The 59856-nt window shown below is 41.4% G+C and overlaps 4 protein-coding genes, 1 long non-coding RNA gene and 1 pseudogene across 5 annotated transcripts; 5 read left to right on the top strand and 1 right to left on the bottom strand.

Annotated features, from left to right (window-relative positions):
- Window positions 1-655: 655 nt before the first annotated feature.
- LOC145436673 (U6 spliceosomal RNA) lies at window positions 656-720 on the top strand (annotated as a pseudogene).
- A 4873-nt stretch (window positions 721-5593) lies between these two features.
- LOC145436503 (uncharacterized) lies at window positions 5594-9634 on the top strand. Its single transcript, XM_080313865.1, has one exon. It carries the CDS (start codon window positions 5594-5596, stop codon window positions 9632-9634), a length of 4041 nt encoding a protein of 1346 aa, XP_080169991.1.
- Window positions 9635-16805: 7171 nt separating this feature from the next.
- LOC145435864 (2-oxoisovalerate dehydrogenase subunit beta, mitochondrial-like) lies at window positions 16806-18223 on the top strand. The gene has a single exon (XM_080313129.1). The coding sequence runs from the start codon at window positions 16868-16870 to the stop codon at window positions 17987-17989; it is 1122 nt and encodes a 373-aa protein (XP_080169255.1). The 5' UTR covers window positions 16806-16867; the 3' UTR covers window positions 17990-18223.
- Window positions 18224-21273: 3050 nt separating this feature from the next.
- Window positions 21274-44205, top strand: LOC145435868 (glutathione hydrolase-like YwrD proenzyme). The gene is made up of 6 exons (XM_080313132.1): window positions 21274-21484; window positions 26340-26575; window positions 30139-30505; window positions 33303-33584; window positions 39250-39560; window positions 42065-44205. Exons 1-6 carry the CDS (start codon window positions 21310-21312, stop codon window positions 42365-42367), a joined length of 1674 nt encoding a protein of 557 aa, XP_080169258.1. The 5' UTR covers window positions 21274-21309; the 3' UTR covers window positions 42368-44205.
- A 4855-nt stretch (window positions 44206-49060) lies between these two features.
- LOC145435862 (uncharacterized) lies at window positions 49061-49499 on the bottom strand. The gene is made up of 2 exons (XR_013914070.1): window positions 49283-49499; window positions 49061-49227 (listed from the first exon to the last, which is right to left on the bottom strand). It is a non-coding gene; the product is annotated as an uncharacterized LOC145435862 (long non-coding RNA).
- A 2283-nt stretch (window positions 49500-51782) lies between these two features.
- Window positions 51783-53685, top strand: LOC145435861 (guanine nucleotide-binding protein-like 3 homolog). Its single transcript, XM_080313128.1, has one exon. It carries the CDS (start codon window positions 51852-51854, stop codon window positions 53664-53666), a length of 1815 nt encoding a protein of 604 aa, XP_080169254.1. The 5' UTR covers window positions 51783-51851; the 3' UTR covers window positions 53667-53685.
- The last annotated feature ends 6171 nt before the right edge of the window (window positions 53686-59856 follow it).

Raw genomic sequence — 59856 nt, 5'->3', positions numbered from 1 at the left:
TAATATTGCTCGGGGAAACTAGAAATATCAGCACCGCATTCTCAGCTGACCATTTGTTAATAAAGGCGGACAAGGCGACCTGTAATAGGTTACATTAGGTGACTGCTTTTTCTGAGATTCGTAGTAAACAACCAACGCACAACTGTGACATCACAAGCAGCGTCTGGTTAGGTAAGTACAGTAAGTAGTGAACAACACATGGAATATATATCAATTTATACGAAATTAGATGAAAAAGGGGACTATACGCAATGATAAATGTTTCTGTATGAAAAAAAAAGACCCAGATCAATCATTATAACGTGGCCAGTAAATATTATTTGTGTCATGTGTCAGCGGATGAATACCATTTATTTCGAAATCGTTCGAGTGTCGTCTGGCCAGCGGCCATTAGTGAGGTTTGGGCAAAGGGTGGAGCGAAGCTTGTTGTGCTTGAAGAAAGTGGACACGATCGTTGAAGATTCCTAGGAATGCTGAATGGAATACGCATCTTAAAAGGTAATACAGTACTACATAGTATTTGTTACCGTGAATATCTGACTCAGCACACCAGCTTGACTTAGATTTCATGATTGATATATTTCATTCGCCGCATTCTCTGTTCTATTTTGGGATATTTGTCGACTTCTATAGTGACCACATACTCCGCTGCGGTGGAGAAGATTAGCATGGCCCCCGCGCAAGAATGACACGCAAAATCGTGAAGCGTCCAATGTCATTTTCGGGCCATAGCATAGATATGTTTTCATCCACTGCTGGATTTGTTTGCCACATGCCACCTTAAATTAGGAACCTTTTGCTTCAATACAGAGATAAAGTCATGAATCTTTGCTATGTCATGTAAAAGGCGGATCGCAAATGTACGGGAGAACATGTAAATTAGATATACCGGAGGTGACTGTAACATTACAGTCTGGCGTGTAAAGTGAGATTACCGGGCGAGTGTAAGTTAAATTTACATTGACGAACGGTAATGTTAGATTACCACGAAATGTCTGGCTACCGTGCTTCCAAACATTTCGCGGTAAATCGAGGTTTTTATTTTTTACAGTGTAGTAAAGAAAGCTCCTTGGATCTGCGTGTGTGATCAGGATTGCAAGTGTACTCAGAGCGGTCATTAGTCAGTGACTAGTGCGTACAACAGGAACTGTAAGCTGTAGCTTCGACTCCAATCAAGCACTATACCAGCGTGTCTTGTGTGAAAACCCTGGTATTCGATTTGTAGCAGTACAGTAATTACATTGTGTCGTCACACTTGATTTGTTATACTCGCTCTTCCTTCGTAGAATCGCATGGAATGTTCGCTGAAGTTTCGGGAGACACGTGGGTTTTTGGCTAAGGGATGGAGCAGTAACGATTGTCTGTGTGTATTGTGTACTTGTGTACAGTACACTGGCGTATTTGGCTGTATTGAAGATTCGCCTTGGATTATGAAATTAAACTGATTTATATATGGTACAACGCTGGGCTCGTGTGTTGTAGTAACAACCGTCCGTCGCCAGGAGAGGTTCCGGAACCCGAACACTCTTTACGACGTCCCCGTTAAGCAGTTATCGCCGAATCGGGGACGCTACAAAATTGGCGAGCACGCCAGGACCTCTTCTTAAAGTGACGGTTCGGTTGGAACGACATGGACTGGAAGACTGCCATGACGGAGCAGTGGCGTAGGGATGTTCTACAGAAGCTGTCGGACAAGGTACAGGCGTGCATTAACGGATACAATGAAAGGCTGCAGCGAGGGGACCAAGGGGCCGGAGTCACCGCTGGGATTGACCGTGTGCGCGACAGCCGGACAGGGCTTCTTTCGGCTAGAACGAGCATTTCGAAGCGGAAATCAGAAGGCAAGAAGTCAGGCTTACCTGAGATGGAGACTGAGCAACAGAGCAGTGGCTGTCTTGATGACGCTGTGAGTGGGAGAATAGACGCCCACTGGGATGGCACTGCTGCGGATGGACCTGCTTTGACGACACGAGCGTTATTGGCCGCGGAAGGCAAGGAGTCAGGCTTGCCTTGGACTGAGCAACAGAGCAGTGGCTGTCTTGATGACGCTGTGAGTGAGAGAGTAGACACTCACTGGGATGGCACTGCTGCTGTTGAGGCTGATTTGACAACACGTGTGTTACCGGCCGCGGAAGGCATGGAGTCTGGCTTGCCTTGGACTGAGCTACAGAGTAGTGGCTGTCTTGATGACGCTGTGAGTGGGAGGGTAGACACCCACTGGGATGGCCCTACTGCTGTTGGAGCTGCTTTGGCGACGCGTGAGCTATCGGTCACGGAAAGCAAGGAGTCAGGCTTGCCTTTGACTGAGCAGCAGGGTAGTGGCTACTGTGACGATGACGTGGGTGGGAGAGCGAACACCTACTGGGATGGCACTGCTGATGGAGTTGCGTCGACGACATGCGCGATATTGGTCGCGGAAGGCAAGGAGTCAAGCATGCCTGAGACTAAGCTGCCGTGTTCTGGCTGTCGTGACGACGAGGAAAGCAGGGAAACAGACATTTGCCGGGGTAACACTGCTGCGGACGGGATTGATTCGACGATACGGCCGGTTTTGGTTGTTGAGAGCAACGGTTCGTGTTTACCAGAGACCGAGCAGCAGGAGAATGATTACCATAGTAATGCGGCTGCCGATGTTTTCTTCACTAAGCGTGAGAATGGTGTTGCGCTGAGTGCACGTGAGAGTTCAGCTGCCCAGGGATGTTGGAGCGAGCTGCGGAAATCCTTCGTCCCATTCGCGACCAACGGGATTTTTATTGAGTTTCTGAGGCTGACCATTCGGGGAGCGAGACAGACGACGTCGAAGGAGCGAATCGGTGCAGTGACGTGAAGGAGTTGTAGAAATCGAACTGTGTGGGAATGACGAATTTGGAACGGACATTGTAGTTTAATATTTTTTCTTTCGGTTGAGTGGAACGAATTGCTATACATTTGTATACTAGGCCTAATACTGTATGTGATTTGATGAGCTAGCGATCACAACTGTCATTTGTAGGGTTGGTTAGTTGAGTAAATTTTGTGTGATTGAGATTTTTTTTTTGTAGGGAAAATCCAATCAAGAAAGGTGAGGGTAGTGTGAAAACCCTGGTATTCGATTTGTAACAGTCCAGTAATTACATTGTGTCGTCACACTTGATTTGTTATACTCGCTCTTCCTTCGTAGAATCGCATGGAATGTTCGCTGAAGTTTCGGGAGACACGTGGGTTTTTGGCTAAGGGATGGAGCAGTAACGATTGTCTGTGTGTATTGTGTACTTGTGTACAGTACACTGGCGTATTTGGCTGTATTGAAGATTCGCCTTGGATTATGAAATTAAACTGATTTATATATGGTACAACGCTGGGCTCGTGTGTTGTAGTAACAACCGTCCGTCGCCAGGAGAGGTTCCGGAACCCGAACACTCTTTACGACGTCCCCGTTAAGCAGTTATCGCCGAATCGGGGACGCTACACTTGCAACAAGCCGTTGCAGCGACCGCTACAGTCAGAAACTTTACCAGTTACAAAACTGAAAGTTGGAGAAGTTGAAAGTAATGGAAGCTGCAGCAACGCCAGAGAAAGCTGACTGCTCAGCCGTACAAAGTAAAACTGTGGCAACGTCAGAGACAAGTGCTGACGGCCCGGCTCCGCCAAGTTCAGAGAATGTTGAAGACGGACGCGGAAGTGTCAAGAAAGAAATTGTGGACCAGAGCCCCGCGAATAGCAAGTCAGTGGGTTCTGATGTTCCAACCAGTAGTGACGGCACTTTCCATGGATTCGATCAGAGATTGGTTGAACTTGGTCGTCAGTTCCGTGAAACAAAAGGAGAAGTTGAAAGTCGCATCGAATCGGTTGAGGATATAATGACGCAATCCGCAAATAAAGAAGAATTACGGGAAGCAATGAAAGGCGTTTCTCGCTGCAGAGACGAATTGCGCAAAATTACGGAAGAAATTATTTCAAATCACGCTGAAAGTACGGAAACAAAAGATTTCACCAACAGTCTGAGGTTGGTTGAGATAGATATTAAAAAAGTCCGGCAAGAAGTCAAAGATTTCATGATGCTTCCATCTGAAAATGGATCCGTATGTAGCCGCGCGAGATCTGGAGCCGGCTCGAGATCGAGCCGTCACACACAGAACAGTCGCATCAGTCACAAACAGCAAATTTATGATCACCAAAAAGAAACCGCCGCTTTAAAAGCAAGACTGGAATTTTCAGAGCAAGAAGCTGAAATGAAAAAGAAGTTATTTGAAGATGAAGCAAAGTTGTCGCAATTGGCTCTGAAGAGTCAAATTGCTGAAAAAGAAGCCGTGATCGCAGTTTGTGAGCGAATTGAAAAGGAGGAAAACCCCTTTGGTCTGGATGAAGATACCCAGTATGTTGGATCTAGCTTTGCAGAAATACAGAATAGCGTTCCGGTTTTGAATTCAGGAGACAAGGTAAAAAACTTTGTTCTAAGTGACTCTCATGACCGTCCCGAAGTAAGGCCATCTACTGTCAAATTTACGGAACCTAAATCACCAACCTTAGTCATTGATAAATCTCCCCCGATGAACCATGTCTCATGTGTCGAACCGCAAGCAATTGAACAAAAACTGTTTGTGCCGAGTCCTAAATCGCCCACCGATCATTCCATGCTTATACCAAGTGAACGTCAATACAATGTAAGACCTAGGACGCGTATACCCGATATTAAAGTTTGGGTTTTTGATGGTGATGAAACCAACTATATAGAGTGGGAGAATTCGTTCAAGGCTTTGGTAGAAGATAGAGTGTACTGTGTCAATGAGAAGATGAATTTGTTGAAACAGCATCTTGGTCCCGACCCATTGAAAGTTGTTAAAAGTCATTTTTTGAATGGTACGGAGGAATCCTACCAAAAAGCAATCGGAGACTTGCGAGACAGGTATGGAAGCCCTGTTGTCATTGGCCAAACCTTCCTGAATAGACTGCGTGCTTGGCGCTACATAAAGGATTATGACAAACTTGGTCTGCGCGAGTTCTCTGATTTTTTGGAGCAAGTAGTAGTCAACAAGCATTATGTATCAGAGTTGGGCATTCTTGATTACTCGTCAAGTCATATGTACATAGTGAAGAAGTTACCTCCGTCACTGGTCGAGAAGTGGCGCGTTAAAGTGGCGCAATACAAAGTGGAAACGAATGATAAAAATTGCTACCCGCCCTTTGAGTATTTCGTGTCATTTGTAAGAGATCAGTCAGAGCTTCAAAACATGCCGGAATTCAGAATGCTTAATGAAGACCGACATAGTAACGTCACTCATTCCGCTCAAAAGATTTCGCGTGATAAGCCAAGTGTGTCATTCGGAACTAATGTGAAGCCAGATGAGTTCGATTGCATCTTTTGTAAAAAGAAAGGCCATCATATCTCGGATTGTGTTGATTTCGGGAAGTTGCCCTTCTCTGAGCGAAAATCGTATATGTACGACAATTTTTATGTTATGGGTGTGGAGAAAAGTGTAGTAGATCCCACAAGGGGCAAGACTGTACCAAGCGTGTGGTTTGCAAGACATGCGGCAAGTTCCATTTAACTAGCCTTCATTTGAGCTCTGCTCCCAGTGTTTCAAATTGCATTCAAGTCTGTGAGTCCGAAACCATGGAAATCGATAATACCATGCTGGTACCGGTCTGGGTTAATCCCAAGTCGGATCCCACGAAGATTACCCTTTGTTACGCCGCACTGGACTCGTTGAGTAACCGTTCTTTTGTTACGGAAGAGATAAAGAGTGAGCTTCGTCTGAATAGTCAATCCACGCATGTCGAGTTGTCTACAATGAGCGGAAAGGATGCATGGCCTATTGAGAAAGTTTGGAACCTCGAAGTTACATCCTATGACAAGATGAAGAGTGTCAACGTAGCACAAGCGTATGTCAGAGATGAGATACCCGCGAACAGAACACAGATTCCTAAAGCGTCCGCATGCAAAGAGTGGGCACACCTCCGGAAGGTAGCAGATGAGTTGCCTCCTTATCTGCCTAATGCAAAAGTCGGCATCTTGCTGGGGAGTGATGTGGTCGCAGCGCTAATCCCTCGTGAAGTGGTGGCTGGGGGAGATAATGAGCCGTTTGCTATGAAGACCGACTTGGGATGGGGTGTTGTCGGTAAAATCTGTAAAGGTGTTGATCCTAACAATGCTATATGTCATAGGATCATAGTGCAAGAAATGAACAATGACGCTAACATTGTATTAGCATCGCGAGCAAAAGAGATAATCAACCCGAACGCAGTGAAGAACATGTTTGAATTGGAGTTCGCCGAGCATAAAGGAAAGTTATCGTCGCTCTCCATAGAAGATCGAAGATTCCTGCAGATAATTTCAGACGGGATAAAGCAGCGTCCAGACAAGCATTACGAAATGCCTCTCCCGCTTCGAGACGAGACTGTCGATATCCCCAACAACAAATCGTTCGTTTTGAAAAGAACTGCCCAACTTGGTAAGCGTTTGGCAAAGCATGATGATTTTCGTAATGACTATGCCACATTTATGAGTGATATTTTGAGCATGTATGCCGAGAAAGTCCCTAATAATGAGCTTGATCTGAATAATGGTAAAGTGAACTACTTGATCCACATGGGTGTGTACCACCCACGTAAGCCAAACCAAATACGTGTCGTGTTTGATGGCTCTGCCAAGTATTTAGGCATGAGTTTGAATGATTACCTGCTAACTGGCCCAGATCTGTTGAACAAAATGTTAGGTGTGCTTTGTCGAATGAGAAAGTTTGATTACGCCATGAGTGCGGATTTGAAAAGTATGTTCTTTCAGTTTTTTGTCAGTCCCAAGCACCGCGATCTGCTGCGCTTCTTTTGGTGGGAAGATGGCGATGTTGTAAATGGCAAGTTGATAGAGTATCGTCTAAAAGTTCATTTGTTCGGGGCTTGTAGCAGTCCCTCCGTTTGCAACTTTGGCCTGAAACGTGCGGCAGATGATGGTGAAGTAGAATTTGGCACGCCTGCGGCAGATTTCATCCGAGATAACTTTTATATGGATGATGGCATAATATCCCTAGACGATGAATCTGAGATGATTGCGCTGGCTATAAGTAGCAGCGCGTTGTGTGGAAATTTTGGCATGAAGCTCTGCAAATTCGTCTCAAATAGTCGTAAAGTGATTGAAAGTATTGAACCGTCCGATAGAGCTAAGGACATAAAAGAAGTTGATTTGAAAAAGGACGCATTGCCCAATGTAAGAACGCTTGGTATCGTTTGGTGTATTGAAAATGATTCGTTGCAGTTTCGCATGCAACTCAAAGATTGTCCGTGTACCAGGCGTGGCATTTTGTCGACCGTGGCTTCAATATATGACCCGTTAGGCCTCGCTGCTGTTATATTGATTGAGCCCAAAGCCATTTTGCAATCACTGTGTAAAGCTAATGCATCTTGGGACGACCCTGTTCCCCAAGAGTTGTGGATGCGCTTGGAGAAATGGCGTTCGGATATCCATTTAATTGAGTCGGTCCACATAAGACGTTGTTATAAGCCCCTTGATTTTGGCAAAGTAGAGCATGTTGAGCTGCATCATTTTTCTGATGCTAGTAATTTCGCATATGGTCAGTGTTCCTATGTGCGTTTGGTAAATGACAAAGGGGATGTGTCCTGTTCCCTTGCGATGGGGAAAGCTCGTGTAGCCCCATTGAATAAGCAAGTTTCTATTCCTAGGCTGGAATTGAGCGCTGCTGTTGTGTCGTCGCGGATGAGTCGGTTTCTTCGCGACGAGTTGAAGTATGAGAATGTTGTAGAGTATTTCTGGGTTGATTTCATGGTAGTTTTAGGCTACATCAAAAATGAAGCTAAGCGATTTCATGCGTATGTCGCAAATCGAGTCCAGACAATCCATGACCATACTGATGTGGATTCATGGTACTACGTGCCTTCTGCACAAAACCCGAGTGATGATGCCAGTAGAGGTATCCCTGTGAGTGATTTCAATGCAACATGTCGTTGGTTGTGTGGCCCTAGTTTCCTGCATGTCGTGGGTCCCTTTGAGGCCCCTGAGTCCACCTTTGAACCGTGTGAGTCAGAAAAAACAGTAATTGCTAATGAAATGAGAAAAGCAACTGCCTTTGTGAGTAACGTAGTGCAAAATCAAACGCACCCTACGTTTGGGGTTATTGATCCAGATACCCTTGGGCATTTCTCGTGTTGGGATAAGTGTAAGAGATCTGTGGCTAAAGCTATGCGTTTTGTTGCTATATTGAAAAAATCGGATCCAGGAGATCTGTCTGTAAGTTTACTTCAAGATGTTGAATGTCTGCTTGTGCGCTCAGCTCAGTACGAATGTTTCGCAAAGGAAATTGAGACTTTGCACAGTGGGAAACCACTGCAGAAAAATAGTGCTTTGTTTCGCTTGAATCCGTTTCTCGATTCTTGTGGTATGCTACGACTCGAAGGTCGCATTGAAAATTCTGATGAGCCCTATAATGTGAAACACCCAGTCTTGATACCCAAGAAGTCGTGCATCACTGATATGCTGGTGCGTCATTTCCATGAACGTAGTAACCACTCCGGTCGCTACATGACTTTGAATCTTATCCGTCAACACGGATATTGGTTGATAAATGGATCGTCTCGAGTGACGCATGTAATTGGTTGTTGTGTTACTTGTCGCAAGTTGCGACGGCCCCTTGAGAGCCAGAAAATGGCGCCTTTGCCAGTAGATAGGTTTGATACTGAAGCTCCCTTCACCTACGTTGCGTGCGATGTCTTTGGTATATACTACGTGAAAGAGAAGCGATCTACTCTGAAGCGTTATTGTGTTGTGTTTACATGTTTGTCTTCTCGTGCTATCCATTTGGAATCGTTGAATGCTATGACCACTGATTCCTTCATCAATGCCCTCCGCAGAATGTTGGCCCGTAGAGGTCCTATGACGCAGCTGAGATGTGACTGTGGCACAAATTTTGTCGGCGCTAGTAATGAGTTGAAAAAAGCTGCTGTGAAATTGAACCAAACTAAAGTGAAAAACTTCTTATTGAATGAGCATTGCGATTTTATTGAATTCAACTTTGCCGTTCCCCATGCTAGCCACATGTCGGGAGCAGTCGAAAGACAAATCCGAACCGTGAAGGCTGCTCTTAATCCTTTGTTGCTGAAATTTGGTCATATCTTGTGTGATGAGTCTTACCGTACATTTCTTGCCGAAGTTGAGAATATTGTAAATTCAAGACCGTTGTGTGTGCAAAATTTGAATGACCCATCAGCTCCAATCCCATTGTCCCCTCAGCATATTCTCACATTGAAGTCCAAGGTTTTGTTGCCTCCACCAGAAGTATTTCAAAAATGTGATATATATTTGGTAAAAAGATGGCGCAGGGTCCAGTACCTCGCCAATGAGTTTTGGAGTAAATGGAAACGCGAGTATTTGAGCTCACTGCAAAATCGAAGTAAATGGAATGATGTCAAACGGGATTTCAAACCCGGCGATGTTGTTTTAATTTCTGACCCTAATCAGCCCCGGAATTTTTGGAAACTTGGCCGAGTTGAGGTTGTCACGCCAAGTGGTGATGGGCACATTCGGAAAGCAACTGTGTTAGTTGCGACAACGGAGCTTGATGCAAAAGGTAGACGCACTGCTTCTTCCACTTATGTTGACCGCCCCATTCACAAGTTGGTGCTTTTAATATCAGTCGATTCTTGATTGTCTGTTTTTCGCTGTGTGATATGTGTGAATCTCGTTATTTTTGTTGTTGTTGTTGTTGTTGTTATTGTTATTCGTTTTCGTACATACTTGAGATCATTTGGATATCTCTATGTGTTATCAGTGTAGTCCGATTTCCCGAAGTGGAGCCACATTGTTTACACGTTTGCGAAAATAGTTGTAAAGACATTTTATGTTGCACAAAAATGTCCTTAAAAGGGGGAGTGTAAATGACTGTCCTAATTCCGTTGTGCGCGAAAGCGTAAATAGGTCACTCTCGAAACCACAAGCTGTGACGGCACAGTTAGTCTGCGACGCACGTGATCTCAGAGCCCGCATACTGAGGTCGGCGCGCTCGCGCTTCAGTCGTAAAATAGACAATTGGCTCCATTTCGCTTCATTTATTCTTTCTATTTCTTATTGAACCGCAGTATCATTTGAACCTGGTAAATCTACAAGTTTCTGACCACTATTACTACTATTTGGCTGTTTTGTGCTAGTAAAGAAAGCTCCTTGGATCTGCGTGTGTGATCAGGATTGCAAGTGTACTCAGAGCGGTCATTAGTCAGTGACTAGTGCGTACAACAGGAACTGTAAGCTGTAGCTTCGACTCCAATCAAGCACTATACCAGCGTGTCTTGCAACAAGCCGTTGCAGCGACCGCTACAATCTGTATTCAGTTGAAGGAAGAATTTTATGTTCGCTTCGTCTTATTCTCATATGACTCTACTTGAAACGGGCGCCTATCGTCATTTCATAATTTTTATTCAACATTGGTTCCTGCCGCCATGGCCATGGGCTTATATATCACGTTAGCGTGGGACCAAAACAGCAATTCGTCCCCCAGTCCAAACGTTGGTCTTTGGCCCCCGTAGGGTGGTAATCTCAAGTTGAAGACTGAATTTCGTCAAGAAATTTAGTAATTGCAATATATTACTATTAATTTTTAATCCTCTCTCAGCCCGCGATGGTCAGATATACCTGTAGTTTATTTGTTTGAGGTAATCATGGTGTTTGTCGACTACCACAGACATTTACACCAGGCCGATTTTATGCATTTTCGATTCCGTATCTGCCGACCTGCAGCACGGCCCACTTCTAAGCATTTTGTAAGACACCGCTTACGTGGGTGAGGCGGCGAGGAGGAGCCTAGATAAACCTCCAACACTTAGGTAGGAATTCCGAAGTCGACCTCGTTCAGACTCGTACCCGCAACCCATTGGTGTTGCGGCTGTGGATTATACCACTGCTCTATCTCGCCACACAATTACCTACCTGTAGAGCTGGGGCAACGTAATTCATAATTATGACCTCTGGTTTTTTGTTATAATGACTTTAGTGTATGCTCTTAATTCGTGACCTCCGGTATTGTTACATAATCAAAAGATATTGTAGTGGCTCAAACGTAGCAGACTAAAAGAAAAACTTTCGTGAGGCGCATAAACAAATTGTCATGTCTTTATATGTGACTGCATGTCTAGCAACTCAAGTTGTAAATTACTATATAGGGTCAGTGGCCCCATTAACTACAATATGACTTGAAAACATTTCATCATGGTTAAAAAGCATTCATTCATTGCGGCCGTTGAACTTAACAATCAAGTCAAATAATCCATTGGTTTGCTGGTCAGATAGCGTTGTAAAACGTGTTGTAACACCACCTGCACTTAATCAAGTCTGGTGATGAGCAGACTTAAATTTTAGTGCCGATCCAGACGCATTTGAGTGCGAGCATACTTTTTGACGTGAGTTGAGTAACGAAATCGTTGCTGAGTAGAGAATCGCTACTCGACACCAAAGGAATTGGTCTTCACCTAAATTATAAACTCCAGATTCCAAGCAAAGCAAGTGAAATTTTTGAATATCATTTTTTTTTGTTATAGATTGATTTTTTATTATTTTTGTCGGATTTTTCAACGTCAAGGGGAGCCGCAAGTTGGCTAGCTGAGAGCCGCATGCGGCTCTCGGACCCGCGGTTGGCAATCATTGATATAGAGAGGATTTTCAAGTCAATTAGATCTCTCGAAAATACTGTATAACTTATGTTGGTTTACGAAATACTTTTTGAGTCGCCTTCGAGCTCGTTCTCCACCCTATTGGAAAATTTGGGGTGCGGCAGTTATGGCCCTGGCAAGTAGCCTATGCAAATCGTTGGGCGCGATAAATTGACCTCCATGAAAATGGGCAATGGATACATTATGACGTAACAAACAAATGACGCATTTTTTTAAAGGGAGTTCGTTATCTCATTAGTAGGGCAATTTTTTTTTTGACATGTCAAAAAAAGTCAAAATTAGGTCAAAATTTGTCAAAATTGTTTACAAAGTCAAACATTTTTTGACCTCTGCATTTCGTTTGTATCGTAGATTTTGCGCTGTCGGTGAACTTGTCATTTGATATTTTGCAGCTTTTAGCCTACTTTATAGGCCTACCGTTGTAAACGGACCATCGTCTGCTCATTGTGAATCATAAATGGTCAAATGAAACAAATAGTGACATGGTTTTATGGTCAACGTACCGCAATATCCTAGCTGAAGCAAGACTGCTTGGACATTGCATGGTTCTTATATCAAGAAGCGCAAGCTGAAAAATTGTGATATAGACAACATTGTCAGAATGAAGCAACACGGTTTGTCACCAGCAGTGTGCACACAACTTGAGTGTTGTCAGCCAACAAATGCTACTGTTGAACGTTCTTTCTCCGTTCTTGGCAAGCTACGTAGTAAGGACAGACACTTTCTACCCGAGAATGTAGAAAAGGATCTTTCGTTGTACTACAGCAAATTTTAATTATTTCCACCAGAATACGTAATGTAACTACTGGAATTCTTCATAGGGCCAGATTTCGTTAAAATACTAGTTTTTCATGTAAAAATCTGTCAGTTTTTGAGCCAAAAACGTTTTTTCAGGCCAATCTACTTTGTAAGGACAGACAGTTCCAACCAGAAATGAAGATAAGTAGTACAATTTTAACATTATAGGCGAAAACACCTAATTTGCATACGTGAGGTCAAAATTTGGTCAAATTTCAGTTTTTTTAGGTCAAAAAAGGTCAAAATTTCGATTTTTTTAGGTCAAAATCTTCCGTTTTTTAGGTTAAAAAAATTGCCCTATACTCATTAGGCCTTTTCAGCGCAATCCATATGTTGTCTTCCAACATAGCTTCTAAGATGCAAAATAAATGTAATCGTGAGTAATCGTGATTACTTTTCCAATGTAATCGTAATCGTAATCGACTACTTCCTGATTTTGCTGTAATCGTAACCGTAATCGCGTCATTCAGAAGTAATCGTAATCGCAATCGATTACATTCATGAAGTAATCACCCCATGTCTGCACGGTCTTATCGATCATTCCTATCTAATACCGAATACCGTGCACGCATATTTTCTGTACCACCATCACTGCCGTTTGTTATGTATTTTGGTTCGATGAAAATAAAGACTCTCTCTCTCTCTCTCATAATATTGTGAAATGCACGCTCTTTAGTTTGTCATTGTCGATGGATTTCGCTGTTGTTGTACCGACATGGTCTTGATCAGAGACAGTTTCACTACTAAAATAAGAAGCCTCGGCGTGATGTGACGAAGCTTCATTGGATGCATGGTATCTTCCAGGTCGAAGAAAGTCATGTTCATTGTTCATAGGGCATTAACTCATTGAAAACGTTGTCTTACAATTTAAAACAATTTATGACTTGATTGCTAATATCACTCAAACGAATTCGTCGTGTATAGATAAATAACAAATAACTTTATGGTAGTCCTATATATGCACATGCACAATGCACATGGGTAGACCATAGGCAATGACTGTTATCTGATTCTATTTAGTTCACACCAGGGTTGTAATGACTCGATCGAGTCTGACTCGAGTTACGATTTTCTGATGACTCGACTTGACTCAAGTCAATTTCTCAAAATACGGAAATGACTCGACTCGAGTCAATTTGTGTATTGACTGGAGTCATTGCGCATGACTCGAATCAAGTCATATGACCCGAGACTCAGACGGCCAAGACCGACATTTCGAAGAATAGTAAATTATTCACACTATTGGGATATTTCGACTGCCGGGACTGGTACTTAAATATGCGATCAGAAACTGCTAATAGTGTGGAAAATTAATATGTTATAAATGCGAACCATTCGATAACACCAAACCGAGCTACAAAGTGGAGTTATAACAAGACTTTAACAGGAAACTGAGCATATAGTCAACACAATGACTTGGACTCGGACTCGAGCCGTAATACCATATGACTCGGACTCGGCCCCCTGCTCGCTGACTTGGACTCGGACTTGACTATAGGTGGTGATTTGAGATGACTATACTTGACTCGAGTCAAAACTATAAATTGACATTGCCTTGTGACTCGGAGCCTGGTGAGTTGGTTACAACCCTGGTTCGCACCGGGACACCCCTAGCAAGCTATTCGATCAGTGGCTGGGTTGGTTATATTAGCACATTCGAATACACCCTGAATTTTATGATTTGGCAGTTATGGCGGTTATTTTATTCGACGAAACGTTGGTTTGTGTCATTATCCCGGATAAAAGTGATTGGGATTAATCAATTTAAACCTACTTTCAATCTCGTTAGGTCACTGAAAATAATACGAAAATCCCCCTCAGAATGGATGGCATTCTTACGAACTTTATTACACTATTAAGTATTGAAGGCGCGCACCAGTCGAGAAGAAAACAACTTTTTTTTAGGGGGGGGGGATTTTCAATGTTAACCGAGTAAAATGTATAGTATAAACTGTTGGAAATTCAATATCAAAGGTTACTATGGCTGTATGACTGTCAGTTCTACAGCTAATTTATGTAAATTTGAATGAAATATGGGATCTGGGTGTTTCTGGGTTTATTTGGCCTTCACGTCTGGGTTTTTCCGAAATATCCCAGTGGCATCCCTGAAGCAAACTAGTACTGAGATCTCTGACATCACCGACATCTGTGACATTGCCAATTTATGTCCACCCCAATGCAACTGCAGTGCATTTACATTTTCATTCTGCAAAGATTCGATCGTGGTTTGTCGCGCTCCGATACGATACGTGGTGCTCACTCTAATTACATACTCACTGCTAAACTTTGATCTTTAATTTCAAACGTAGCATGACAGTGAGCACGGTACTGGTATTTACTTTTAATTTACCATACAGTGTTTTTTCAAATTTTCGCAGCCAGAAAGAGAGAGAGAGAGAGTCTTTATTTTCATCCAACCAAAATACATAACACCAGAAGTGGTGGTACAGAAAATATGCATGCACAGTATTCGATATTAGATAGGAATGATCGATAAGACCATGAAGGTCATCTAATCTGATCACACCATCATCAAACAGGTACACTTGACTCTGCTCTGAACAGTCCGGGGCCAGAGAATTGCCCATTCAGTTCCAACCAAAAATGCAAATACACGGAAAAATATAAACCATTGCAGAACCAGACTGTAGCGAAAGGATCATGACTCAGGTGATCATCAAGTAAGCTACAGCTTCAGTGGACAGTTACTGCATCATGGAAACTTGAAACTAAACGACACGCTCGCAACTTTGATAGGAGCTCTCGCAGTAGTCTAACACTATAGCGAATTGGCCAAAACGACGCCTGGGCTATAGGCACGAGTTAACAAGATAAGGAATAAATAAGTTGACTGCGTTCAACAGTGCACAGTATATATTTATAGTTAGTTGGTAAAAAGCTATAGCACTCAATTTATGCTTGAACGACTTTGGAAGCGTGTGATACTGAGGAATATATATTATAGCCTATGCTAATAATGAATGGAATATGACCTATAACATAAAACATGATGAGGAGGTCAGGATGGATGGTGAATTTACCTTACGGACAGAGACAGAGAGACTTTTATTGAACTATGATTGTAATCGAAATAATACAATGCATTTTGTAGCAATGCGATCCTTGGGAGTGACCCCCCCCCCAGATCTTCGAGTGTAAAAGTTATGCTGTATGTTGCAAACTGTTCCTTCTATCGAAAAATTATTTGCAGACAAAGTAAAATGCAAAAATGGCTTGATGCCGAATGATGATAGGAAGCGAAGAAAGTTGGGACATTAACAGAATGTAAGGAAAATAACAGAAGAACTGGACACAGAAAATAAAAGATTTCAACTATATGATGTCTGAAAGTGTGCTTTTTCCATATGTGAAAATTAAAGGGTCAGGTTTATACAATTGTGTTGAGTTGCTTTGAATACTCTGTATTTGCAATTTGCCTGTGCTCTATCTGAAAACCTTATAACTAGGGCAATTTTTTTTTTGACATGTCAAAAAAAGTCAAAATTAGGTCAAAATTGTAGCTTTAGGTCAAAATTTGTCAAAATTGTTTACAAAGTCAAACATTTTTTGACCTCTGCATTTCGTTTGTATCGTAGATTTTGCGCTGTCGGTGAACTTATCACTTGATATTTTGCAGCTTGTAGCTTACTTTATAGGCCTACCGTTGTAAACGGATCATCGTCTGCTCATTATGAATCATAAATGGTCAAATGAAACAAATAGTGACATGGTTTTATGGTCAACGTACCGCAATATCCTAGCTGAAGCAAGACTGCTTGGACATTGCATGGTTCTTATATCAAGAAGCGCAAGCTGAAAAATTGTGATATAGACAACATTGTCAGAATGAAGCAACACGGTTTGTCACCAGCAGTGTGCACACAACTTGAGTGTTGTCAGCCAACAAATGCTGCTGTTGAACGTTCTTTCTCCGTTCTTGGCAAGCTACGTAGTAAGGACAGACACTTTCTACCCGATGATGTAGGAAAGGATCTTTCTTTGTACTACAACAAATTTTAATTATTTCCACCAGAATACGTAATGTAACTACTGGAATTCTTCATAGGGCCAGATTTCGTTAAAATACTAGTTTTTCATGTAAAAATCTGTCAGTTTTTGAGCCAAAAACGTTTTTTCAGGCCAATCTACTTTGTAAGGACAGACAGCTCCAACCAGAAATGAAGATAAGTAGTACAATTTTAACATTATATGCGAAAACACCTAATTTGCATACGTGAGGTCAAAATTTGGTCAAATTTCAGTTTTTATAGGTCAAAAAAGGTCAAAATTCAGATTTTTTAGGTCAAAATCTTCCATTTTTTAGGTCAAAAAAAATTGCCCTACTTATAACGCATCTATTTTCTTAACAGTAACGAATCATTATATTTGTTGCGAAAGCTCTATTGTAGTCGATAAGAATATGTTGTCGAGGTTGATTTCAAAGACCAATCTCGCCGCAAATGCCGCAGGCGTGTACCGCCTGGCAGCAATCGGCCAAAAAATTCAGCAAAGATCCATTCACTTCGCGTTCGAGCCTGACCAACCTGTCACAAAATACGGCGAAACCCGCAACATGAATTTGCTGCAATCTCTGACGAGCGCCATGGATATTACATTGGAAAATGATCCGACCGCATTGGTTTTCGGAGAGGACGTCGCGTTCGGGGGTGTTTTTCGCTGCACTGTCGGTCTAAGGGATAAGTACGGCAGCGATAGAGTCTTCAACACTCCGTTATGCGAACAAGGAATTGTCGGATTCGCGATCGGCGCTGCGAGTGCCGGTGCCACCACTATCGCAGAAATCCAATTTGCGGATTATATATTCCCAGCTTTTGATCAGATCGTCAATGAAGCTGCTAAATTCCGTTATCGATCCGGCGGACTTTTTGATTGTGGTAAGCTCACAATCCGTGCCCCATGCAGCGCAGTAGGTCACGGCGCCTTGTATCATTCACAATCTCCAGAAGCGTATTTCGCGCACACTCCAGGCATAAAGGTAGTAATGCCACGAAATTGTATTCAAGCTAAAGGATTACTGTTATCCTGCATACAAGACCCGAATCCTTGCCTGTTTTTAGAGCCTAAGGTACTATACCGCTCTGCGGAAGAGGAAGTCCCGGTAGGAGAGTACCTGTTACCTTTGGGTAAAGCAGACGTAGTCTTTGAAGGAAACGATGTAACGCTTGTGGGTTACGGAACTCAAGTACACGTTTTAAAAGAAGTCCGCAAACTGGCGATGGAAGAACTCGGCGTGTCATGCGAAGTCATTGATTTAGCCACGATTTTACCTTGGGACTCCGACACGGTATGTAAATCGGTGGAAAAAACAGGACGTTTGCTGGTGTCGCACGAGGCGCCTTTGACGGGCGGTTTCGCGGCGGAAATAGCGGCTAAAGTACAACGCGAATGTTTTCTGAATCTCGAGTGTCCCATCGAACGGGTCTGCGGATACGACACGCCTTTCCCGCACATATTCGAACCGTTCTACATTCCGGATAAATGGAAATGCATCTCCGCTATCAAGAGAATGATGAACTATTAATCGTTGTCGTTTTTAGGACTTGTTTTCTCGCCATTTCTTAGCGCCCGTTCAGGTTGTTCAAAATTGACTTTGTTTCCGGATTCAGCAGATTCACTGATTGAATTGTTAGGTTGCCAAAAACTGCTGTAGCTTACACCAAATTCGGCTCGATTCCAACTTGTAGATGTGACCACGCATGTATTTGAAAGAAAATTCAATTTTACTACCAAAGTGTCCACCCTATGAAATAGAAAGTTGTCTGCAAGAATTATGCTTAACAATTTTTGCTCACTTTAAACCGGTGAATTCGCATATCTACTAGTTGGAATTGAGCCAAATTTTGTGTATAGCATATTTTTTTAGGCAACCTAGCAATTTAATCAGTGAATTCCTGGTATGCGGAAAAAAAAAATTTCCAACAACCCTACTCTCCGTGCTCCAATGGGGATGGAGCAAAATAGTATATTTCCAGTTAGTTTTCGATTTTTCCCTCCTTGAATATCCATGAAATTGCACGCAATTTTTCAGTCCGACCAAATTGTTGTAAAAAGCTTTTGAACATTCTCAAAACCCATTGTCGTGAAGACAGGTTCAACGCTGCTCATTAGGACTGTCCAAAAATAACTTTCCTTCCGGATTTCAGGGATTCACTGATTAAATTATTAGGCTGCCTAAAAAAAAAACTACACACCAAATTTGGCTCGATTCCAACCAGTAAAAGCCGACGTAGAGCCAATTGAAATTTTTGAATTTAATATAAAAAATAGAACAAAAATTTCCAAATTTGACTGTCGACCCCATAAAATTGTCAAGTTGCCTAAAAGAACAATGCATAAAAATTTTTGCTCAATTACAGCCAGTAGAAGCGTTAGTGTTATTGCAGGTAAAATTTTTAAATTTGCAAAGATTGCATTGGCGGTGGGTAATCCCAGATTTATCACGGTAATGAAAAACTCGAATAACTTTGCTTCTACGGGTTAGAATTGCGTCAAATTTGTTTTGCATCGTTTTCATAGACAACTCAGCAATTTCATGAGGTTTACAGTAAAATTTGAAAAGAATGAGACAGCTTCTATAGATTTGATAGCCTATTTGAAAACCCTCTACTTGAATTAAGGCTTTCTTGTTGCTTTGTCTCCACACAGTTTCAAAAGGCAGGTATGCTCAGATTTCGCTGTGCATATAGAAACCGAACCAATAAATTTTCAATGCAAAGTCCGCAAGGGCGGAATCTGCTCCCTGCCTCGTCTTGCGTTGCGGTGCTGAATTATTTTATTCCTACTGATTGCTGCCTTCACAATGGCTATTTGAGTTGACCATGATCTTTTTAGGGTAATATGGGTTACTAACACATTCTAGCTCAGTGGTTCCCAACCTTTTTCGACCCATCGCCCCCTTTTCCAGGTTAACACCGATCATCGCCCCCCAAAATTTTGTGTGCCGAAAATCGGGCATACAAACTGTAATCACCGGCGGGTTGACTAAAAAAAAAAAAAAAAAAGGTCAAAATTTCGGCTCGATGTCTAATTTGACACACTTTTGTAACTAAATTTCCGTGGGTTGACTAAAAAAAAAAAAAAAAAAAAAGGTCAGCCGTTTTGACGCGCCATCGCCCCCTTTGCTATTTTCGCCCCCCTGTCGCCCCCTTCGTCATTTTCGCCCCCCTAGACCGCCAAATCGCCCCCTGGGGGGCGATATCGCCCACGTTGGGAACCACTGTTCTAGCTGGTTCCATACTCCTAATACACATACAGTTGCCTACTCATTGCACATCATGTCTGCTATCTGCATAAAAAGCCGAAACCATGTTATAGAATTGTTACCTATTGTGTGAAATTAGCAGTTTTCGCCAAACATTCAGTGACTTTCTATTCATTTGTGATTTATAGTCCAGTCGATATATTTTTTTAAATGTTTAAGCGTATTCTGGCCAAAATCTCATGATACAAAATTAATTTTTGAGTTTAGTATCCATCTACGACCCATGCGGAACCACGTTTCTGCTGCAGTCCGGACATTGCCCAGCAGTGGTGGGCTATAAAACAATGCCATTTGTCCTTCTGTTGCACAATTTGTACCTGATGTTTTCAGGCATGTTCTGATTTGTAATGATTTTTATGTTTACGAATCACGAGTTCCCTCCCCTGTTGCACCGCCATTCTCGAACATACCTATTGAAGATTCCACTTTGAATTGAAATTCAGCTTACTGTAGCAAGATATTTGTCAATTTACAGTCAGATGTTGTTGAACTTGAAGAGTAAACAATGCTGCTTTTTACTCTGATTGAAATGTCTGCCGTACTGTCCAAGGTGACCGTAAGCACTAAACACCGCAGTGGTTGAGACCAGTCACCAATTACCTACACCAAAGCATGTGTTGTATCTATACCATGCAGTCGATCAATGTTCCACAGACTGTGTTATGCCAAACCTCGGCTCGTCACTTTCATTGCGCTATCTGATTGGAGCAGAGGTGTGCAACCTTTTTGTAAAGCGAACCGTATGGCTTTCCAGCCCTCCATCTCATCAGGAATTGGTGTATGTGATGGCAAGACCTATCAGTAAAAAGAGATATCAAAGTACACGCGAGATACCTATCGTGAGTAGCTGAAGATCGTTGAATAAATTTTGTCAAAAATATTCATGTTAACGTCTGTGTGAAGGCATAACTCTATGATTGCAGCGTTTTTGAACCCTTTCTTGGCGCACTTGAGCCTAGTTGAAACTTACCGGCTAAATTAGAAGCCCATTGCGTTTATCGCACACCATTAAAAATCGAAATTTATCTGTGGGCCGATGTTTGCACAAATGTAGCCTGCTCCGGGCTAGTGTCTTTGCTGACCCATTTCATAGCTGCAATCCAAATCAAGTCCAAACTTTTGAAGCATAGCACCAGTTTTGGTCAAGACTCAATTGCTGGAAAAGCTATTCAAGAATGTTGTTCTCGCATGGTTTGAAAAATTCAATGCTTTATTCTAGTTACCTCTGAATCGTTGTTTCGGTGATGTAATGTAGTCACAAGATGATAGGAAGTCAGAACACAACTACTTCTTGTCTTATTACCTCTTCTACGCTTTGATGTGGTAGGCTAGGCTTTTCCGAGTTATTTACTTCATCAAGACACTTCACTTCGGCTAACAAGGCTGTGTTCAGCAGCTTGTTGATTTTTCTTTAAAACATTGTAATTTCATGAATTGTAAGCTATGATCATGCTTTGATGTAGTTCTAGTTTTGATTTTAATTTTGACTCTGTGAACATATTTGTCTTGTCTCTCAGTAGTTCCGTAGTCAAGTCTATTCGATTGGGATATTTTCAATAAACAACCCATACCATCAAAGGATGAGTAAAATGTTGAATGGGAGTTCACCAGTGACGTGCATGAATGGATGTGCTGCGTCAAGTCAGTGCTTGGCTTCTTCGGTTGGAGTTGATGTTTTGAAAGCTGGTGGTAACGCTGCTGATGCATCTGTAGCGATGGTCGCAGTACTGAATGTTGTTGAACCGTATTCAACAGGTAAATTCTACCAGTATTGTGCCAATGTGCATGGTGAATCACGGCAAGGATTTTGCGATCCAGAATTGACTGTGATGTGAGATATTGATTTTGATTAGTAATCAAATCATTGATTACATTGATTAGGTTCATTCTCAGATGAGTGACAATAATATTGCTTTTGTAGGCTAGGTGGCATCGGCCTACTTGTATTTCTCTTTTTTTAAGCTTGTTACTTCAGCTTACTTTGGTAGCATGTACATTGTACATTGTACGGTTACTTATTCTGCTTCAAAAACTATCACGTTTCTATGTCACTATTGTCTGGTCATGCGCTAAACACTGTAATCATTTAAGGTCAGATTCCGTACAATTTTTAAACAGTATCCTACAACATCGAAGCTCATAGGCCTACATTATAGATGTATGCATGAAATAGCGTGTAGTCATAAATAGTTTATTCCAGGTTGTAGTAGCCTACCTGATAGTGTTCTAATCTACTAAACCCATGACACGATATACCCACAAGTGTTTGATGTAGAGAAGAGTTTGATTGCTAATGTACTTGATGGAAGCCAATAGTGATTCAATCGTTCTGTCTGCTAGTCTTTTTCTAACTTGCATAGGCTATATAGCAGGAGTCTGGAACCTTTTTGTCTAAAGAGCCATTGGCCCTATTTTTTCCATTTCAACTGCCAAAGGGCCGTGCATGTCAAATTGTCAATCAACTGCTACATCACAATTAAAATTCCGTGACGTCAGGGTAGCACTAATTTGAACTCAATACTAGGGCTGGGCACAATGATTTGAGTACTCGAATCTGAATTGAGTAATAATTTTAATGATTCGAGTCGAGTAGTAAAAGAAGATTTTTTTGAGTACTGGAATTATACGCTCCTCACCACTGAAAGTTAATTTATTAACGGGAATAACAGTTTCGTTACCAATTTTCACTGTTGAAGCCTTGAAACCTTGATTGGCATAAAGTAACATGAAGTACAAAGCTACGAACGTTATTGGAAATAGCACATTGCCGAAATCATGCTCATCCCACAACATTGTCATCAAGTACAATGAAATCGGTATGGTCGAAAAAATACAAAAGTATCTTTAACGTGATGGAAAACAGGCATTATAGTCTTTGTGATGGCATAAAAGGTGCATATTTGAACTTTGACATTTTGTTATGACGTCATAATGAGTGATACTCGACTCAAAGCATAATTATTACGTGATTCAGAATCGAATCACTTAGCTAGGCTTCTCGATGTTGCCCGTCCCTACTCAATACATGGGATTCGTCGTGTGCGCCACATTTTCTCTATAAAAACTCGTACCGTAAACGGGGTAACTTTAAACAATTTTCAACAATTCCGCTTTGTATCTTGGAAATGCTAGGGTGTAGGGCATGCAAGTTTTGTGTTTTTCATGGGTCATGGAGCAAAGATTAGAATTATCTAATCCAAAATCTTCATGGTCATAAATAAGTACCTTATTTTGGTAAATTATCCGTGTCCAAAGTTACCCCTGCATGTGGGGTAACTTTGGACAATGTAGTTTTTTGTATGCCTTTGCACTTTATTGTTTATGAAACCTCGTAAATGAGGCTTATTTGGTAAGAGTTGATGAGAGCAGTGGCTAAAACTGAAACAAAATAGTATATGTCTGGCCTATTGCATGATTTTTACCTAATCCTGCTCCCCCTTCCCCCCAAAAATAAGGTAGTTTAGGAAGGGTAATGCCCCCTTATTCATCCCTTATCTCAATTTTCCCTCATGCCTTCACCAATTGGGACTTATAAATAACATATGGTGATAAGGGGTATCCCACTGGCAGTGTCAGCAAAAGCATGTTACCGTGATTTACTGCCGATTTCAAATATATTACTGTTCTTTAAAAGATACACTTTCCCTTTCTTATGTCCTCTGATGGATATATTTGTCATAATTTACGATATCCCATATTCAGCAGGCACATCTTTAGGAGTATGTGATAAGTTTTTGAAGAAGCTTACACCCGATTACAATCTCTCAGCTCATTGCTTACCAGTGTTGGGATCAAGTCACTACCTTCGAGTCACGAGTCATTTCGAGTCATTGCGCATTTTGACTCGAGTCAAGTCAAGTCAATCGATTTTCGAAGGTGACTCGAGTCAAGTCAAGTCACTCGATTTTTTTAGGTGACTCGAGTCAAGTCGAGTCAAGTCAACTCACGAGTCAAGTCACATTTCAAGTCAAGTTGCCTTTCGAAGTATGAGGCATGATTACGTCATTAAATTTTGCTAGCTGTTTGAAATACATGTTGAAGGATCATTGATTCTGAACCGCTAAACTAATATAGAGTTGAATATGCACGCAAGAAAGCGCTGTATCGCTCACATATATGTAGAACTGGTAAACTATACGTAAGTAATTGCATAGCCTCCGCTGATAGTTACCAGCCAAAATAGAGAATAGAGAACGAATTGATGAGCCGCAATACATTACCAATTTACAAATTCATATGATACAATTAGAGCCTGCATCAATGGTTGGGGACAATATAAACTGTATTCGAATTCAATTTCAATAAAACAAGAGGTTTGGTTAAGGTGACAACAGAAACAGACGTTTTGCCATTAAATTACTTTACTACTAGTTTACGACAACGTAAGCCGTGAGCTTCGATCCCTTCGTTTGCGGTCAATTTATTTGAGAGAGAACAATTCAGGAACAGTAAAACGCACGATCATTGCATGATTGGTCGCTCTCATGCGTTACACTAGCGTTTCGCGAACAATCCAAACATATGCAAGATACAGATTTTTGTCGACACCGATTACTTGATGACTTGAAATTGACTCGTGACTTTTGCTCCGAGTCACGAGTCAAACCACATTTATGATACGCCGAGTCAAGTCAAGTCAAGTCATTTTAGCAAAGTGACTCGAGTCAAGTCAAGTCATACGAAAAAGGTGACTCGAGTCTGACTCGAGTCAAGTCATGACTCGAGTCATCCCAACACTGTTGCTTACCCTTTTTTCATATTTTGGCAAACTCTCAATTTATTAACCTTCTCATTCCATTTTTAAAAGCCATCAGGTAGGTCATAAGGAATATAGTTGACGATTCACTTTGACACAGATGAAGCAGCCACTTTCCAGAGCTATAAATATCACATTTTACACTGTCCAAAGTTACCCCTTTCTGATAAAATTTGACGGGGCAACTTTGGACATCACATTTTCTTGTATTGATCTAAGGGTGAGCCCACTGAGATTTTTGCCATGGATTGAGACTACTTAGAGGTATCTGCTGCCAAGTTTTGAATCTATGAATCCCATGCTATCTATGTTTGGTTGTAAGAAGTTTAATGGCCATTAATTTTAATGAAATTGACCCCCACCATTAATTTATCAATGATGGGTCAAATTTAACTGGTAGTGAAATGAATCCATCTTTTATGGCGACTACTTGTGGTACTGTTGCCTCATGAAAAAGAATTTGACATCCAGCGGTAACCCTTTTCCATCAATAACCATTTAAATCTTTTACTGCTTAGTGTCCAAAGTTACCCTCAAGTCCAAAGTTACCCCGGTTTACGGTACTAATCATGCTGGTTGCCTTATTTAAGCTTGAGCTTGAAACTTGAGCTACGAGAACAAAGGTTTGTCGTTATGCTCCTTTAAATGCGAGAACCCATGATCACATGGGTAGGTGGAGCCAAACATGGTCACTACAGCAGTAGGCAATATTATATCCATGCCCACTGTAAGCTGCGATACATCAGTGATGTCGGGTCAGGGGAGGCCAGTGAGGCAGCACATCACCTGTCGTCAGGATGAGTGAACGAAAATTGTGAAACGTTCAATTACTATTGGTATTTTCTATCGATGTTCAGTTCGTGAATGACAAGAATTGATGAGATGAACGTCTTTCTCCCAAAATCACACAATTTGCATATTTATTTTTCTAAAATAAAGCACAAAATGAGAGGTAAGGCACAGACGGTCCAAGCCTCACCATCGGTAACGCAATTCATCCTTAATAGCTTGGAATTTATTATAACTGATATTAATCGAATGTAACTGTAAGGATTCCGAAAATCTAGATACAGGTCGACTTCTCAATTCTCAAAGTAGGGCCTACGGTATTTGGTCGTAACATATAACATTGTGCTACACGCCTACATTTTATCGCCGGCACTACATAGCTGCTTACCAATCAAGAACGTGGATAGCTATGACGTTGTTTGTAATTCGAGCTTGTAATTGTGAATGTAACGTCCACGGCAGTTCATTTCGCGCCATAGATCAGGAAAACAATGCGTATTTGAAAACTGCATTGTCATAAATGGACGTCTCAATGTCTGCTATTTTCTTTTATCAGTCTACGTATCGTGCATTCCAGGATTTCGAGTCGGCTACAGCAACTTAAATTTGGGGATTTTGAAAACAGGGGTCCGAGACACTGAACCTGAAGACGGCATTGTCTTTATCTCTCAAAGACATGTTTGTACTATCCCGTGAATAATTATTCTGGCCGTGATGAAAATTTAATAACAAGTTGCTGCAATATTGATCAATTCAGTACAAAAATAAATATTTGGCAAAGAGCCACATCTTATACCCAAAAGAGCCATATATGGATCGCGAGCCATATATAGCCTACTTTTGACGGAGCGATAAAATAAGGCTACATCCTGCGTGCTTAGAGCATCACACACGATGTGACTTAATTGTTTTGATCTGTGCCATGCACGCATCATGATCAAATCAATTGATCAATCGACACTGCATCATCGCCTGCGACTACATTGACTCTACTTTTGTAAGCGTGGCTTTGAGTAGCTCATACATGGTCGGCATATTATAGCGATCCATTTCCTTTTTGCATAGGCTTGGGGGGAGACACATTCTGCCTTTACTATGATGCCGCACACAAGAAAGTTCATGCAATGAATGCAAGTGGACGTTCTCCAGCTAAGCTCACCAGGGAATTGATCAACAACGCGGGCTTCGATGAAGAGACGGGATTCCCATGTCATCACGGGTTTGCTGTAACCGTACCTGGTGCAGCGTCTGGTTGGATCGATTGCGTGCAAAAGTACGGAAGTGGAAAGATGACCATGAGGGTAAATTATGGACTGGTACTCCAAGCTTTCTCAATCAATCCTTAGTGTTGCCTTAGCAAGGTACTTGTATTGAAATTTTCCAATAATGTTGTTGTGATCAAAAAGCCCTTAGAAACACCCGGTGTAGGACGAATACAAGGAAAAGAATGAGAATGCTGAGGCAGGCGTAAAAACAGGGCCGAATGATCAAGTTCAAACACTGTTACTTCTGGCATCAAGACTAGTAATGCAAATATGCTGAGGCTGAGCTGTATGTTAGATTGACAAACTGTACTTGGTTTTTGTCGTTTCGACATCCTCCTATCTATTCATTACGGTACATCAAATTTTCTCGGGTATTGCATCACTCATTGTGTGTCACCAGTAGAACCCGAGTCGCTGCCCGACTGACACCGGATCTTTGAGCCGATACCGATAAAACTGATCTGGCACCTTCACCCATAACCCGATATATTCAGCAGACATTAAAAAATATGGCATCAAGCTTAATTCGCGTATCCGAAACTTCGGAGCATTTAGATCAGTGGTTCTTAACCTTTTTTCCTCCAGCGCCCCCTTTAAAAAATTATCGTGCTCCAGCGCCCCCTAACCTAATATTGTAAGGAATGTAATACAGACAATGAGTCAGAGGGAGGGCCGTAACAGCACTTTGTCAACCCCCTAACAACGATTGCCTTGCGTACCCATAGCGTGATAAACCAAACTTCTGAGGGCTTCGCCCCCAAGAACCCCGTAGCATGATTTCGATGGTCAGCAAAGTTTGTGTGGCCTGGTCGCCCTAGGTACCAAAATTTTCTATAATGCATGAATGAATAGGTGGTAGTTACATATATAAGTCGCTATAAACTTTTTATCCTCTCAGCCCATGAAATCAGACTTACCAGTAGCGCTGAGTGAGCTGTTGTATGGGAAAATAGAGGGCACGTAATTAATAATTAAACATATTCGGGCGTGCCCGTAGGTACAATTAATTCGTTACCAGGGACGTAACAGCACTTTGTCAGCCTCCCCAAAAAAACGTTGGTTATGTGCCCCCCATCGGGTGATAAACCAAACTTCCGGGGGGCTTCGCCCCCAGACCCCCCTTCGGCTATCCGCTATTTGCTGATACTAGTCATCTACATTGGGTGTCCATTTACTGAGCTAGCTATTCTTATCTAGACGCGCGAAGCGCGAAAAGTTTCAATAATAAATGATTGAATTGGTCAATATGATCGGGAATTGCATGTATATTGATATCAATTTTTATGCTCTCTCTGCTCACATAAACAGATTTACCGGTAGAGCTGAGTGAGGTGGAATGTTCCCTCTAAGCTGCGCAGTGCACACGCGCAGTGCTGACACGGTCTCTGCGCACAGAAAATCTACGTTGCGTACAACAAATCCGAAGTTATGACCTTTTTTTAGTCGTTACGCACTGTTGAGTGATGTGTAATTGAAAAGGTAGGACCCCTCAATAATAATTATACATCTTCGGGCATATACCCGTTGTCAGGAACGAAACGGCACTTCGTCAGGCCCCCCGAAAAAACTTGGGTCTTGGGTTCCCATAGGGTGATAAACCGCCCGCCCCCCATGACGTTGTTTGCTTTTGCCACGAAATCAGCTGTACTGTTTAGCGAGCCAGTGCGAAGCGCGAAAACTCTCGATAATTCATGACAAAATCGGTCAGTAAGATCGGGAATTGCATATATATTGCTATCCATTTCTTGTCCTCTCTTCTTGCGTTACCAGATTTACCGGTAGAGTCGAGTGAGGTGGAATGTTCCCTCTAAGCTGAGCAGTGCTGACACGGTCTCTGCGCACAGAAAATCTACGTTGCGCACAACAAATCCGAAGTTATGACCTTTTTTTAGTCATTATATTACGCACTGTTGTCCAAGGGTCTGCGCAGTGAGTTGTTGATTGTGCGCAGGCTCATCAAAATGTAGAGCGAACATTGTGAGGTGTCTTGGAAACTGTAGGGCCCCCTAACTAATAATTAAACATATTCGGGCGGGCGAACCCGTTGTTATGACTTCGTTGCATGATGTTATTTCGTGACCTCCTGTCTGCTATATCAAAAAATATAGAATCGCCCAACAGGGATATCGCCCAACTGGAATCTTCAGATATCCCTGTCGCCCAGTCGTACTAAACTAAAAGACGCACAAGATCTCAAATTGGTATTTCTTCACTGGCAAATAATTTTTCCCCACCAAATGGGATGCGTCTTCTGGGGTTCAGATTGCCAAGACAGGATCATTCGGTGCCAGTCATTTAGGCGCCCATGGACAATTAAACCTATATGTCTTTTGTAGGCTACCGGTATATATAACGAAGTTTTCGGTGTTAATTTGCTCTGAATACTCATTAAGGATATGTCCTACCCCCACATCATCTACTGCGAAGCCATTTTTCTTCAGCGCCCCCCATATCGCCCCCTGAGCGTTTCCGCCCCCTTCAAAATCGCCAGCGCCCCTTGGGGGGCGCTGCAGGCATGGTTAAGAACCACTGATTTATATGAACAGCTTTCAAGCTAGTGCTATGCTTGGACATGAAATAAACTGGTGAGGCTGCATCTGGACACCTGTAGGCAGATGCGGTCGCTTACACTTTTTCAGTGTACTCAAGAGGCTATGATTTTAGACCACTTTCTTTTTTCAGCAAATCTAGTCCGAGAATACTTGCATTTTTACTTTCTTGGAAAGCACTATTTCTTCTTGTACTCCAGTACAAATTTACGGCATTAGTTTTACTTCTACTCGATTACGAACGATTCTGCTTCGACTACCTCTGCCTGCAAGCTATAAGAAATATATATCAATATTCGCAATTTAGCAGGGAACACTGCACAGATTATAGCCTAGTTCTCCGACTCCCTATTACTATATTGCAGGGTTGTAACCAAGTCACAAGTCTCCGAGTCGCAAGTCAATCTCACTTTTATAGTTTTGACTCGAGTCAAGTCGAGTCATTTTCAATTCACCACCGAGTCAAGTCCAAGTCAGCGATTAGACGGTCAAGTCCGAGTCATGGTATTATGACTCGAGATCGAGTCCTAGTGATTGTGTTGACTGATGGTCAGTTTCCAGTTAAAGTCTTGATAAACCCGCTTTTTAGAGCTCTGTTTGGTGATATCAAATGACTCGCAATTATAATATACTAATTTCCTAACTATCAGTTTCTGGTCGCATTTTCAAGTACCAGTACCAATAGACAAAATCCCAATAGTGTGGTCACTTTACTATTTTTCGAAATTACAATGAAATGTTGGTCTTGACCGTCTGAGTCTCTAGTCATACGACTTGGTTCGAGTTGTGATCAATGACTCAAGTCTAAGTCAAGTCAAGTCGAGTCGAGTCATTTCCGTATTTTGAGAAAAGGACTCGTGTCAAGTCAAGTCATCAGAAAATCGTGACTCGAGTCATTACAAACCTGCCATATTGTGAAAAAACTATTGATATTTTACCGCTAATGATACTGTACCTATATTTCTTTCAAACTAATAATCGGTTGGGTTCTAGTCATGAGCGGATAAAAATAATCGCACTGTCGTTTATTATGATATAATTATTACACAGGATATCTTGCAACCGGCCATAGATCTGGCAAGGAACGGCTTTCCCGTAGCTGGGCCTGTGACCGCGGAACAGTGGAAAGTGTTTGGGGATGTTTTGCCTCGCGTAAGCGAGGCTCATGGACGTGATTTGTTGAAAGCCGATTCTGAAAATACCTTCCGCGCTCCGAACCACGGCGAAATTTTGAAAAATCCAAAATTAGCCAATGTCTTCGAGCAATTGGCAGAGAAGGGAAAGGATGGGTTTTATCGCGGTTGGGTCGCCGACTCTGTAGTGGATTCCGTGCGTTTGCACGGCGGAGTTATGGAGAAAAGAGATTTGGAAAATATGGAAACGACTTTCGAAGATCCGCTTTCCATTGACTACAAAGGTGATTCCTCCATTCGAACATGTTGTAAAAATCATAATTTGGTCTTAAACTGACAAGATGAAAGTGGAGCGCTCGCCTTTTTGATCAGTAGGTCGTGGGCTCGATTCCCTGCTGGGTCAGAGCAAAGACCTGATTTGTAACACTGGTATGCATGATTTCCCTATTGACGGTCAGCATTTCAGGGATAGCATGGAGGGGTGGTGCAAGACTTAGAAAGCCTTACAAGGCTATATTTGCACCTTCCTTGTCCAGCGGCATATGCACATCATGCACTCATGGCACCGGTATACATAATGCACAGCTGCAAGTATCATGAGTCGGTTTATATGCCGCAGAAATATCGACAAAAATATACGACGTCCCATTCTAACTAACGCCATAAATTTCTCAACTATCACTATATCTAGTGAGATCCGAGACATGTCAAAACCACGAAGGTGATGCCTCGATTGTATGACATTTTTAACAGAGCGCAGCCTCTTATTCAAACATGTTGTAGTGATAATTTTGTCTCTAGCAAAAGACATAAATTATACTCAATTACAAGTAGCCTACATAGTAGCGATTTCCAAGACCGATCAAAACTTGAAGCAGAAGTAAAATTAGTGTCAAAATGTGAATTTTGTCGAGGGGTCTCGTAATTTTATCAGTTAATCAGTAGTGGCCACTTTTAAAATTTAAAGATCTATTTTGCCAACTACCACAAAATGAGTAATAAAATAACCCTTCAAATAGGTGCAATCTTTAATTGTTTGTTCGGTTATTTCGCTTATCAAAGTGATGCGAACTTGCCCCGGAACTACTCCTTTTCAAAATCCAAAGTATAAAAAGAAAGTGGATTTGCCTAAAAAACTGTTCAAGTAGAAGTAATCAGTAGGCTGAGTTTTCGTCGCACTACAATCGCGAGAAAGTTGCATTTAATTTTACAAAAGTTGCAGACTTGCAGTAAAAAGTTGCATTGATGATTTTTGTTGAATTTTTAGGGTATGAGATACTCGAAAGGGTCCGTTGTATAACTTAGTTCCTGCAGAGCTGTCAAATTTGTTACTTTGCCATTTAACAGTATGACGACACCGCCAAAAATTATATTTTTCCCGGCAATCAGCAAGAAAATCGCGCAATGCGGGAATGATTTTCCCCCCAAAAGCCAAACAGCATAGCGATAACCCCCTCCCCCTAAAACAAGTCGAATAACATACCCCGAACCCTGTACGTCTGCAAACTTTACCCAAGGCATTACAGAAAAACTCACTCTTGACAATTTTAACAAAATCAATAGCCTGAAAAAGGTGACCAAGTAAAAATGTATTTTAATAATAATAACAATAATCGTTGGGTTATAATTTTCATCTGACCAAGTCACGCACAATGTACAATGCGATAAGACACAATGTGATGTAATTGAACAGATAGGAGGATGTCTAACGACACGCAGTTGGGATCCTTTTTTTATCGCGGTGGTGAAGAGGAGTCCAGATGAACCTTCGACGGGAATTAAGCAGGGCGCGCCAGATTCGTAGGTGCTTATCGTTACCACTATGCTATCCCCCCCCCCCCCGGCGGTCTCGCCTGGGCGTTCGTGGACATGGGAAACTATTTCAATTTAAAAGGCAGAACTAATACAGCGATCTATTAACATATTGTTCAGGCACGGTCGTGCTTGGCAGGGGTAGTTGAACTCTTGCCCTGCATGCCATTGTGGCATTGATAAGAGTTTCATATAGCTCTTTGTTATGCAAATCAAAGATAATGAAACCATACTAGAAGTAGTTTATAGCATGTTTTTTAATCACTGCTTTACATTTTTACGCAGCATTTGGTAAAAGTTGCAGTGAAAATTGGCGTGAAAAATAGAGAAAAGTTGCACTATAATATCCCCCAAACAGCTTAAAACATCATAGCACGTAGATTCTGAGTATCTACGAAGCTGTAAGAAAAAGTTGCAAAAGTTACAAAAACTTGCCCTAGTAATCAGGGTTGTAGTGAATCGAGTTAAGTCCCGATTTTTTTTGGGACTCGACTTGCGTAAATGCGTCAAATGACTCGACTGAAGTCAATTCGTTCATTGATTCGACTTGTAGGCCTACTCAAGTCATTGTGCATGACTCGAACCAAGTCATATGACTCGAGACTAGGACGGCCAAGACAGACATTTCATTGTAACTTCGAAGAATAGTAGAGTCACCCCATTATTGGTATTTCGTCTATCAGTCCTGATACTTGAAAAAATAGGGCCAGAAACTGTTAGGACTGAGGAAAATTACGATATTATGAATGTGAGCCATTCTAAAATGGGTCGAACTGGATTGAACACAAAGACTTGTACTTGAGTCACAACACTATGACTTGGACTCGGCCCATCACTAGCTGACTTGGACTCGGACTTGACTCGGGGGTGAATTGAATATGGCTCGACTTGACTCGAGTCAAAACTATAAAAGTGAGATTGACTTGTGACTTGGAACCTTGTGACTTTGTTACAACCCAGGAAGTAATTCTAGAACATAGTGCAAGTGGGCAAAACTTACATGGGTTCAAGAAACAGTAGAATTGCTGTGTTACTGGCCATTTCTGTCTATTACAATGGAGCGTACTACTGGTGAACTTGATCATGCTTTTCTATTGCAAATTGTGAGAGTGGAAGTAGGCCTAGTCCAACATTGATGGTACTTGTGTACTGCAAATGGGTAGAAATTTCGATACTCACCACCTCTACAAGTGATGCTGGAAGGAAATCATTTTACCAAAATACTTTTGCCACCTTTACTCTGTTATTGAAATCCATTCTTCATTATAGGATTCACAGTCTGGGAGACTGCTCCAAATTCTCAAGGCATCGTCGTGTTGCTGGCATTGAACATATTGAAGAATTTCGATTTATCTCAATACGACTCGGAGTCTCCAGAATACTGGCATATAGTGATTGAAGCCATGAAGTTAGCGTTTGCCGACGGAAATGCCTACTGCGCCGACCCATCGAAAGTTTCGGTGCCGATTTCTGGACTGTTGAGTCCAGAGTATGGCAGTGAACGGGCTAAGCTTATTGACATGAATTCAGCTACATCGCATCCACAGAAAGGTAAGATGTGACGTGGCCTTGCTTAGAACTAATTCATTCGCATTATCACGTCCAATCGTAACCCTACAATGAATATCTGAATCCGCATGTGATATGTTAACTTTTAGTCGTTTGATATTTGACCGCCAAGCATAGGTTCTCAATGTAGTCTCAATAGGTAGTCAAATAGCAGTGTGACGTAATGCCGTAAATTTTGGCGTAAATTGAAGAGCGTCTTGGAGTTACAGACTTCGATATACAACTGAATAGTATATTCATATTGAAATCACCCGAATATTTTCGGCTGACACTCGTCGGGGGTAATTGTCAGCAACTAGTAAGAGAATTGGAAAGAACATTGTACATCAACAATCAGATTACAATAACAATTAAAAGTAGCGATTCCCACAAAATTTCATCAAAATTTAGCCACAAATCGTGGAGTTGTTGCATTTGAAAAAGGATCATGTGAATTACTTTGACCTGTTATCTGACCATGTGTTGTACTTGTTAACCCTTTTAAAGTCTGGGGCCACTGGTGGCTTCGGACAACTTCATCTGTTAATATCTTCATTTATGTACGTCCTAGCGGCCTCATTTTGGTTTGTAGGGAAAGCTAGCAATCTTTTGATTCATATGATACCAGGTTTATACGTATAAGTTGAATATATTTTCTATTATCAACGATTTTACACGAGACGGTTGGCACGTTAATAGCTTAGATACTGAGAGTCACAATAGTGTGTCATTGTTTGGAGAGCCGATGCATTGTGTAATCATTATCACCAGCATTGTTCACTCAGCCTTGATTAGCCGGCGACGCGCGACCACAAGTGCGCCTATAGCGATTCTGACAGGCATTTCCCACCTTATAACGAGATAAATAATGCTAGATCATTCATTGATGTTTTGTTGAAAAGAGAATATCACTACCTTCGACGTGGCAACATGATCCAGAGCGCAGTACGGGGCTATCAGGGTTTACACCAGGTTATAAGAACATAACTGCTGATCAAAACAAACTGTTCTCGCGTTCGGCAGCCCATGATGTTATGATACCTCTTGCAGGTAACTGTTTCGAAGGCGTAATACGCTAGAGGGCAACCTTCTTGTTACTACGATACCATGCACGCCTTGATTGAACGTATAGATGTGACTTTATCGAAATTTTAGTGAACCGATTCAAATTCTTGGGAAAGTTGACAATAGCATAAGATTTCAAAAGGGTTAATGTGGGGCATGATGGTCTGTAACTCTCTCGGTACTTCCACTTAAATCTATTAGGCCTACCCTACTAGGTATGTTCAGTTGAAATCAGGGTTGGAACCAAGTCTCAAGGTTCCGAGTCACAAGTCAATCTCACTTTTTACAGTTATGACTCGAGTCAAGTCGAGCCATTTTCAATTCATCGGCGAGTTAAGTCTGAGTCCTAGTCAATGAATAGAGGGTTGAGTCCGAGTCATATTGTTGTGACTCGAGTCCGAGTCATTGTGTTCACTGTTCAATTTGGAGTTCAAGCCAGTTCAACCCACTTTTTCAACTATACTCTAGTGCAGGGGTCACCAACCTTTTTGCAACCAAGGGCTACTTTTGGGTACTTATTGAAGCGACGGGCTACCATTTACTCCCGCCGTTTACCCTTGTCAGACGGAATTTCCGCTTTGATATTCATAGCGTTGCGCGGGTGTCGCATATCGGTAAGACATCTAAGAGATTCTTTTAATTCAAAACACCTCATTTCAACCAGTGCGCCACGAAGGCTTTTGAAGAAATCACGAATTACTTCACACCGTGTTTATTAGGGTTGTCCAAAATTTGAAAAATCTTAAAAATCCCCCATGATTGTGTCTCATTTCATAGATTATTGATAAAAAACAACAATGAGCCTGAAAGAAGCTCACAGGAAAGCCGTTAAGATTTCGGTCAAAACGTTTGAAAGTAGCTGCCCAAGAATGCGTGTGTCACCGACCATGGGACGGCGAGAAGACTAGTAATCAAATAACCACGGCTCTTGATTGGGTAATCGGCTATGCTTCAATGATCACCACAGCAACAGCTTGCTGATTATGTGTTCTAGGAGTCTGCTACCGGTGGGGATTCTGAAAGCGCGTTGTTGGTAGGTTCGCAGATGATGATTTAGGATTAATTAAGGACATGTTGAGGTACGAAATACATGATGAACAAACAACAGTTGCTTCACAAAAACGTTTGCAGCATGACTGCTTTATTGGAAGGAATCGTCTGTAGCCTCCATGCCGTGTTTTCATCGAGGGAAAGCAAAGGCGCTTATGCAAGTGGTGAACGAAATTCCTGTTTCAGAAGGTATCCATCATCAGTGAATACAAATATAAAGCTTAACAATGACACGATACCGTACTTTGTGTGATCTTATTAGGCTCAAGCTGTATTACATAGGTGACGTTTTGAATGCTATAGGGATCGGCTGAATCAGCGGGTTATGCTTGGCACTCATCAGATGCTTACCGTAAATTGAATTCACTTGTAAGTGTTGCTAAAGTCCCTAATGATAACGCACACTCGCACAGGCTATGCTGGATGTGGTATGTCCTTATTGATCCCGCAGAAAAGAGGTGTAAAGAAAAGCACGGACTATGCTGCATAGTATCCAGCATAGTTTGGATATCATATCCAGCATAGTCTGTTCTTACTTTACACCTCTTTTCTGCAGCATCATTTTGACAACACTTACATGTGAATTCAATTTGCTGTAAGTATAACTGCCAAGCATAACCTGTTAATTCAGTCGATCCCTAGAGCATTTAAAACTTCAACTATATACTACAACTTGGGTCCAATAAGATCACACAAAGTATAGTGTTATGGTCAAGCTTTATATTTGTATTCACTGATGATGGATCCCTTCTGAAACGTGGAATTCGTTCACCACTTGCATAAGCGTCTTTGCTTTCCTTCGATGAAACACGGCATGGAGGCTACAGCCGTTTCCTTCACAATAAAGCAGTCATGCTGTAAAAGTTTTTGTGAAGCACCTGTTGTTTGTTCATCATGTATTTCGTACCTCAACATGTCCTTAATTAATCCTAAATCATCATCTGCGAACCTACCAACAACGCGCTTTCAGAATCCCCACCGGTAGCAGACTCCTTGAACACATAATCAGCAAGCTGTTGCTGTGGTGATCATTGAAGCATAGCCGATTACCCAATCAAGAGCCGTGGTTATTTGATTACTAGTCTTCTCGCCGTTCTATGGTCGATGGCACGCCCATTGTTGGGCAGCTACTTTCAAACGCTTTGACCAAAATCTTAACGGCTTTCCCGTGAGCTTCTTTCAGACTCATTGTTGTTTTTTATCAATAATCTATGAAATGAGACACAATCACGGGGGATATTTAAGATTTTCCATGCTATCAACTAGTAGGCTGTACTCTGGTATGTAAATTACACTGCAACTCTGAGTGAGTGTTGCAGATGTGTAATAGTTAGGCGTGTTCTGTGTTTGTTTTTCGATGAATGTCGTGTCCGCAAAGGCTGATACACAACGATAAGTTGAACCAAACACGCTTGAAACCTTCATAGCTGCTGCGCAAGTGCGCACAGCGCATTCACCACTACTGTACTTTTCCGTTTCAACAAGGCACCAAAAGTTTGCTGCAGCCTTGTGGGCTTTGAGGTGGAGGTGATTTTGCCGTATTCTACGACTTCGATCTCTTGCTATTCTATTACATGCTGGTATTACTAATTTTAATTGGGGATATTTGATATCATCATTTTAAGTGTTTATATACATGTATCGTCATTTTTAAGTCACATGTTATAGTTTGATTTAAACAAGAATAGCTAAATCACTCAATTTATATATTTAAAAGCTCGCTGGTGATAATCTGACGAATATTGGCAAATGCTGCTATTCAAACTATTTTTAGAGCAGGCTCGCGGGCCACTAATCTGGTCCTCGCTGGCTACCTGGTTGGTGACCCCTACTAAAGTGATAACGATTTTTTGTATAACTTACAAATTTCCCATTAGTGCATTCTAATTTCATGTTTGTTATTGTTTAGTTTCAAATTGCTGTGTTACTATAGTAGCCTACCGTACAGTTCAAAGTTTGTTATTGTGGCCATTGTTACATTGTGGACTTCATGGTATGTAATCTCTGATTGTTGTGTCATACTTTGCCCTTCTGCTTTTGCTTTACATTCTGTTTAAATCCCTTCAATGTGCCGTTAACTCTTGAAAAGAGGCACCCGAAAAGTCTTCGAGTTGAATCAATATTTTACTGCAATGGATGTTGTATTGAAATACGGGTATCGTAATTTTCCTCAGTCCTAACAGTTTCTGGCGTTATTTTCCAAGTATCAGGACTGATATACCAAATGCCAACAATGTGGTGACTTTACTATTCTTCGAATTTACAATGAAATGTCTTCCTTGGCTGTCCTAGCCGCGAGTCATATGACTTGGTTCGAGTCGTGCACAATGGCTCGAGTACAAGTCGAGTCAATACAAAAATTGACCCGAGTCGATTCATTCAAGTATTTTTTTTAAATGATTCGAGTCATCAAAAAATCGTGACTCGAGTTATTACAACCCGGGTTGCAATATTATGTCACCAGCATAAAAATTCGAATACTTAATCGAGGCGTGCAAATGGCTTCACCTCAATGTAGGCTACTATTGTTAGATTATCAAACACAAATTCCTTCTGTTAGCACAATCTAGAATGGCGGATTTTGATAAAAGTCGACTGCAAGGACACAACATATTTGGTGATACGACTGTTGATATACAAAAGTCTTTTGAATTCTCAGCTAGTGGCTGACTATGGTCGCTGACGAGTGCCGGCCAAAAATATTTGCGGTTATTTCAATATGAGTATATTAGTTGGTTGTGTATTAAAGTTGCGTGCCTCCAAGAGTCTCTTTAACAGTTTTCAATTGTTGATGCCATACTTGGCCTAGAACACCGTACTTACTTTTTTACTGACTCGGAAATTTAAACTCCTACCTGTACTTGATTAGACATTTATGACGCTTCTACTTCTACACGAGTAGAAACGACGATTACTTTGACACAGACTTGATCAACTTGATAATTCTAGTTATCTGACTGCTGGAGCGTGAAGTTGCTGTGGAAATTTCAATAAATTGCAGCTCCATTACGGTGGCGTTCTGAAGAAAACGGCTGCGGCCAAATTTTTTTTCTCGTTTTGCCCTTCAATTTGAGACCACATCATTTTTAGAGTGCAGTGCCCCTTTAAATTACTATACTATACTATACTAGTTTACGACAACGTAAGCCTCGGTCACTTCGTTTGCGGTCAATTTATTTGTGAGAGAACAATGGAGGGATTAGTGAAACGCACGATCATTGAATGATTGGTCGCACTCACGGGTTACACCAGCGTTTCGCGAACAATCCGAACATATGCAAGATACAGTGATTTTTATCGACACCGATTACTTGATGACTTGAAATTGACTCGTGAATTTTGCTCCATGTCACGAGTCAATCCACATTTCTGATACGCCAAGTCACGTCATTTTAGCAAAGTGACTTGAGTCATCCAACACTGGTAGCTAAAATTCTAATTCCAGTCAAACTAGGAAAAAAACTGCAGCTGTTATTCTAATTCTAATCTAATTTGGAAAATCTGAAAGTTTTCTAGCCGACTACCTCTGGTCATTACGTCATTTCTTTTTCAGGCCTTCCACAAAATTACTGCTCCGACACGGTCTATTTCACAGTCGTCGACAAAGACAGAAACGCGTGTTCTTTCATAAGCAGCATTTACGAGGCCTTCGGCAGCGGCATTGTCCCAAACGGGTGCGGGTTCGCTCTGCAGAACAGAGGGGCCAATTTCAGTCTCCGTCATGATCACCCGAACGTGGCCGCGCCCAGCAAGAGACCGTATCATACAATTATACCCGGGATGGTGACTGACAGCCTTACCGGGGAGTTGGTGATGAGTTTTGGTGTGATGGGGGGATTCATGCAGCCGCAGGGCCACGTTCAGGTGCTACTTTTAACATTTGTGATTTAGTTGGGACGAGAGGGTGAGCGTGGGCCGACTACTAACACTGGTATCCATGGCTTCCCTGCATAGCGCTCGGCAGTACCTGGATAGCATGGACGGGTGGTACAAGACTCGGAAAGATTTACATGGCTATATCTGCACCTTCCTTGTCCAGCGGCATATGCACATCATGCACTCATGGTATGCAATAAATGCATATACACAGATCGTGTGTATGTATATCATGAGTCGGTGCATATGCGGCAAAGACATCAAGGACGAAATTAAACTACGTCCAATACTACGATATATATTTTTTATTGATTACAGGCAGCGGTGGTCAAGGTAGTCATCGTTGGTACTCGAGTAGAAGTAGTTATTTCCAAGTGCAAAGGCACAAAATTATGGATTTGGAAAATATACTAATTACAGTAGCAAATTCTTTTGTTATTTGTTATAGATCTACCCATGGTAAATACTGTGATTTTAAATTTTGAACGTCAATAACTTCACGTTTACTGGATGGAATTGAGCCGAATTTGTTGTGCATCGGTTTTCCAGACATCCTAACAATTTCATGGGGTAGCCAGTAAAATTTGAAAAATTTATATTTTTCCTAAATAAATCTAAAATTACTTTCTACAAGAACTCGCTTCCACTGGTTGGAATGGAGCCAATTGGTGTGCTGTGTTTTGTAGGTAACCTTAACGATTTTATCAAGTAACCAGTAAAACAGTTATTTTTGAACAGCCCTAATGTGCACATTCAAGTCAAAATGCGATCAGTTTCTACTGAAAGTATAGTTTTGGAAATGCGCCTAAGCTAGATTTTCGAAAATTTAATCTATAGAAGACAGTAGGGTTGTTTGAAAAAAACATTTTTTCCCGGATTCCGGGTATTCACTGATTGAATTGTCAGGTTCCTTAAAGAAAGGCTGTACACCAAATTTGGCTGAATTCCAACCAGCAGAAGCTGAAGCAAAGCCAATTGAAATTTTTGAATTTATTCAAAAGAAAATTAAATAAATAGGATAAGATTTTATTGTGTACCCCATAAAATTGTTATGTTGTCTGCAAAAACGATGCAAAATAAATTTGATGCAATTCTAATCCGCAGAAGCTAAGTTATTTGAGTTTTTTTATCAACAATCTTTGGATTACCCACCATTCAATTATATTTTTATAAATATTTTTTGCAAAAATATTTTAACGCCACTCGAAGAGTAATGCCTTCTGCTTCTGAGCATAAATTTTGGTACCGATGGAAAGCCTGTGATCCTACTATTCATAGCTATGTTTTGAGTTATGTTGAACGTCATACTCCGGGATTTCTTGGGCTTCAAAAATCGTTGGTCAAATGTCTCGACTTACCCCCGGGTATGGATAGAACGAGACATACTGTGTTCAAGTTGAGACACCAAGCAATTCTTGTTCATTACACCACCAATTCATCCCGAATGCTTAGTCAACTATTAACATCATGAATGAAATTATTAATCATGAAATAATTCACTTTTAAAACGAGTCTGTACATCATATATGATTAATTGATTTGATTATAAATGCGATCAAAAGCGTATTATCCTTAAGATCCTGCAACAATAAGAGTTGCGTTATTGGTTTGTCTTGAACTGCCACATCTGGCCAATTACTACATAACTACACTATTACCTGTATTGTGAACAGTTTAATTTTGAATATTATTGTTAATGTGTTTTTGTTTCGAGTATTTTTTTCTGCATACTCACTCTGTTTATCCCGGTTGACGAAGAAATAAATCTCTCTCTCTCTCTCTCTCAATGAAAAATTCAGATTCCCATGTCTCAACTTACCCTCATGGCTTTGTCTCATCTTACCCTCACACCTCCATTATTGAATAAAACTTCAAAAAAACCTTTCAGTCTAATACTTTCCAAAGATCACGCTGCTAATATTCCACGCTACCAGCTCCAGTAATGTCATTTTATAGAATGAAATATAATGATCGGATGCCCTTACAAATACAACCATAGACTCGCATAACTTTCACAAACCATAAAAATACATTATTTAGCATTTTTTTGTCCAATCTCAAATCTTCTTGCCTTGGTAATATGGTTGGGAAATATAATGACATTATGAGAACAACATAGTTGAAGAATTGTGCCCATTAGAAAATGCATGTCTCGTCTTGCGCTGTGTTCCATCTTTGCCTCCTCTCCCCTATTTCTGCCATCTATGGACAATTGCTATTTCTACCTATAATCGAGTGGAAATTTACGGCAATACTTCTACATTACTTTTATATTGATTTAGTGCATTTTCTACTTCGCTAAAACGCTTACCAGGTACAGAATTAGTTCTTGATACTCAATTCTGGCGGCCCTCGGGGCCTATTAGGTTCGGAGAGTGGCCCGCTACCCATTTTGAGTCGGGAATCCCTGCTTTAGCTACTGGTGTTCTTTAATCCAAGATCCAAACATCTGTAATTCTAAAATAATCCTCCCATTATGTTATTCTCTTCAGGTCTTTCTGAATTGCGTCGAGTTCGGAATGAACCCACAGCAAGCTCTCGATCGCCCGAGATTCCGAATATCCGAAATCGGCGGACCCACCCTCGTGCAGGATGACATGCCGAGTTCCGTCATTGATTCTCTGAAATCCAAAGGACATGACCTTGAGCTGGTCGGCTCCATAATGAAATACAAATTTGGAATCGGTCAAGCTATAGCCACGACACGTTTCTGGGAGGGTACGACGGATCGCAATGGTGAAGTGCTGTACGGTGGGACTGACCGTCGGCATGACGGGATTGCTGTTGGTTACTAATGCGTCATTGTGTTTTGATCAGACTTGTGCAAACTATCAATCTAGTTAGTTGAAGATCAATGTCAACTAGTTGTGGATTTTGAAAAGTGCATAGTTCTAGTTGCACATTAAAAAAATTAGGTGTAGAACGACCAGAGAACCTGATGTTCTTGCAGCCATTCCTAACTCGAAGCCATCACTAGTCACTACTAACAGCGGTATAGCCAGGGACTGGATTTCAAACTCGAAAACCCGTTCTTTTGAAATGCTGATTTTATGTCCAATATTTCTTATCTCATTCGCAATTCATTGATTTGTATCATCAGTTATTAGTTAGTTGTATTTCAGTTGCGCATTTATACATGCTGTAATTTGTACAAGTCTGGTTTTACTGTATCTGTGCGATTGGTCATTTCATGCAATCCATGCAATATTTATCTGCCTATTGTTCCTCTGACTATTCCTTTAAATTTTGGTGCTTGCTGGTAAATTCGGACTGAGTTGTTTTTGCTGAGCCGTCGCTATAATGTCACAATAAATAATTATCAGTCAACACGTGCGCCTGCGATTTTATGTGATGACTTGTCACTATGATTCAGCTATGTGTCGATGCATTCATTCCGTATAGACAACGCGTGTTCTTACGTGAGATTTTGATGATATCATGAAGCAGCCCATAGCAATACTCATGATCATCGAAGTGCATGCTATATAGACTGTAATTACGTGATATTATGAAGCGTCTCAGCTCAACCCAACCGAATTTGCTGGTTGCCAATTTTGTGTACAATTGCTAACAGGTGCTCCCTAATCATGTTCCGCTGTTTTTATTACTCGGCTTTGAATGTTAATTAGAAGCTGGGAAGTTATTTCATGAATTATAAGATATCAGTCTTATTGAAAGCACTCGACTAATACGGCTGGAACTGCGGTGGATTTTTGGGTGAAACTGTTTTCTAGAATTTGGTGATTGCGGATATTGTTCCAAAGCGAAATTTTCAGGCAGGGGAGGGTCAATCTGACCCTACCCTTACCTCGAACCGAAGTCTATCATACGGATGTCAGTGGATTTACATCCCCCACCTCTATTATCTACTCCAGGGTCATTTCTGTAGTTCCAAATAGATCAGGGACGGTCAACATACGGCTCGCGAGGAGATTTTAAGCGGCCCTCAGACATTTCCCGGGCTTACATGATAACGTGGCCTGGCTACGGTCTGCCGCAATCTCCCACCACTTGCTTTACAAGGTCAAATTATACGGACTGTGAACAGAACATGTACATTACCAAGACAAAGCTGCTATCCAATGTAACTGATGATTGTGCACTTGTGCAGTCTTTACTACGTGTTTCTACGTCCAACATGCAGCCTGTTCAAGGAACTTGTTGACGAATTTGATCGACCACGAATTTCTCATTGACTTCAACAGCTATTGAAGTAGGCAACATAACGCTTACGTACGCCGGACCTGAAGTGTGGAACAGTATCTCGCCGGCTATCTGACAGTCGTCGAGCATGTCCAGTGTCCACATTAGAAGTCGAAGAACAAGAAATTTCTTCTGAATGAGTACTAGTCAGCCCTTAGCAGTTACCGGACCACGACCTGACACATCGAACTCGCCATCCGTCACAAGCCATCACCTGAATGTGTGTCGCTTATCATTTTATAGTATCTTCTTTTACTTTCATTCTATGTGCATGTGCATGCCTCCTATTTACACCGCCTATAGGCTCAAGTTGGTGTCTGATCTCAAATACTACTCCAAGTCGTTTGGGCACCTTCGTATCTTTCATTGTATCGCAGTCTTGTGATGTTTCGAAATGATGAAATTTTATGAATAAACTTGAACTCATTTGGTCCTTTGCCTTTTATATTCGATCGCTGCTTTACTTTTCATTAATACAGTTCGTAGTTTAGTTATCTATATAGACAGACAGACCTCGGTTGTGTTTTGTTTATTCGCAGTCCTGGTTACAGATTTGACCTGTATGGCTGTATATCTTAATCTCAAACCTAACCATAACCCGATCCTCATTCTAAACCTTACCCGGCCTTAAACCCAATTTCACCCACATTCTGAAGTGTCGCATCATCATTGGTTTATTAGCAATTTTTATCAGTTGAATACACCACAAAATACGATACAATGAAAAGATAGGAAGGTGTCGAAGCGACTCGGATTAGTCTATGGAATCATAGTCATCTTGGCCTAGGCGATGTAAAGACGAGGAGGCATGCACAGTTGCACACTGAATGAAAAGTAAAGAAGAGAGTATAGAGAAAAGCAAGCGACAAAAATGGGGTGGCATGTCATGGAAGGCGAGATCAATAAGTCAGTCGTGGCATGCCCGATTGTCGAATGCTGAAGTCACATGCTCGTGCGACCACGGACCGTTGGGACAATGTGAAGCTTTTTAGAGACCTCGGTTGACTGTCATTTATTCGATACCCAGGTCTGGTTACTGATCTGCCCCGTATATCCTCTGAAATTAGTTATAGTGCCTGGTGTTCAATTGCGCAACAGCCAGCGCCGCCTTCAATACCAAGCCTTAATCAGCTAAGAAATCGTTGGCCACCTTGGAATTGGATGCAGATCTCATGCCTTTGTCAGCTTAAAATAGGGACTCGAGTCAGTACCAGTGATGAGCATCAGAGCGGAGTCGGAGTGGATTCGGAGCGGAGTTCTGGCGATTTTGTGACAGTCGGAGCGGAGTCGGAGTTTACTACAGATATTTTTTAGGAGAATTTCGGAGTATTGTAACTTTTGTCTCCGATATCTTTGGATAGCTCTGACCAGAATATCTTGATTATGATTACATACCAAAACACAGACAGTTGACGCCTTGTACATTTGTAATATGACGGGTAACATGCAAAAATGATTGCCAAGTGCATAAAAATCAGCCATCTGCACTGCCGTCGGGGACTGGAGAGTAGACATACTATGAGGCCAACCATATTATCAGATTAATTTAGTAAAACACATTACCAAGTGTACCATGCTTGCCACTGTTCCGGATACTTGACGAGATTCATCGGAATATCTCGGAGTCTGGTATTGAGGTCTTCGGAGTCGGAGGGAGTTTTCCTCAGACACTAAAGCAGTGGTTCTTAACCTTGCCCACAGCGCCCCCCAGGGGGCGCTGGCGATTTCGAAGGGGGGCGAAAACGCTCAGGGGGCGATATGGGTGGCGCTGGGCTCAGGGGGGCGGTATGGGGGGCGCTGGAGATAAATAGCTTCGCAGTAGATGATGTGGTGATAGGACATATCCTTAATGAGTATTCAGAGCAAATTAACACCGAAAACTTCGTTACATATAGCCTTCAAAATACAGGTTAATTGTCCATGGGCGCCTAAATGACTGACACCGAATGTTCCTGTCTTGGCAATCTGAACCCCAGAAGACGAATTCCATCTGGCAGGGAAAAGTTATATGTCAGTGACGAAATACCAATCTGAAATCGTGTGCGTCTTTTAGTTTAGTACGATTGTGCGACATGGATATTCCTGTTGGGCGATATCCCCGTTGAGCGATTCTATGTTTTTTTATATTGCAGACAGGGGGTCACGAAATAACATCATGCAACGAAGTCACACCAACGGGTTCGCCCGCCTGAATATGTTTAATTATTAGTAACGGGCCCTACAGTTTCCAAGAAACCTCACAATGTTCGCTTTAACTTTTGATAAGTCTGCGCACACTCAACAACTCACTGCGCTGAGCCTTGGACAACAGTGCGTAACGACTAAAAGAAGGTAATAACCCCGGATTTGTTGTGCGCAGCGTAGATTTTCTGTGCGCAGAGACCGTGTCAGCATTGCGCCCGTGCGCAGCTTAGAGGGAACATTGCACCTCACTCAGCTCTACCGGTAAATGTATTCACGTGAGCAGAGAGAGGATAAAAATTGATCTCAATTTACATGCAATTTCCGATGATATTGACCAATTCAATCATTAATTAGTGAAATTTTTCGCACTTTGCGCGACTAGGCGAGAATAGCTGCCTCAGCAAATGGTCACCCAATGTAGATACCTAATAGGCTATCAGCAAATAGCGGACAGCCTAATGGGGGTATGGAAGTGAAGTCCCCCGGAAGTTTGGTTTATCACCCGATGGGGGCCCAGGACCAACGTTTTTTGTTTGGGGGGGGGGCTGACGAAGTGCTGTTACGGCCCTGGTAACGAATAATTGTACCTGCGGGCACACCCAAATATGTTTAATTATTAATTACGTGCCCTTTATTTTCCTATACAACAGCTCACTCAGTGCTACTGGTAAATCTGATTACGTGGGCTGAGAGGATAAAAAGTTTATAGCGACTTATATTTGTAATTACCACCTATTCATTCCTGTATTATAGAAAATTTTGGTACCTAGGGCGACCAGGCCGCACAAACTTTGCTGACCATCAAAATCAAGATATGGGGTTCGTGGGGGCGAAGCCCTCAGAAGTTCGGTTTATCACGCTATGGGTGCGCAAGGCAATCGTTTTTAGGGGGGTTGACGAAGTGCTGTTACGGCCCTCCCTCTTACTCATTGTATTTACTACATTCCTTACAATATGAAGTTGGGGGGGCGCTGGAGCACGATAATTTTTGAAAGGGGGCGCTGGAAGAAAAAAGGTTAAGAACCACTGCACTAAAGTTATCGGAGGGATTCGGGGTCTCGAAAAACACTATCCGCTCATCACTGGTCAGTACAACGCTGCAAAACAGTCGCATGACGTACGTTTCCACCACTGTGCGATTCATAATTCCAGACGTCGTGCCCCATATGAGTAACTTTCGTTAGTTTAGCATCTGCTACACATATATATAGGTGTCTGATTCGGGAATATCAACATTTAGGGTGGCTTACAGACCTGCCGGACGATTAGCCTGATCCACGAAATATTCGATTGGTGCGATTATCTCGATTCATGCGCTACATGACGTTCCTTACGGCGTATTACGACGACTCACGTGTATGATTTTTTAGCTCTGATCAGTGATCAGTGTTGCCAATTGGCGCATTTGGGAGCCGAATTTCGGAAATTTGGCTCTTTTAAAGGTCGGTTGGCAACGAAAAATTACGTTTGGCGCATTTTACTATCAAATTATTTGAGAATTGAAACTGATGTAAAGTCGAATCGCTCTTCTTTAGTTCTCGTTCTAACCTTGGATATTAGGATTTGCAGACCTGTGTCATCATTTAAGCGGCTTATTTCCATCACAGTGCTTCTCTCGTGCTCCATATTCTAGATCAGGGGTCACCAGCGCGGGCCTAAGGTAGCCCGCAAGGACCAGATGAGTCGCCCGCCGGCCTGTTCTGAAAAAATGGAGTAATAGCTCTCACCAGTGAGCTTTTAAATAATGAGATTTATTTATTTAGCTGTTTTTGTGTCAATCACACGAACATGTAACTTAGTTATTCCCGTCATTTACCCGCTTCAATATTTTACTTTTTTTTGGCTGTAACTCGTTTTGTGTTGACAATAAAGAAAACTTTCTTCTTAAGACAGATAGAAACATGATGTTTTGGCCGCTTTTGAGCTATATATCATGACTCTACGAGCAGTGGTTGTCGGGTTGTACAATTTTACCCCCTCGTGCGCAGAAATTGAGGGATTGCCGGCTGTTAAATAGGTGGAATTCCCTAAAGTCAGTTTTTATTGCAGTTTGAGGTCATTTGTCGAGATTTAAGAACTCTCTTTTTTCGATTGAAAAAAAAAGTTATTTTCACTACACTCTAATGTAAAAGTGCACAGGCTGTGGACAACGTATCATTTTTGTGTTTTAGGTGTAATTTATAGGCATATTGGTGGAAATCGAAAATAGTTGGCTCCTTGAAGGTCAATTTGGCACATTTTGGAGAGCAATTTAGCTCTTTTGGACCACCAGCAGTTGGCAACCCTGGCTCTGATTATTCGCATCAATCGCTTGCTTTGTTTCTTATGCGTGTTAATATCTGGAGGGGGAGGGATCAGTTCTAACCTGTAGTATAGTAGTAGAGTGAAAATCATGGTTGCTGTTTTGGATGTATACAAATTGGTATTTAGCTTTTTGATTGCTGTATGTTCCAGTTCTCTGAAGTGCAGTAATTTGTATACCGGTAATAGAATTTCGTTTGGCGTAAGCCGTAAGGTTGAAGATTTTCATACTCATTTCTATTTTCCATAATATTTGGAATCTGTATCGGTGGTTCACTGGTTCTTTACCTTGTAGTAACGGAGGGCGGACGTCAGAATATAGGCTATACCGTACTTCTATTCTTTTTAAATGAACAAGTATATTGCCATTGGTCTACCGCGGTTACTGAAGTGGAAATTTTTTATATTTTTGACTAGTTCTATATCTATACATTCCTAATTTTGTAGAGTAGAAAGTATACTAGTTTTTGTCACGAGTTATGTGACCACTGACCAGTATAAAGTCCGCTGGCTAAATTAGAATTTAGTTTATGCTCTGAGTACAGAAGTATAGATCAGTAATGTTCGCAGGTTAATTTGCAACGTAGTTTGTACTCTAGCTCTGGTATAAAAGTAAACCAGAGATGATAGTCAGCTTGTCTACGTATCTCCGCCTGCTGTTGCTTTACTGTCTTTAAACTGTTGCTTGAAGACTTGATGGTATTTTCCTATCTTTCCAAAATCTTATTTAAAGGGATATTTCATACTTGTATAGGCCATTGCTGACCCTGACCAGACCTCTGATGGTGGTGGAATAGACCGACAGTTGATTTGATTTATTATTTAACTTACAACAAATTGTATATCAACGTGCATTGTCGTCTGTCTTCGCATGACCACAAAGTATATACAGGAATAATTCGATATTCTGTCGAATATCGAAACGTTGGTGTTGAGATTGACCTTGTCCAATATCCACTTTACATGTCTGTAATTAAAAACATGTACGGTAGCCATTACCGTATGGAGTACATAATACTTACCTTAGTTATAGCCCACCACGCGTTTTATTAGCATACTCAATTGCACCATAGGTTGTTCACGTACACACACGTCGCCCATGGCTTTCGTTGAAAATGGCGCAGAGCCATAAGCGCCAAGTATAGCTTCTACGCCACTGCAGGGCGGTAGACTATATAATATCCTGTGTAGTGGGAGCACAGGTGATGAAAAGGTGAAACACTGTTCAATGTTCATTTAATCATATTCATATGGAACACTGATAAGTGGTAGTCATGGGGAACACTTTTCGTTGTGGGTCGGAAAGTAGACCAAACCTCCCTATTTATTTACATAATACCCATTTCTCCTTGTTATAGCTTTGACAAGCCATCATGTATAGCCTATTTGTGTTTGTATTTAGTTAATTTTTTATATTCATATCAAAAATAGTACAGTATTCATTTTATGTGACGGCCATTGTTGTAGACCCGACTTAATAAGATCTTGAGTAGGCTACTTACCGGTGTGTACTGTTAAAATATGGTGCAGTACTGCAGTCAATCCCACTAGTGCTCAATGTATTGTTCCCAAGGTTTTGCGTATTGTTGAATATGATCATAACCCATGTTAACTTAGAAGCTTGTGCAGAAACAATATATACCTTATTCCCAGGTCACATGCCACACTTTTACAATTTAGCTTTCTTGATGTCTCGCCAGTATTATAGCAGATTTTGTGGGTTTCGCTGGTCTATCACTGTCTTCTCGTCTTTGCTGTTATGACCTGGATCTAGAGGGTCAGGACATGCTCATTCGTGATCATGTTCGTAATCTCGTTCGTGTTCGGAACTTCGCTCAACCGAACAGAATATTTATCTTTGCGATACGTATTACATGTTTTGTTCGTACTCGTGACTTCTGTTCATGATGAGTTGGAATTGGGAAACTTAACACTTGGTTTCGTATGAATGAACTGAGAAGGATTCCTTGATCGCTTGACTACCCATCTAAATTTGTTACCAGCAAATTCTGGGACTTAATATTGAAGTGCAAGCAAAAGTCCAGACAATGAGCTCAGAATTTGTGGAATGATGATTTATTTATGATTTGATTAATTATTTGCTCGAAACGAATCAAATAGTTTTTGAGACCTAAATGTTCCTTATAGCAGCCCGATTATGACATGGCAATTACCCTGTGCTATCGCCAATGCCATACCTGTAATTGTTTTCATCGTCACGGCTATCTAGCAGCAATTGAAACAGTAAGGGCGCTTTCTAATCGCAAATGCTTGTCTGCAAGCCAGTTCAAAATCTTATAAAGATCTTTAATACAGCATCTTGCGGTAACGACTACTATGTTATTTGTTGGCATGCAAATGAAATTTGGAGCTATCGAAAGCATTGAATCCCAAAATGCGCTCAATACTTTACTCACAGTTGACTGGGATACTTTCAAGAAATCTTTGCTGCAATTCTGAAAGCTTTCTGAACCGAGCATATTAAGAGATACTAAGACTCGGTGCTGTGAGGTTATGTCTGCCGAACAATGACCTAATGGCTCCATGCTATTCTTTACTGCTGAAAATGAACACAAATATTCGATTTCAAATTTTATCATTTTAAATTCTCTAACGATTTTGTTGTCGCTTTATTCGCCCAAGTCAAAATATTCCCGTTCTTGACATCCTCCAATGTGCGATTATCTACAAAGAAATAACGGGCAGCTATAATGCCGAAATAGGTCTTCTCGAAACAGATTAGTCTTCCCGAATCGCGATTGTAGGGACACGAATGGTATTTAGGGCGGTGATAATAAAGTTAGCTGATCCAGAAGAATGCTAATCGTGTGAATAAATACTGCTAATCGCGACGCATAAAGTTGAAAATGTTACGCGCGATGGTTGGTCAAGGTGTCCCCGAGTTTTCAATCCAGTTGCGTTATATGTTGCATCATAATGCTAAACATGCGTTATTGACTAACAGTTTTCAATTTGTTTATAGAAAAAGCAGCCAGTTGATAGCGATACTGCCACTGTAATATGTCGAATTATCATCGCGAAATGAAAGTCGTGTCCAATTCATTCGGTACAGCTAAGAAATGGTTTATAGAGTATTGATATCGCTCTGCAATGGCGGGTACATAATTTGTTGATTGTTTAGTGAAGCTATTACCTAGGAGACAATCGGCACGGTGATTATCGCAAATATTTGTGCGTGCGAATGGTACGCAGTGTATGCAGTTTTTTTTAGATAAAGTTATCTATAGTTTGTTCCGGTTTGTTAAATCATGAGATTAACACTGACAATTTGTGATCAACCGATTTCCTTAATCCTGGGGTGCTAAATCCTGAGGAACGCGATAATCGACTTTATTGCTAATCCAACTTTATTATCTCCTCCCTGAGTTTTCGTGGTGTGCCGAAGATATTTGTCCAAATTCCCGAAGGTGTTTTCATTGTGTTCGTGATAAGATCGCATGGAATATCTATCGTAGAAGATTTTCGCGAATACCGAAGATTTCCATTCTTACGAAGAGCATGTAATAACCCCCTGTTCTTTGTCATGATCTATCATAGCCTACAATTATTTATTGATAGCATTAATGAATCATGAAAAGACCGAAGTTGAAGAAAGCCAGCAAGCGTATGACTTGTAGCAAGCGATTCAAGATCGAAAAGAAGGTCAAGGAACACAATCGCAAGCTTCGTAAACAATCAAAAAAGTCCGACAAAGCGCGCACTAAACGAAAAGACCCCGGGATACCGAACGACGCCCCGTTCAAGGAGAGTATTCTGAGAGAGGCAGAATTACGAAAGCAACGTAGAGAGGAAGAGAAGATCCGGCAGAAAGAAGAAAGGCGGAAAATGTTTGACAAACAACGCGATCTCAAACTGGCGGGAAAAGATCTCAACAGCCTGAAGAAAGACGCGTTGAAAAGGCAGAAAGAATTCAACCGTACGAATTTGTTTCTCGCGGAAATACCGCAAACGCCACAAAATGCGAACGAGGTTTCGCGCCGGGCATACTATCGCGAGTTCAAAAAGGTTCTCGAACAAGCCGATGTTATCTTGGAAGTTCTGGACGCGCGCGATCCGCTTGGGTGCAGATGCCTCGAAATGGAGAAGGCCATACTCTCGTCTGGCACCGACAAAAGAATCGTTCTCGTGCTGAACAAAATCGATTTGGTGCCAAAAGAAAACGTGGAGGCATGGTTGAAGTATTTACGGCGAGATCTGCCTACTGTCGCCTTCAAAGCCAGCACGCAGAATCAGAAAGACAAACTGTCCCAAAATCGATTGCCGATTCAGCAGTTGAACCGTGAGCTGCTGTCGAACTCTCGAAAATGCCTGGGTGCTGACAACCTGCTGAAAATACTCGGTAATTACTGCCGTAACGTCGACATAAAAACGGCGATAACGGTGGGCGTAGTGGGATATCCAAACGTTGGTAAAAGCAGCATTATTAACAGTTTGAAACGAGCGAAGGCTTGCAATGTAGGATCAGTGCCAGGCGTGACTAAATCAGTACAGCCTGTCACCATCGATAAGAACATCAAAATTCTCGATTGCCCCGGTATTGTGTTGGCGTCTGGTAACGACACGGTCAAAGTTTTGAGAAACTGCGTCCGAGTGGAGGGTTTGGATGATCCCGTAACTCCTGTGGACGCGATTCTACGGCGCTGCAACAAACAACAAATAATAATGCATTACGGCGTACCGGATTACGAATCCACCAACGAGTTTTTGTCGTTACTGGCAAAACGTACCGGTAAACTGAAACGAGGGGGAATACCTAACGTCACGAAAGCGGCCAGGCACGTGCTACACGATTGGAATAACGGCAAGATTAATTATTACACTCATCCGCCGCAAGATGATGACAAAGGCTCTCACTTGTCTGCCAATATCGTGACGCAAATGGCGAAAGAGTTTGATTGGAACACGCTCGAAAACGATAACTTGGCGACATTAAATGCCGTGAAAGGCAACCCATCTTTGTCTGCTGGCGTTGTGTTCGAATCTGTGCTACCAGGGCAAATGGAGCAAGATGATACAGACGATAGTGAAGACGAAGATTGTGAAAGTATGGAGGATAGCGACGGTGAATTCCCAGTCGCTAACATCACCATTAATGCGTCCAAAAAGAAGAAAGCAGGAAAAACTGACGTTCCTGTCGACGAGGGCTGTAAATCAGCGATCAGATTCGTGCCGACCGACGCCGAGGTGGAAACGTCTGGTAGCAACATCCAGGCCAACAAGAGTATGAAGGATCAGATGAAGAAGCAAAAGAAGAAGAAGAAAAGAGCAGATGCCTTGTCGGAGAAGCTGGGCGATTCGTTGGTGTCTGCGATGGACTTGTCGGGCCCTGGTGAAAATGATGGAGATGAGGATTATGATTTTCAGTCCGATTACATGATGAAGTAAATGGTGTTGATCTCTCGTTCCTGTTGTCTGTAGTGTTGTCTTCTGAGCATCTCAGAGTAGGTCGGTGATTCTCAAACTGTGTCCGCCGTAGACAGACTTGTGCAGACTACTGGATTTTCGAGATACACAGGTAGTCCTAGAACTGCTCACTTCTCAAAACTCACAACTAACGAGCTTTGAGAATACACAACTAACTAGATTCGATATTGAAACAAATGATAAATTTGTGGTTTATCGGAATAACGAGTTTTCCACATGGCATCAAGACAGGATTTTAAGTTTGAAAGGGGACGGATATCGACCCCGTAATCCCACCCCCTGGCTTGGGCACTGTTAGTATTGATGACTGAGCTAGCAATGGATGCAAGAAAATCACACAATAGAGCACTGGTATTACAATCAGGGCTGTGGAGTCGGAGTTTGGCTAATTTTCGCTTGATGGAGTCGGAGTCGTGAAAACTGTGGTGGCTGGAGTCGGGGTAAAAATACTGACTGGAGTCGGAGTTTGTGAAAATGACCCTGACATAGACTCCGACTCCAACTCCTTCATCATGAAAACAATTGCAAAGGTATATTTAAATTACTAATAATAACTATAATAGGATTTTTATGTACCATCAATCACTGTTATTAGTAACGATACTGATCAGGGGCAGCCTAAATGTGGCCTGCGAGAAGGTTTTTTGTGTGGCCTGCAAAGTTAATCTCGAAATTCGATTCAACATCTGGTAAAATTGCAAGGCCAACCAAAATTTGATTTGTGTGACCGCGAAATTTGACGATGACTGAAACATCAGTTCTGACGCTTTGGCGTAACCAGGGGCCGGCCACATTCATCGTAGATCTGCGTATAATATATGACCATAAAGTAGAACAGGGGTGGACAAACTACGGGCCGCGTGCGGCCCGCAACACCGTTCTGTGCGGCCCGCTAGAGTCTAAAGAAACTTGTTAAAGATATTGATAAAATGCGTACTAGAATCGAATTAATGCAGCGACTTGATTAAACTTTTTCTTAGTATATTTAACCATGATAATTTTAAGGCAGTGGTTGTCAAACTGAGACGCGAAGCTGAGCTCAACTGAAAAATTTTTCACGCTCCGCCCGATTTCCATCCAATTCATGATTTTTGCTCTGTAGTGGGTCTGAATTTCATATTTCAAAATCTTTCATCCACAGTCGTAACCTTCCATGCCATTAAACTATCCGTTAGGTCTGCCAGCATCCTAGTTACGATTTGTGATATGACGATAAGAGGGGCGCGTCTTAAAAAGTTCGAGAACCACTGTTGTATGGTAAATACTTCCTATATCATTTCTTTGTTTAATGTCTGGCGCGACAGCCCGATCTCACGGCCCACGAAGTTTGAAAGGTTTCAACTGCTAAACATCACAGAAATCCTAAATGATATTGACATAATTCGGATCACGAATGTGATTTGAGATTGGCCAGTCTAGTTTTGATTATTTCAGTTCTCTGTATGCGTGGAATTAGGGTATTTATAGTTTATCTACACATAGTATAAGCGTGTTTGAGGCTAACATGGTTATGATGCTGTCAGCATTTTGTGACCTGGAACTGAACCAAAAGTGAAATTAGTAAATCTATTAACAGATCGCTGCGCACAGATTTAAATTTCAATCCCGTTCTAAGAATCGGGACAACCGACTTTCATCTTTATAGTTTTGTCAAATTGGTTATTGAGGTCGGCCATCCTATGAAATCTCGCCACTGTTTCTGACGTGTGTACGATAGCATCAGTGCAATGTTTATTTTGCGCATGCATATGTATTATCGCCATGTCCTCACTATATAATCAAATAACAATATTGCGTATTGGTTTATGATCCAAATTTTATAAGTGCAGCCTGCGAATGAATTCAGGTGTTGAATGCGGCCCGCGAGCTCAAAAGTTTGCCCACCCCTGAAGTAGAATATTCCGTAGCAGATTTATTTGACTTGAACTTTTTCTTAGCACTTCGCATGATTTATTGTCACATTTCTTGCATTTAGTATTGGAACCCCTCCTGGAAATTATAAATACGCGTAATTTACAGAATTGAGTCCAACTATACTCGCAATTAGGAGACAACGTGTCGTGCAACAATAAGCGACTTCGCTTGTGCGCTCGAAGCGAGATCGTCGGCGATGAAACATTTGCACAAAATGACAGAGGCATGATCACCGAAACCGTCGATATTGCTATGTCTAAAACGCCAAGTAATCCTGTCCTTGCCAAACGAGCCTATTGCTATACAGAGGCGACCCCCAATATATGCAAGTAATATATTTATTGATCGAGTTCATTCATTACATTTAAAAACAATTCGTGCTTCGCGCGACCAGGGCATGCATGACTGCACAGTGCACACCGTACAGTTTCACACGGAGTTTTAATGACATGATTGATATCAATTTTAAAGCGTATTTATATAGCCTAAGTCTTGTTTTCAATGTTACCTAATTCGGTTCGTTCCTATCGGACGACTAAAAAAAGGTTATCAACATTCAAATCTCGTGTGGCCCTTTGGCCGAAAAGGTTGGCCAACCTTGACGTAGATAAAATTGGACGTTATTTGCAAATTACTATTCAGTTGCATAGAGAAAGAAAGAAGCAATATGCATCTTCGCGATGCAATCACAAATTGATGCGATTTTTAGAATTATACCATGATATTGTGACTGAACAAATATATCGCCTGGTTGTAAAATTGATGTAAATATAACCAAACGCTCCTTCCCACTAGACAAAATTAAAATTATTTGTAGTGTAGCTTAGTTGCTTAGGTCGAATAAATGATCAAGAAAGGCTGCAAGTCCTAGTCCTTGAATACTTGACTAAGTGCATGTAGACTAGACATATGCTCTTTGACTACTTCCTAAATTTCGTTTATGATCAATTTCTATTAGTAGTGGAGTGTGTGTGCTTGTAATCAGTGCAGTGTGTAATAAGAAAATTAGTAAAATGCATCTCCGTATTAGTTGCTGACTCATAGACAAGAGCCACACTTCGATTGTTCTATCTACATGTTAATGATACAGGATGGGATATATGTCGTGATTGAATGATTCATACATACTATTAGTTATTATTAGAGAGTCCATGTTATAAGAAGCGAAAAAATATGAGAAAGGAAGGATATTTAGAAAAGCAATCTTTCGTGCATAGTGAATAATTCGAGCTGTGTCACAATGAAACAATTTTGCATGACATCGTTAATCATCTGTTTGCATATGTTCAATGGTTATATGCAGGCCGTGTTATTTTTGGCATTTCAGGAGCCAGATGCCAAAACTGCCAAAAATAAAAATTTGAAAATGCCAAAAATAAGCAGTTTTTGGCATATGCCAAAAATAACACGGCCTGCCAAATAGTGTATTTCGTTCATGGTGTTGTGTTAACAGGACCGCGTTACAAGCGAGAAGAGCGTTTATGAAAGGCAGGTTTCTTAATCTGGGTCCAGCCCACCCATTGGGGTGAAAGCATGGTGTCCTAAATGGTGTGGGCACAGCGTGATTGAACGGCTGACTGCATTTGGTTTACGTCATACTTTCCATTTGTCCAAAGGCAATTTTACGACCATTTTTGACCGGCTCGTCGAGCACTAAATTTGATAAAACGGGTATCAATGAGAAGCTGCCGCAGTACTGATTATTAAAATATAAATTATATTCTGCTCATGGAGCTGGAACCCCCAAAATCAACCACGATTTTTGCATTGTGATCGAGTTGAACATTGTGACGCAACAAACTGTCAGGCTATTTCTGAGCTGCATAGTCTCGTGCTGCCAGACAGTCTTGTTGCGTCAATGTTTTTAAACAAGCTAACCTTCCCAGGACTCTTCCATGCGAGTTGGTAATATTAAAGCCACCTGAAGTGACAAAAGTCCTCCGAAAATATATCGGTAGACTGAAGGAGAAATGATAGTCGGGCTACTAAATAGAATGTGTTGAGAGACAACACAGGAAACTCCTGGAAAAGGATCGGGAAGAAAATTCTTTCCGCGATGAGATCGATGACACTGGCGAAATGATCTCTTTTCATGATGCATGGAAGCCGGTTCGGCCCTCCAACGATTTTGAAGCTCTGAAAACCTTTTGTGGATGACTGGCAACATTCTTTCCCTCAACGGCTACTGTTGAAGCCGCTATTTCCCAGATTCGCTGGGCGAGAAATGAATTTAGGAGAAACTTAGCTGACCTGAGTTTGGAAGCACTGTTACAGTGCAAACGATTTAAGTCTATTCAACAGCTGTAACAATCAGCTGTTGAGCGTGTTTGTTAGGCTTTTCTTTCTTTTTCTTTTTTTGCTTATTGGCACCGAGACCGATGGATAATGCACATTTTGTGGTTTCGTTTGATATTATTAACCTATGAAATCGTTAGGTTTTTTCTTCTTCTTATTGTTTGTTGGCACTGATTATACGTGGATGCTGCACATTTTGTGGCGTCTTTTGACAAACTAGCCCAAATAAAGCGTTTTTATGACTAATTCGAGGCTGAAACTATCTATTTAGAGGACGATGCCAAAACTGCCAAAAATAACACGACCTGGTTATATGACAGTCATTTAACCGTCACTGTGGCATATAATTTTAAAAGTAAATTGGTAATACTGTTGGAGTCGGGGTCGGAGTCGCAGTCGATAGTTTTAAAGACGTCGGAGTCGGTCCATTGAAAATGTGTGGAGTCGGAGTCAGAGTTGGATTCGGTGGTAAAATTTACCGACTCCACAGCCCTGATTACGATTCACGCCAAACGACGACACAGCTTTCTAGTTCGGCAACCAAATATTTATATAAATGTAGAACTCTTACTCAGTTTTTAAAATCAGCAACCTGGAGCTAGTTGACCATACATCTATTTTAAACAGGCATTTTATGTAGGTGACATAGATAAGAATATGATGCTTAATAGCGCTCCGACTTCAATGTCTGGTGTACGACCACTGACCAGTTGACCAGTGAAAAAATCAAAAAATACCTAGTTATGACGTCACAAGGAAATGTAGGCTATCGAATGAAGCTTATAAATTTGTGGTGATACGGTGCGTCTCCTCCACCCAGACTTGGACAACTAAAAATTTTTCAGGTTTTTCAAATTAGATTAGAATTAGAATTAGAGCTACACAGTTTTTCCTAATTAGATTAGAATTAAAGTTTGAGCTACACAATTTTTCCAAATTAGATTAGAATTAGAGCTGCACAATTTTTCCTAATTAGATTAGAATTATAGTTTGAGCAACACAATTTTTCCAAATTAGATTAGAATTAGAGTTAAAGCTACACAGCTTTTTCCAAATTAAAATTAGATTATTAGAATTACTGAATTCGCAAAAAACTTGGAAATTGAATGAAATTGTGAATGAGAAATAAATACGTCCAAAATCAAGTTCAACTCATATCAAATCATAGTGCGCTCCCATAACCACGCGAATGTTTAACGTCTGTTTACCACGCTTGGCTCGCTTTGCACTCACCAGGGGTCACCAAGACGTTGGCCACATGCGTCCGGCGATCTGATTTGTGATTTTGGAAGAACGCGAAGTAAAGCATTTTGAAATGCCGAAATTGATCTCAGTTTCAAATTATTATTGTTGTTATTTCAAAATATGCTATCCGCCTGTGCCCAACAACACTATTCCGCACTAGCTGAAACGGCTTCGAAGTTGTACTAACGCATGGCTATTATTCGTCACAATTACTACTATGATTGTAATTACAGTGTAAGTACAAAGCGATGGTGGCTTGGCACTGGATTTCCCTGCGCAAGAGGGATATTCTTGTTAACTCGCTGCGAAATGTTGCAGACGACAAGGCATTTTCAGGAAAACAATATTTTAGAATAGAATTAGAATTAGCACATAGGACCATATCACAAATTAGATTTATATTAGAATTAGAGCATAGAAACATTTCACAAATTAGATTAGAATTAGATTACTTGCATTTCGCTCTAATTCAGTGAAATTACACAACTGGAATTATCTAGTTGTCCAAGTCTGTCTCCACCTTCGCTACAAGGATTTTGAAATCAGAACAAGACGTCTAAGCAGTGCGAAGCAGTTCCTTCAGGTGCGGATGAGAATTTAAGGACGATTTCAGCTCGGTAATCTCGACGACCTCGGCCAAACTCTGCCGTTATTGCTAGCCTTTACAATAAAATGGAAGAGCCGTATTCACCATTGC

This window comes from Botryllus schlosseri, chromosome 3, assembly GCF_051294905.1.
Source record: "Botryllus schlosseri isolate E-star chromosome 3, Bs_hap1, whole genome shotgun sequence".
Lineage (NCBI taxonomy): Eukaryota > Metazoa > Chordata > Ascidiacea > Stolidobranchia > Styelidae > Botryllus > Botryllus schlosseri.
This window is presented reverse-complemented; position numbering and strand designations above follow the sequence as displayed.

Excerpts from the sequence above, each read along its gene's own strand:
- LOC145435868 (XM_080313132.1), top strand. The coding sequence starts at position 21,310 with ATGAGTAAAATGTTGAATGGGAGTTCACCAGTGACGTGCATGAATGGA. Across the intron at positions 26,576-30,138 it reads GTGGAAAGATGACCATGAGG|GATATCTTGCAACCGGCCAT; the intron begins GTAAATTATGGA and ends ATTATTACACAG. Across the intron at positions 39,561-42,064 it reads AGCCGCAGGGCCACGTTCAG|GTCTTTCTGAATTGCGTCGA; the intron begins GTGCTACTTTTA and ends TATTCTCTTCAG.
- LOC145435861 (XM_080313128.1), top strand. The coding sequence starts at position 51,852 with ATGAAAAGACCGAAGTTGAAGAAAGCCAGCAAGCGTATGACTTGTAGC.
- LOC145435864 (XM_080313129.1), top strand. The coding sequence starts at position 16,868 with ATGTTGTCGAGGTTGATTTCAAAGACCAATCTCGCCGCAAATGCCGCA.
- LOC145436503 (XM_080313865.1), top strand. The coding sequence starts at position 5,594 with ATGGAAATCGATAATACCATGCTGGTACCGGTCTGGGTTAATCCCAAG.